At 39.2% G+C, this 72,089-nt stretch overlaps 1 long non-coding RNA gene across 1 annotated transcript; it reads right to left on the minus strand.

The window, feature by feature from the left end:
• Positions 1-5,271: 5,271 nt before the first annotated feature.
• LOC149164566 (uncharacterized) lies at positions 5,272-51,447 on the minus strand. Its single transcript, XR_016260710.1, has 2 exons — positions 51,057-51,447; positions 5,272-5,395 (listed from the first exon to the last, which is right to left on the minus strand). It is a non-coding gene; the product is annotated as an uncharacterized LOC149164566 (long non-coding RNA).
• Between the last annotated feature and the right edge of the window lie 20,642 nt (positions 51,448-72,089).

Genomic DNA, 72,089 nt, shown 5'->3' on the forward strand with positions numbered 1-72,089 from the left:
AAGATCTCTCCGAGGACTATGACGGAAAAGACGATTTTTATCAGAAAAATCACTGGCGGTGGATTTCCCAAAAAACGTCGTTTAGGGCCTCAAAACGGCTTCGGAAGTTTAGGACCCGAAAAACTGCTAAAAATAGTAAACTGCACTATAATTAAGGAAAGTGAAAAACTGAAAGAGACAGTTGTGGGGGTCCAAATGGGATAGGTGGGTGGCCACCAACGTCCACCTGGATCATTCCTCCCCCCTTAGGAAGCAATGGTCCCCATTGCATTGAGTTCCTCCCTGAGATGAGGAAGCTTCTGTTGCGCTGGGTCTCTGGTGAGCTGTTCTGCAATCTCTAATGTGTCCAGAAATGGTGGGAAGCATGGTCGACGACGGTCCACATTGAACACTCGGTGCAAGCGAAGGAATGGAGGAATGCTTTGCTTCAAAGCATTGTTGCCCATAGCCTTGGTACTGGTGTAAGGACCATGTCGGAGTGGCCTGAGCTTCTGATGGGTTCTGGTAAGGCGTTCTTTCTGTCGATGCAACCAAACTTTGTTCCCCACCTGAAACTTGTGTGGTACCCTCGTGGGTGAGAAGAAGTTGTTCCTGTGTTCTGTTTTGACTGTATCCCTCTGTTGTTGCTGCTGCGTGGAGGAACCCTTCGTGGGGGTCATGGATGTAGCAACGATCTTCCCCTTACTTTGGGAGCGCACCAGACAGAAAATAAATTTCCTAGCCTGTGAGATGAGCTTGCTGCCTTTCTTAGCAGTGATCAAAGAGGTGGCGGTAGGTGGGGCTGCCTCCAGTATCCTGTATAATGAATTATCCAAAGAAATAATGACAGCGCGAGGCCTTGACTCATACACAGCATGTCGCCTCCTCAAGTATGGTTGGCCTAATAGTACATCACAAATATCCAGAGGTGTAACATCACATAATACCTCGTCTGTGAAGGGCTTGATGTTGTAGGGAAGGCGACACTGCTGGCGAACTTTGAGATCTCGTCCTTCGTGAAGCCACCCGATACTGTACGGCTGCGGGTGTGGTGTAGTCGGTAGGCCCAGCCGCTTCACGACCTCTGCTGAAATGAGGTTCTTTTGGCTGCCACTGTCGACAATGAATTGCAGTGGCGAACCCTTCACCCACATTTGTGAGTGGAAAAGACGTTCCCCCTCCTCTGGCTCTTCGGGCTCATTCTTCTGAATCTTGGCAGTGGCAACAGTGGCACTAGGATCCGCATCAATGATTTGCTTCCCTTTGCCATTCCCCTTATCGGGTTCTGGCTCAGAGTCGGAACATGCATCTGATTCGGAAGCCTTCAACTCGGCCACCAGCGACTGCTTGGTCCGACACTCACTTGTGTTATGAGTGGGACTCTTGTGGAACTCACACCACTTTCCTGTGTCCTTCTTCGGCTTCGTGGTGGTGTTCTTTTCTTGCGGCTTCGAGGGGTTGTCTTGGGTCACCCCGCCTTGGCTTTGTCCTTGGCTTTGTCCTTTAGGCTTCGGATTTGTAGATCCAAAGTCTCGCTTCTTCTGTTTGAACTTTTGCTCGATTTTGACAGCGTATCGGTATGTTGTGCCAAGTGAGGAGATGTTCAAGAACTCCATCTCTTCCTGGATGTGTCTGTGTAGGCAACCGCGGTATTTGAGTACCAGATGCAGCTCAGAATCTTTGATACCCAACTGTGTGCGAAGGGTATGAAAAATATTTGTGAACTCTGGCACATCTTGGTCTCGTCCCTGCCGCAGTGTGGTCCATTTGATGTATTTGTCCTCATAGCTTTTGACAGGGTAGTACTGCTCCTTGATGGCATCCCGGAAGTCATTCCAAGTGGGGGCGGCTGAAAACAGTGAGCCTGTACTTTCATCCTTCTGCTCGCAGTATGTTTCCCACCAGTCCTTGACGTGGGGGGCTGCTTTGAGAAGAGCGAAAATAATCTTTTCCCGACTTGAAAATTCATGAACAGAAAAATACCCATCTAGCAGATTTAACCATTTATCTACGGCATCTGCGTCTATTTGACCCTCGAAGATGGGGATTTCAAAATTAACTTGTACCTTAAACAGTGTGGCGTTTCCAGAGTAGCTGTTGGAAGCCGATGTGTCGCCTCTGGGTAGCCGCTGAAGGATCTGCGCAAAGCTATCCATCATCGCGTTCCTTTGCCGCTCGAGGGCTTCTTCGAGCAAGATTCTGATAGGATCTCCTGCCCCCTCGTCTTTCTTCTCATCCACCATGGGAGGTCGTCGAGATTTGCGAGGCTGGTCTTGCAAAGGTTCGACCAATTCAAGCCCTAACTCCTTATATCCCAACCTGGTTAGGGACATGCAAAGAAAAACAAAGAAAAAGCGGCCCGCTCTGATACCACTGATCCGGATTTAAGCAGGAACGCAATAGATTACAGAGATAACCATAAATACAGAGATGCGATAACCATAAAAACAGAGATGCAGCGGAAATAATACTTCATTTCATTAATGGAGAATACTGAAATATGCTTACAAATAGAAATAACCCAACTAGGGCGATGGTAGCTTATCTCTGAGAAGAGATGTGTCGGCTACATGCCTCTGAACTGTTTCGAACTGTCTTTACAATGAGGCTCGAAGGCCTATTTATTATTGAGAAACAATGGAAAACCCTTCACATTCCAAAACCTAACCCTAGAAGATGAAACGCCAAATTGTGGGCCCCGTTTTGGGGTGAGTTGGACAGCCAACTTCCCGGGGTCGCGAATTGGTCGTCTTATCTCCATTTGACGCGCATGATAGCCCGTTGGAAAGATCTCTCCGAGGACTACGACGGAAAAGACGATTTTTATCAGAAAAATCACTGGCGGTGGATTTCCCAAAAAACGTCGTTTAGGGCCTCAAAACGGCTCCGGAAGTTTAGGACCCGAAAAACTGCTAAAAATAGTAAACTGCACTATAATTAAGGAAAGTGAAAAACTGAAAGAGACAGTTGTGGGGGTCCAAATGGGATAGGTGGGTGGCCACCAACGTCCACCTGGATCATGGGTGCATCAAAACACACACATACACATCAAAGTTGCATGGAGTATTTGGTAAGGGAACATTTCTAATACCTGGGTACTAGACATTTCTAGAGATGGGGTACCTGGTACAATCCTCCAAAATAGGCTATGCCAAGTGAGGGTATATACATCAATATTTTACACTTAAGGGTGCAATGAATCTCAGTTGACCAAGCTCATGGGTGCATCAAAACACACACGCAAACATATCAAACTTGCAATGAATCTCAGGTATGGAGGGCATCTTTAGTACAGGAACTACCGAGTACAAACCCTGAAAAATAGAGCATGCCAAGAGTAGCTGTTTTTGTGTGCGCGCGCAAATGTTAGCTTGGTTGGTTTGACATCTGCCAAAGTTGCAGTCTGATATGAGATCACAGGATCCATTCCCATTCAAGTCCTCTGATATTACCATCTGCTCATTCGAGCTGCTGGTTAATACCAACCTCCATCTAGGAATCTGGGGAAGTGGGTGAAATTATGTGAGCTTATTTCTTCGGTTAGATTATATATAATGAAGCTTGAAATGAATGCCAACAACAAGACAATGGTGTGTGTTACATAAAATCATTGTAGGTTGCGAGAATATGGTACCTACAACAGAAAACTGCCCAAAACTAAAAATTGAAGCCCATGACAGCAAAGGTGCCCACATACCAAAACACAGATACCCACTGCATACAATCACCATCCACAGCAAGAAGATGAAGCCTACACGGCAAAAAAGGGATGGAAACAGAAAGAAAATGGTGTCCACTGCATACTGTCAATGGCAAGAAGGAGCCAGAACAGAAAAAAGCAGTTCTTGCAACTCCAAATAAGCGCCCCAAGCTCCAATTTGGGGCCCAAAAGTGGTTTTCACCACTCACCAAATGACAAACAATGTTGCTGCATTTTTCATCTCCATGGTGGAAAAAATGATTGTTGGGCTTTATTTTCAAATTATACATGTTCCAAACAAGGTTTAGGGTTAAGAAAATAAAAAATTGACCTATTTTAACTCAGATCTCATACAACCAATCAGAAGTAGCCTAAGTGGTTGGGATTCATGGTGCTAATGCCACCAACCTCGGTTGGAATCACTGGTAACCTTGCTCAGTATGGTTTGTGTGCTATCATAACAGGCCAGGGAGGTTTTTTCTAGACAGCAGCACTATGTGATCTTGGAGGCAGCAATGATTGTATGTTCTACTTACAGATTTCCCCCATTGATAAATTAAATAAAAAATTAATTTAAAAATATTAGATATGTATGCATTTGTTGGTTTCCTATTGGATAGGTGCCCAATGAAGGCTTTATTTTCAAGTTATGTATGTCCCAAAGAGTAAAGGATTGAGCAAATAAACCATTGACCTTTTATTGACTTAGATTTTTCATTTTTGTTGTATTCTATAATTGAGGACTCAAGGGCTATAGTCCACAATAAACTATTTTAACCGGAGGTAAGAGAAATAATGCAGTTTTTTTCAAGTCCATCCAACAAAATACAGCAGGATGTTAGCGGTTGTTGTGAAGACAACAACATTCTTTTCTTCCAAGAATGGGCACTGGGAATGTGACAATCTACAGAGAAGCCAGAAAACCAATCATACCACAATTTTAAGGGAATTAATTAGCCTATAAAATAGGAACATCCCTTGAATTGGATTGGGGTCACTGGACACATCCCTGGAGAACTTAGGAAATGCATGTCCTTTGCCCAGGTGAAGGATGGGCATCTCCCGAGCCACACACCAGGGACAAGGGGCACATCCCCTTTCCGAGTTCATGTAGCCTATTGCAAGGGATGTAAACCATGCCTATTGAGGTACTATTTACTCATTTCCTTCTTACTTAATAAGTTCTGTTAAAGATCAGTAAATCTTTGCTCAAACGCAAAATGAGAAATCCATTTAGCTTGATATGGTAGAGTTGTTTTTTTACCAGCCAAATAAATTGTTGTACTTGCTTCCTATGGTTCTAGTTCATGTATCAAAAAACATATCTTCTCAAACTGATCAATAGAACTCTGGAATGGTAACTTCCCCAGTGAGACACATGCACCTCTTTGTCCAAGTTTGATGGCTCATTAAGTTTCATAATATTGATGCTAATATCATGAATACCAAGGTGCACTTGGAGATCAACACAAAAATCCTTTGGGCCTTGTTAACCCTCACATTTGCTCCTTGCAAACTAGAGGGTTAAGAGACAGCACTCATTCGGCTGGCTTTCAGAGATGCTGCTTCAACACAGGTCTGAGCCAGCCCAATTCATAGTCAAAGACATTTCACAGCCACTTTCATCAGTTCTGGAGGGCACTACTATTTTTTGCAGCCAGAGTTCAAAGGCTTTCATGTCAAAAGTGCGAGCTCATGATTCTGATGGACCTATTTCTGCACAACAAGTGAGACATTGCCATTTTTAGTAGTTGAGGTTCTGAGGCTCACATGGAGATTCTAAGCACATATCCAAATTCCTTGCAAAAAATCAAACTCAATGAGCCTAACTTCATTAACATGCAAACATTTTCGATTTTTAGCAATGTTCATTTTTAGGCGCACTAGATTTGGCAAGGATCTGCTGGGCATTGGATAATCCAGCGCTCCCCATATGTTTCACAACATGTGCTTAACTGCCTCTCGAGAATCCATTAACTCTGGCAATGCATCCATTTACTAACGCCTACAGGTTTTGGTGTAATGGCAATCGTGATTCCAACAAGTGGTATCGGAGCATAGTTCACTAGTTCGTTACACACCCGGCTCGCACTAGGGGGAGATTGTTGGACATTGGTTAAACCAATGCTCCCTATGTGTTTCATGACATGGACTAACCACCTCTCGTGGATCCTTATCTCTAGCGATGTGATCGTTAACGAACACCTGCAGGTTTTGGTCTAATGACAATCATGATTTCCAGCTAGTGGTATCAGAGCCAAAGCTCTCGAGTTCAAAACACCCTCGGCTCGCATTGGGGGGGAGATTGTTGGGCATTGGATAATCCAGCACTCCCCATGTGTTTCGTGAGATGTGCTTACTGCCTCTTGAGGATCCATTAACTCTAGCGATGCGTCTGTTTACTAACAACTGTTGGTTTTAGTGTAACGGCAATCGTGATATGTTGTCATTGATGTCAAAGCAAGGGCCAGCCATGGTCGCAATCAGATGATTGAAAGGTTGGCAGATTGCTAGTGAGATGTAAGAGGCTTTAGCTTTTGTTCTAGATGTAACCCATTCTTGGTTGATTTCAGATTTATCACCGATCTCCCCATCCAAAGGTTGAACATTAGATTTATTTGTTTTGCAAATTTTTGTAAGTCTACATTATATTTTGAGTGCAATAGGTTCTCCATTTCTAGTAATCGCAAAAGGGTTTATCGTTTCAAGACAGGCAATTCCTATGCTTTAAAAGTAACTCACGAAGGAATTAAGCAAAAGGGCAGAGCAGCTCACCATGGCGTTGGATGAGCAAACAAGAAGCTCTTTAGAATCCAACGAACCCTTCTTCAAATGCTCAATGATAGAGAATATCGTGCAGGTGACTTCGAGATCAACACGACCAAAGAGTGATTCCTAGATAAGTTCGGAAAAGACCCAAAGAAAGAGGATCTTGTTATCAGCAAAGCCAAGTGCAACAGTCCTTCTGAACAAAAATTTGTCTTCTTTCTGGTGGAGGCCAAAGAGGGAGTGAAGACCATCAAAACATATGTGGAACGCATGGAATCTGAGGGTGTATTTCGAGTTATATTGGTGGTGCAGCGCATTTGATGGAGAAGATGATTCCATTGAATTCCTCTTTTCGAGAGGACCAAAATCACAACCTAAAGATCATCAAAATTGGACAAGCAGAAATGTGTTTTTGAATTTATGCACACACGTGCAAATTGTCAAGGTCGGCCCACACATCATCATGTAGGCTCATAAAGCCCAATGCACCTCAAACTTCATTTGGCATCTCACTCACTCACACATTCTTCTCTCTCCTCATCTAATTGGTTCTTACAGCTATTGGACAACTCTTCATCTTACACGTGTGGTTGGAAAGGAGTACGAATTTCTGGGTAGATTACAAGGCCGAAATTTCAAAGTTGTTGCAGGGTTTGACCAGCGTTGACCAAGCACTTTGACTCATCCTTTGACTATGAATTTTGTGGGAAAATTTTGTTTTTAGCAGGCCATACTATTTGGCACAGAAACCAGGGATTTTTGGGCACTCTGACCTGCATTGACCACAGGCTTGTTTGACCGCAAGGTTGAATTTAGGTTGACCGAGTTTGACTATTGTTTGGATGACTGTTTTTGGCTGGCTTTGACCAGCTAAGGAGGTCGAGTTTGACTGCCTTTGACCAAGCTTCAAAGGGGATGTTTTACTGTTGCATTGACCATCTTTGACTTTTTGGTTAAAGCTGAATTTGACTACAATTGACTACAGATTTGATAGGACTATTTTGACTTTGATTTGGCAACTCAATTTTGACTTTTTGTACTCTCTCTCTATTGAACATTTGATTTGGTTTTCCCCATCTTGGGGTTTTTCTCTGGCATCCACCAAATCTGGTGTCCTCTTGTCTTGGCTTGTCTTCAGCATTTTGTTATTTCATGTTCTATCTACAATTACTGTCAATGTCATTAACGGTTAATATGATTGCTATTGGAAACTAAATTGGAAATTGTCATTGGGTTGCTAAAGGACATTGAAGTAATTGTGTTAAGCATAGAACATACGATTGTTAACTAAAATTAACATGGTATCAAAGCTCAGGTGAAGACAAAGCCCAAGCAAGAGAGAGAAGACTAATGGACAAGTCTCAATGGCTTCTATATCTTACTTCAAAACTGAGGATAAGCTCAAAGACAAATCTAAGTATCATGTATGGAAGATGACTTTGGACTTGACTTTGGAACAGCGTGATGCAATGGATTACGTGCAAGGAAAAGTGGTGGAGCCCCCTTCAAATGCACCTGCTACTGCGAAGACGAAGTATAAGAAAGGTGAGGTTAAAGCTAAGAGAATTGTCATAAACTCCATTCAAGAGCATTTGGTTGCCTATATTTTTTATTTGGGAACATAATGAATGTATGATAAGTTGGTTGGGATGTTCAAAATTCAAAGTGAACAATGCAAATCAAATCCTCTTTCTCAAAAACAAGTTGAAGGACATCAAGATGGATAAAGGGGAGTCTATCCAATCCTACTTCATGAGAATAACATAAATCAAGAATAACCTACTATCTATAGGAGAAGTTATTGCTGACAGGGAGCTCACTCTCATAGCACTTGGAGGTCTTCCAAGATCATGGGATGTGTTTAACACCACCATTCTCAACAATGACAGGATACCTGGTTTCGATGAATTATTGGCTCGATGCACTCAAGAGAAGAAGAGGATGATGGTGAGAGATAAGCCCTCAAATGGAAATGAACCTATTGCTTTCTCCGCTCATGCAAAGAGGAAAAATAACATTGGTCCAAGGAGACAAGGTCAAGGATTCAACAACGGATTCAAAGAAAAGAATATTCGTCAGCTACAGTGAAAATTCGAAGGCATATAGAATCTATGTGCCTAGTCAAAGAGATGTGGAAGTAAGTCGTGATGTTACCTTTGATGAAGATATTGCCCTTGTTAAAGCCAAAGATCTCCTTATCCCAAGGAAGGATGATAATGATGCTGCGGAAAAACAACGGATTCAAAGAAAAGAATATTCGTCAGCTACAGTGAAAATTCGAAGGCATATAGAATCTATGTGCCTAGTCAAAGAGATGTGGAAGTAAGTCGTGATGTTACCTTTGATGAAGATATTGCCCTTGTTAAAGCCAAAGATCTCCCTATCCCAAGGAAGGATGATAATGATGCTGCGGAAAAACAAGATGAACCTCTGACAAATGAGCCTATGCCTGATGTTGAAGGCCCGATGGATCCCAATGATCCGCCTCCTAGTGATCCCTCTACCTCAAGGAAAAGACCTTTGTGGCTCAAAGATACTTTCGAAGATGCTGAAAGACAAACTGCTCCAAGAGGGGCATTGAAAGTAAAAAGCGGAACAAGTACAAAGGATATTTGGCTGCTATGAGTACTATTGTTCAATCTTAACCATGCACGTTCGAAGAATCCCTAAAGCACCAAGTATGGAAGGATGCAATGAACAAGGAATACGAATCAATCATGAAGAATGATGTCTGGGGTGTGGTACCTAGACCTAAGGACAAGCCCATAGTCACCTCAAAATGGCTATACAAAAATTAAACAATGAGTTGATGGGAGTGCTGAAAAATATAAGGCCAGGTTTGTTGCTTGAGACTTCTCTCAAAAGGAAGGAGTGGACTATGACGAGATACTTGCACCGGTTGCCCGATATACCACTATCCAATCTATTATTGCTCTTGCTACCACTCAAGGATGGAGCCTATATCAAATGGATGTTAACACTGCTTTCTTACATGGCTCGCTTAAGGAAGAAGTCTACTTGGAACAACCTCTGGGTTTTGAAGTTCAAGATCGAAGGACACATGTATGGAGGTTGAAGAAATCCCTCTATGGGTTGAAGCAAGCCCCTAGGGCTTGGTACGAGAGGATTGACAGTTATCTTATGAAGTTGGGATTTACAAGGAGTTATGTTGATCCAAACCTATAAGTCAAGGTTAAAAAGGACATGCCTCTCATTTTGGTCCTTTATGTTGGCGATCTCTTTCCGACTAGTGCAGACCCTCTCATTTATCAATGCAAGAGGGAGTTGACCCTCTCTAGGACTAACGCACTACTTCCTAGGCCTGGAGGTCTGGCAAAAGCAAGGCAAGATTTTCCTTTCTCAAGGAAAATACATTGTGAAGTTCTTGAGAGATGTGGGATGGTGGATTGCAAGTTTGTGTCTACTCCGATGGAACTCAACTTCAAGAAGCTATGTGGAAGTGTTACTGGGACCGAATTGGCAAACCCTTCCAAGTATCAACAAATTGTGGGGCCCCTGATGTTTTTGGTAAACTCTCATCCAGACATATGCTTCGCTGTGAATACTTTGAGTCAATTTATGGTTGAGCATCATCACATACATTGGATTGCTGCTAAGAACCTCTTCAGATATCTCTATGGCACAATCAACTATGCACTAAGATACACTGCAGGGAATTTGAGGCTGCATGGATATATTGATGTTGACGGGGTTGGCAATGTCGTCGATCGAAAGACCACATCTAGATGTTGCTTCTCATTGGGGTCTACTTCGATTTCTTGGATGAGGAGGAAGCAGAAATCAGTTGCTCTAAGCATTGTCGAAGCCGAATACATTGTAGCTAGTATGGCTTGTTGTACAACGAGGAGCAATAAGGCTCCAACACATCAATACTGATTAGCAGGTTGCAGACATCCTCATGAAGTCCTTGGGGAAGTTGAAATTCTTAGCCTTCCGAGAGAGACTTTGATCGAGCTTCAAAGGGGATGTTTCACTGTTGTGTTGACCATCTTTGACTTTCTGGTTAGCGCTGAATTTGCCTATAGTTGACTGCAAATTTGACAGGACTGTTTTGACTTTGATTTGGCAAATCAATTTTAACTTTTTGTACTCTCTCTCTCTTTGTTGAACATTTGATATAATAATAAGAATAATCGATCAAAGGGTTTTCCCCATCTTGGAGTTTTTCCCTAGCATCCACCAAATCTGGTGTCCTCTTGTCTTGGCTTGTCTTCTGCATTTTGTTATTTCATGTTCTATCTACAGTTATTGTTAATGTGATTAATGGTTAATATGATTGCTATTTGAAACTAAATTGGAAATTGTCATTGGGTTGCTAAAGGACATTGAACAATGTGATTAATGGTTAATATGATTGCTATTTGAAACTAAATTGGAAATTGTCATTGGGTTGCTAAAGGACATTGAAGTAATTGTGCTAAAGCATAGAACATACCATTGTTAAATAAAATTAATAGGTGCAGTATTCAAGGTTGATAAAGTAATATGTGATCTGAAGATTGTGAACGATTTTTTTGGTTTTTTGTTTGTTCTAGTACAAAGGTCACAGTGTTATCTATGTGTATTCTGATAACACTAATGAGAAATTTGAAGATTGATCGTCATCCCTTGAATCGATTGTGATCTGCACCGAGTGTTAATCATTAATGTGAGGATACAAGAAGAATTGAGATTTGCTACATGCCATGTATGGCTAAGTATATGTGAATGTTGCTACTGGGGGGCACCTTATTTGTAACCATGAGATTATGGAGCATGTTGGTGTTGAAGTTGTTGAATGTGCATGTGTCATTGAATTGTGAAAGTTAGTGGGCCAGGAGAAGTTAGGATAGAAACAGTTTTTAAGAGTAGCCCTTGGATATATTTTTGGAACAAACTTGAAGACAACTTTGAAGTAGACTTTGGAGCAGACATAAAGCTAATCTTGAAGAATCTTTTGAGTAGTTATTGAAGATGTTTTGGAGCAGCCATTGAAGAGATTTTGGATCAATCATTGAAACCATCGTGACGCAATTCTGGAAGAAATTGTGAAGCAGTACATTGATTTATTTGTTTAACTAGTGATTGAGTTGTATTTGAAGTGCTTTAGGAAAGGTTGAAGCCTAAGAGGATTGGTATCCTCATATTGATCAGGTTGGTGCTTGAATTAGCTGAGAGGATTTGTGTCCCCATATAAACCAAGTTGGAGCCTGGATTTGCTTGAAAGGATTAGTGTACTTATACAAGGTTGTTGCCTTTATATATATATATATATATATATATTATTTGAAATGGTTGGAGCCTGATTTTGTAAAAAGAGGATTGGAATCCTCACTATTGTTTTCAATAATAAAGTATTGAGGGGTTTTCATGGTGCATTATATTAGATACCATTTTATGGGATTCAACTGCGTTAAGTAAGTCATTCATCTATGACCATTTCCATGAAAGGTAGTCATAATTGACTAATTTTTCATGATTTTTGAATAGTCCACTTAGCACTCATTGCATCGGGTGATGCTCACAAGGGTAAACAAGTGGGATTGAAACTAGTGAAATGAATCACATAGCGTCAATTCTGGTATAAATTATGCTTCTAAATAAGGAAAACCTTAGCTGGATAATAAACAATTGAAAGAAATAATGATTCCCCCCCACCAAAAGTATTTTCAACAATTGGTATCAGAGTCGATTCCTTCAAGCATAGCTTAATAGCTGGAAGGTAGATCCTAGAAACACAAATGGCAAAGTCAAGAAGGAAAACCTCCAAACCCTTTGAAGATATCTCCTCCTCAATCATGAAATCAAAAGTCAATCAGGTTGGCAAAGCTCCCTTGTTCGATGGAACAAACTATGTGTCATGGAGCAAAAGAATGTAGTTCTATTTGATGGCTCTAAGATATGATGCCTGGGATTCAATGCTTACAAAGTACACAGCCTCAAAAACTCCATCAACAAATGTAGTTGCAAAAGAGTCAAGGGAAAACAACACGAAAGAATTAAAAGCCATCTTGAATGGCCTATCAAATTCTATAAAAATCAAGGTCAGAAAATGTTCTTCGACCAAAAACCTCTAGGAAAAACTACAAAAGCTTTATGGAGAATTTTTCTTCATGTCTGTTGAACCAAAACCAAAGTATGTGGAACAAGAACAAAAAAAATGGTTAGGAATCAAAGGAGATAGATGAAAACACCAAAAGCATAAGAGACTGTGAAGATGAAGAAGACTCCAAAGCAAAGGCTAAAGTAGAGCTTGTGGCTACTCTTGAAGAAATAAATAGATAGAGAAAAGATAATAAATAGCTTTAGGAGCAGCTGCAAGATGTCGAAGAAAAGAATGATGACCTTGATAATACAAAGCAAGAAGTTATCCTCTTAAGACTCCAATTAGAGGAAGCCGAAAAGAATAACAAAAAAAATGACAAACCATCTTAAGTAAAGATCTGAGGATTTGAACAAGCTTGAAGCACAATTCAATCAATAAGAAAGGAGACACAAAGAAGAAGTCATCCCCTTGAAAATTCAGCCAGAAGAAACAAAGAGAGCAAAAGAAGTGATGAAGATCCAGCTGACGAAGAAAGAAGAAGATTGAGAGAGGCTTGAAGAAGAAATTATCATGTTGAGAAACGAAGTTGACAAACTATGTCACCATTTGACAAATCAAGTCTTGGCTATATAGGTGAGACTTCATGCAAAGATGATGAAAGCCCCAAGCCACCTAAAAGCAAAATCAAGGAAAAACTTGAAAGTTATATCCTTCAAAGCTTCAATCACAATGAAAGTGGGAAAAGATATCAAGATGAATTTGAAAGAACCACTCCACCAAGAAGTTATTCAAATGCTCTCAAGGCAAGCAATAGTAAGGATTTGCAAAAATCTAAGCCTCCTCCAAGGCAGAACAACTTCAAGAGCTCGTCAAGAGAACGATACTCATCCAAGTACCTAAGGATATTTTTTGGTTATTGTTATTCATGCACTAATTTCTGTCATAAGGCAAGAAATTGTAGAGCGCAATATTGCAAAGATTATAAAGGTTATCATTAAAATCCTAGAAGTTTGCAGTGATACAAGATAGAGTTCCTAATGGTTATGATAGTAGAAATTACAACTCAACTACTCCATTTTTCAAGCTCAATATAGAATGTTATCAATGTCACAATTTTGGTCATATAGCATGGGACTGTAGAAGTGGCATGAAGTGGGTTCCTAAGGAAATCAAAGAACAAACGTTATCTAAAAATTCCACCAAAATTTGGAAAAGAAAACAAGTAGAGCCAAAGACAAAAAACCGTGAGTTAGCTTTGCATGTTCAAGATCCAAGTCTAAATTAAGGAAGCTCATCACTACCATGTAACATTGCCATGATGAAAGAATGCCAAAATGGATGTCATTCCTATCAAGAAAATGATTATCTTAATATGGAGACATAGTTGGCATGGGCTCAAGTTTGTTTGGATCTTATGTTGAAGTTGTTGAAGAAAGTGTAACTAGGTTCAGTATTTACAAATGTAATTTTGATCTTTGTACTTGTCAAGAAAAAGAAATATTATTTTTGTAAATTATAAGAATGAGTTTCTTGCTCATTCTATAGGTCTAGGAAAGTCAAAGAGTCAAAGACATGTGTAAAGAGCTCTTCTTGAGCATATATGTAATGTATATGAGTCAACCTAGTGTCTAGATCAACCCTCCAAGACAAGCACAATCCTCTTGATGAAAGCAGCAAGCAAAATGATGAAGAAAGTAGTTATGTTGGCCTACAAAATCGAATTAAAGGATGTCATGCCGACTTGCATTGAAGACACAACTCTTCATTGGCTCAGGTTGGCTAAATATGGAGGGCAAACCACTATATATACCCAGCTCGGGTATCCACAAAAGACAGTGAAGAAACTCGGACTTGTCTAAGATTTTCGGAAGTCTATTACAGGATCTCGGCTATCCCCCTATTACCCGAGATATGTAAATACGTTATATATGAGTTAGCGTGCCAGGGAAATAAGTGCACACAGGACAGATATCTTTCTTTGTCTATAATATTTTAGCCCAACTACTTCATGTCAGGCCCCTTAATTGAAAGCTAGGTGAAGGAGAGGAAGCGAAAGTTGGCTCGACCAACGTCCGGTTAGGGGCTCACTATTCATATGGTGAGGATGCGCAAGCAGGCTCGACTATAAAGGCTGCCATCATGCCCCCGGCAGGGTGAGGTAACGTGTGAGGAGAGGAACAACATGGCATAGTAAGTACAGAATCTCGGACAAGTGAGACAATAATTTCTTATGTATACAATGGTATAGAACTTCGTTGAGTACAACAAGGTTCATTCTCGGGTACCTCTACAATCTTCATGGACAATTACAGTGAGACAAATTACAGTCTTAGCATATATATGATGATGCTCTCGGTGCAAGGAAAACAACCTTACTAGCTCTGTATGGTTAAGGATGACAATGATCCCATAAGCAGCATAACACAATCTCGGCATACCTGTTATGGAGAGGATAATACACTCTCGGCATACTCACAGTCACAGTCTCATTGTAATGATAAGAACCTTGATGATCCCACAAGTGCAGCATAGAAGTAATCATGTAAACACTGTCAAGATCTCGATGAAGACAAGGTCTGTACAGAGACCTAGTTGACATGGTGATGATCTAAGTAAAAGTGCAGCAATCATCTAGGTGGAGGTGCAGCTATGGATCAACTGTAATACAATAATGATGACCTCGTTGAAGTAGCAGTGATGAAGATAAACTCAGCATTAATGAAGAAGAGGATTGGCATCTTAGTCTTGGAGTGGTCTAGTAGATCAAGGGTCATGGTCTTGGTATTCGTCAATTGGAATCTCTATAAGAAGAATTTTATGTGGGTTTCCCTCTCCAAGAGGGAGAGGTTTTGGCCCTGGCAGGATGCCAACATCTTGTGTTCTTGTCTCTTTGTTTTGGTAGCTATTTGATGAACTAACGAAGACATACTCTAATAATAATAAGTGAAGATTAGAATAAGAAGAAAAATTGAAAAACACCTCACAAATAGTTATCATGCCTAGAAGAATCTTATTAATGCTAACTGCCCTAGATTCTTCAATAGAAGCTTCCCGTGCTACTCTTGTCGTGACATCCATCCTATCATTTGGAAATAATCATGATTTCACTGCCATATGTTACCCCCTGCTTACTAATTCAATGGGTATTTTGATTACAACATTGATTGCTACGAACTCATTTGAGATCAAGGCTATTAAGGATTTTCAACCTACTCTGAAAAACAGCAGACATCTTTGAACAAATATGGATTGGTTTCAAAGTTGCACAAGAATTGAAAGCGTGAATTCAATCGTACTTTTTGTGTCATCTCAAAAGTGAATTCTTCCCACGATCTAGGGATTCTGCTCATCAGAAACTAGCAAAAAGAATGATATAATTATATAGCTTAAATCGATAACATGAAAACACCAATTGTACTCGGCATTTCTTAAGAGTGAAATGGCTCATTTGTTAATTGATGGTTCATCTCTAGCTTCTCTAACTATATTGAAAAAGTTATATGACCATCCTGGACTATTGACAAAAAGGGCAATAATGACATAGCAGAAGGAATGGAATCTATAATTAGAGAAATACTCATTGCTAAGGAAGAAGATGATGTTGTTCAAAGTAATTGGAAAGTAATTAGAGGGGATTATCATGGAAGAGATGGATATACAAGTGAAGGTATTGTTACATGATCTTGGATGAAAGGCACATCATCAAAAATCCCAATACTAAATGTGGCACAAACCTTCGAGAGATTCCTAGCGCCTATTATTGTCAGTAGCACACCTATTCAAAACAACTTAAAACAAATGTGGGCTTTATTTGACTTTTGTTGCCTAAAACTATAGGGAGATAAAAAGGATTTCAAGAAAGTGATGTTGATAATGTGGATGACCCTAGCATGACAACCCGAGAAAAAAAATCAAAGCATATGCCCAAGGGGAGCACAAGTCAAGAAGTGTTGTAAATATGTGGTCAATGGGAAAGACATTGTTAGGTGAAGCACCCCATTTGCCATTGATGCCAAAGGGGAAGACAAGAACAAAAGGGGGAGAAATGGTAGGAGTATTGCCATCAATGACAAAGGGAGAGATAGTTGAGATGTTGTCATTGATGTCAGAGCAAGGACCAACCATGCTCAAAGTCAATTGTTTGAAAGATTGTCGAATTGCTAGTGAGATGTAAGAGGCTGTAGCTTTTGTTATGGATGTAACCCATTCATGGTTGATTTCAGATTTATCACCAATCTCCCATCTGAAGGTTGAAAGTTAGATTTATCTGTTTTGCAAATTTTTACAAGTCTATGTTATATTTTGAGTGCAAGAGGTTCTCCATTTCTAGTAACATATATAAGATAGCATAGGCGAAAGGGTTTATGGTTTCAAGACAGAGAACTCCTACGCTTTGAAAGTAACTCGTGAAGGATTTAAAGAGAGAGGCATAGCAACTCACCATGGTTTTGGTTGAGCAGACAAACAAGCTCTTTAGAATGCAACGAACCATTCTTCATATGCTCAATGACAGAGATTATCTCATGAGTGATTTCGAGATCAACCTGACCAAGAGTAGTTCCTCGATAAGTTCGGAAAAGACCCAAAGGAGGAAGATCTTGTTATTAATAAAGCCAAGCGTAACAATCCTTCTCAACAAATATTTGTCTTCTTTCTAGTAGAGGCCAAAGTGGGAGTGAAGACGATCAAAACATATGTGGAACGCATGAAATATGAGGGTGTGTTTCGAGCTATACTGGTGGTGTAGTAGGCCTTGAAAACTTTTGCAAGGCGTCTCCAGGGGTTCTCAAGAAAATTTCATTTTGAAGTTTTCTAGACCTGTACACGCTAAGTCGATGATGGGTTCCTAAGGATTTGAATCCTTGCAGCAAAATGTTCAAAGGCCCTTCAACAATGAGAAACTGGATCTCCATTCGGCCTCCTCTTAAGGATTGGACTTGACTCAACCTCACTCTAGTTTAGTTCACTTCACTTCAGTTCAATTCAATGCGCATGAGCGTGCATGAGGCTACCTTGTTGAGTTATCCTTAATAAAGTGGAAAAAGTGCATGGCTCATTCCACTCAAAGCACATGGGGAGCTGAACTAGAACGTATGGACCTCCCTCTCTCTCTCTCTCTCATAATTCAACTTCGTACAAGAAAATGAATGAGGTCACCTCTCTTCACTCCACTTCACTAAAGGCGCATGGGAGAGTCGAGCCTGCGCTTGTTTGAGTTCACTCCACTCCTTGTCACTTCTAACAAGGTGCATGGGTTAGGCACATGCAAACTTCTCCACTTCCACCCACTTCAACAAGTTACCAAGGCATATTGCACGAGATATAAATCTCCTTTATGAGGAAGAGTTCCATAAAGTGAGTTTAAATGGCCATTGTTTAGCAAAGTTTTCTTGAGAGTAGTTAGTTGAGCTTATTTCCATCATTTCTTTCTTCCTCTCTCTATTTATATTTCATGTAGGGCATTTTAATCGTTTTCTATCTTGTACCTTGCCTCGATGAGTAAACAATATTTTGACGAACAAAGTTTGACCATGCTTTTCTTCTAGCTTTTTGGCTCATGGACACAATATTTCATGTTCTATACGGCAATGTTACATTTATCATTATCGGCAATTTATCGTCGGGGGTCCAAAATTTAAATTATCGACAATATCGAGGAAAATATCATAAATTATCAGGAAACTTGAAAAATTTACAAAATATAATTTTATTTTTCAAAATGTAATTCCTTTAAAGCAACATCAGCATCAAACAAACACAGTCACACAAATATGAAAATAAAACTACAATATAAAATGTATAAGATGTCAAGTAGATACTGAAATATGATATTTGTCCTGAAACATAACATTTTTTCGAATTTTTATTCTTTTAAAGCAAACATCAACATCAATCATTGATAGTAGATACTGAAATAAGATATTTGTCATGAATTTTAACATTTTTTCAAATTTTTATTCTTTTAAAGCAAACATCAACATCAAACAAACACATTGTCACACAAATATGAAAATAAAACTACAATATAAAATGTATAAGATGTAGATATTGAAGTCTGAAATACAATATTTGTCATTTTGTCTTGACTCCTCAGTCATAAGTTCTGACAAGATAATAGTTAAAACTTAATACAAAATCACACTAAAACAAAAATAAATGTATCTCATGAGATGATCATCATGAGGCATCTTGATTCTAGATACTATAACAATAATCTGATAATAATACTACACTGAGAAGGTGTGGCCGAGGATTAGGTTTCCCTAGCCCTTGAGATGCTTGTGGTTCCCATGAAATTCCTTAATTCTTCCCTCCAATCTCTCTTTTTGGTAGTATCAAGAATTGAGTTCTTTGCAATAAGGACAACATTTGGGGTAGCTATAGGGAAAATTTCCACATCATGCACTGGGATTTTGGCAAGGTGGTATTTCAAGCGAGTGATTCCGCCAAACATTTCCATTCCATAGAGCTTACATCTCATCTTTGTTCTATTGTCATCCTCACATGGCTCACCATACTCCCACATTTGGTCCAATGGTTTTCCCATTTTCTAGAGCTCTAAATAAATTTTCAAGTTTTGGACCAACCACACAAAACAAATGTGGAAATTAAAAAGAGGGTAAGAAAAGGTAAACTCTAAATTTATAGCATATACTAATCTTGGAAAAGAAAGAAAAGGAAGGCAATTTTTTTACATAAATGGATATGGGAGTAAATCTCCACTCCAAAAATGCTCTTTTGATAGCAAAGAAAACTATGGATTTTCCCTTGTTTGCTTGATGAAAAATGGTCACAAGACTCACACAACCCTCAGAACTCAATCTTAGCAAAAGAAAAAAGAAAATTACCATTGAAAACTCAAACCGCAACTTATATTCGTGTTTTTTTTATAATAGGTCGATAATTTCCCTCGTCTCGCAATAATTCCGAAATTATCGCGATAAATTAAACTAGGCAAATTATCGTGATTTTTTCTGATGATAGTATCGACAAAGGCTCTTTCAGCGATAATATCACGATAATTCTGATATTATCGCAATATGTGCAACACTGTTATGCGGTGATATAGATAGTATTTCCTATACTTTCATTTTATTAGTCATTTAGAGTGCTTTTTCTTTTTCCTTTCTTTCATATTTTATTGTTTACTAATTAAACTTGTCACATTTATTTCTAATTAACCAACATTTTTACTTAGTTGTTTGATTGCATGCCATGGATCCATATTATGTGTTGATTTCTTATGCTACTTTGCAAATTTTTAGATGATTTTCAATGCATGACAAGCAAGGGACACCCCCCAAAATTGGGGAGAACCAATCCAAATGGAAATGCAATCAACTAGTGACCTTTGGGATGATTTGCCTATTAGCTATCACTTCACTTTTGTGCTACAAATATTGGAGTCAGCATTTTAATGTGGTGCAAATTTGTGTGCTAACAATTTGGCATTGTTGCAAGGAACCAACGTCAATCTTCAATCATTCTTATGACATTGGTGATCTTTTTTTAATTGCTATATTTTATTTTTACTCATCTAACGACTCCATCTAATGGAGAATCAAATCATATTGGCTAACAAGAGGAAATTCTCATGAAGAACCAATGTCAATCTTCAGTCATTCTAATGACATTGGTGATTTTTTTTAATTGCTATCTTTTATTTTTACTCATCTAGTGACTCCATCTGATGTAGGATCAGATCATATTGGCTAACAAGAGGAAATTCTCATGATTTGATCATACATAAGGCATTGTTTTGGGCTTTAGTGAACCTGAAAAACTATTCCATAACACAAGGATGGATCACCACCTAACAACATCCACTGGCAACTCCATTGCAGAAAGATCATGATGGATCATGGATGTTCAATACATACAATTCATGTGGGATAAAGTTTGGAGTTTTCTCACATTAAGAAGACAAAAGGTGAAACTGAGTATCATGTCAGATTCATCAATACATATGATAAGAACCCCCTGCATTCTGACCAAAAACCATTATGGTGGATTATATTTTTGCTTGTGATTCAGTGTTTTGTACCCTCTTTTGGAGTCAAAAACAAACAAATCTAGGGTAACCTTTCTCGGTCACCTGAAGAGTATAAAAATTCTTGGAGGCCACCAAACGATTGCAACAGCTTCTTCTTGTTATAGAAGAATATGATGATGAAAACCTTGCATCTTATCAAACTTCCCAGCCCAATGTTTTGCTCAACCAACCTGTCAGCTAGTTCATAAGCAACAAGTGAAACCAATTGTTCCTCCCTCCAAATGGTCAACAATTTAGATTGTAACTCCCTGCAAATGGCATCACGTCCTCCCACGCATGAAGACAAAATGGACTACAAGTGTGTTATGACTCCGTCGGTATGATGTTTCCTAAAGTTGAAGAAGCATTGAAACATCTGCAGCATCAAATCGTCACACTCCAGCTCAAACATGAGGTCATAAGATCTAACCAACGCCATGACTTCTAGAATCCCTAGCGTCTTCCCAAAGGTAGGGCACTCACTGTTATCCAAATCTTGAAATGTCTCCACTATCAGTCTGAAGACTCTCCTCATAATGTCATCACTGTAAGGGGTTATAGGTGCAGTCAACATCATGATACCTCTGAGACAAGAGGCAACTGGAAGTTTGACTCCTATGCAAGGGTGCTCCAGATACTTGTGTTGTACTAAGGCAAGCATGGTTGATTTCAGAGCCCAAATCAAGCTCCTCCCATCTGACCGATCCACCTTGGAGAGGAGTGAAGCAAGTTCTTCTAGTTTGAGAAGGGTTTTTACTGTAAACCCCAAGAATCTCAAATTTGTCCCAAATACGTAGATTTTGTATCCCAACTCATGTTCTTTTTGTGGTTGATTTTGCAGTAGCATAGAAAGCATCCCCTTGGAAAAGGATCGATTGATTGATGTTGCTAGCTTATTAAGGAAATTTATGAAGGTTTGATCCATGTTTTAGCTAAATAATGACAAGTACATCAAGAAGTACACAATAGTAACAAGCTGACTCAATACATAGACCTCTCACATAGAGACATACTCATCCCTCACAAGTCACACTCACAATTACATAGAGGTCCAAATATAATATGAACACCTAATGTAGACTCACCATACTCTCTCACTAACTCAACAAATATTAAAAACTTTCTTTGAGAAATTTCATCAAATAGTTAGCAAGCAATACTTTTGTCAAACGCTTTGCAGATAAAGTGGAAACACTTGTAACATAAATAAATATGATACCACATTGCATGCATGCAAAACAAGGTGAAATGAAGTAGACCAAAGTGTTGCAAATAACCCAAACAGGTAGCACATGCCACCCAAAAAATATTATTGTTGCTACTGAAGAAGAATTGGAGTTTTTTCCATAAAAAATGCTCAAAAAATTCTAAAAATTTAACTCGGAGGTCCTCACACCATAACCATAAAAACCCAGAAATGGTTTGGCTTAACTCCAAGCCAAGATCAAGCCCACCGAGTGGTGTGAATTACATAGTTTACCAATAAAACGAACTGTTGAAGAAATGTTGATTTACATCCTGAATACTACCCAGAAAATTCTGAAATTTTAACCACAGTCTCCTCTCACAAAACCCAAAAAAATCTTGGCCAAATTCCCGCTGACTTGGAAAGCCCCAATAAGTGCAAATTCCCTATCTACCCAACTCTACGCACTGCTCCAAATAAGATAAATTTGTACCACGATGCTCCAAATCTTTAATCGGCCCATAAGAGAAATTCGGCACAATAAAATAATTTTGGCCCAACAAAATAATCTCAATCTAGAAAGATAAATTCGACCCAACAGAATAATTTCGGTCCAGCAAGATGAGTTCAGCCTAGCAAAATAATTTCAACCTAGAAGAATAATTTCATCCCTGCAATAAATCTGTTCCGGCAACTTCTTTTTTTCATAAGAAAAGGTTTTTTGGCGTAAATCACATGATAGATCATTTGTCGACACGTTTCGAACCAACCAGTGTGGTTCATCGTCAGGACAAGTTGAAGAATCAGATCCAGGCTGCATGTTAAATAGTCAGAGCAGAACCTATAACGGCTATATTTGACCAGGCACCTATAATGGCTATATTTGACCAGGTAACTTCTTTTTGACATGCCTACAACAATTATTCTCTTGGCTCCCTTATTCTTCAGGAACAATACGGCACTAAGACAGCTTTAATTTTAACCCACAACTGACCAAAATCATGCTCTGATACCACTGTAATATTCCAAATTATAAATTCACAGAAAATTGCTTCAATAATTAATGTTGCAAATTTCATAAACAAATTGCACAAATCAATCCAAAAATTGACGACAAACTGTAAATATATTAACTGCAATCTCATAATAGGCAATAAACACATACAGGAAATCTCAGCTTTATTTATCATAATATAAGAGCAAAGTTACACACTAACTCAAAAGCTTAGACAATAACCTAGAAGAGCTCCAAATATCCTGCTACAAACTGATGTCGGCCTCCCACAATAACTGCATGATCAGGTGCTCAGTATTTAGCTCAAAAATCAAAGTTCTCAAAATGGCTCGAAACCTGAACGACCGCGTCCATCTCAGCAAATCGATCCTAACGCAACTCGTTTCACTGAAAACCGAGTTCATATGAGGAAGTTATTGAGTTCTATCCACTTTGCCAAATAGGGAAAAAAAATTAAAAATGCACAGTCACTGCACAGTGAGCAATCCATATTCCTGACGTGGCAGGTGACTGTGTAAGGTCAACTATGCTCAACATTCAGTCAAAGCTCGCCAAGTGTCAAATTTTTATTGGTTGTTAGTGGAGGTGACGTGGCATATTGTGATTGGTTTAGAACAGGACCAATGAGGGGACAAGTGGCAAGCTCGGAGGCCGCCACGTGCCCCTCCCCTAAGGACCAGTTATGGGCAGTGGTAAAAAATTTATGGAGGCGTCGGGGTTCGACCCCGCAACCTCCTCTACACAATCCACAGCACATAACCAACTCTGCTACCGTTGTTTCTTAACCTATGTAGCTTTCCACATATATTTAAAGTTTAAAACGTATGGAGTTGGCGGTTAGGAGGGCCAGCCCTCCCCATGTGAACACATCAACCCACACCAAACAGTGAATACAAATGGCGGCTCCAACAAACTACAACAGCTAACATTCAATGCAAGGTCATGTGACACCTTCGTGGAAAACCGTCAGGCTCTCATTCCCAATCATTCACAACCGGTCATTACCAATCAGCCGACAGGATATCAGACCCCCGAGCATCATTGCCATAGATCATTGACAATACCAGAGAGACCCTCATTCACGGGTTTCGAAACCGTTTGCAGAAACCATGCCAGAAGCCACACCATGTGTCCGCTTCCTCCAATCCGTCGGGTTACGGTTAGACTAACTGCGCAATTAGCACTAACTATGGATTAGTCTGTAGTTAATACACAGTTAACTTTAATTAAACCCCAGTTTAATCCGGCAGCAGTTTTGGCAGTACCACTAATTTCGACCTTTTCTCCAAGTTTAGCGAACTTAACTGGAGTTCCTCCAGTTTTAGAGGAGCTTTTCTAGGGAAAAACAGTTTGAGTCATAACTAGAGCACTTTCGACCAAATGGAGCTCAGGAAAAGGTGTTCCTAGCTAATTTCGACATTCTGAACACATTGGAACAAGTATCAAGAGCAGTAGAGCTTTGTAAACAACATTTTTTCCTTATTGAGCAAATACAGAGGCCCAAGTCATGGAAGCTGGACCAAGGAGATGTAGCCCGGGAGGGGTGAACTGCTTCATCAAAACATTGTGTTAAGTGTTCAATTGATGGTTTGTTGTACTTTTTATTGCTATTGTTCAACATTTGTCTTTTATGCTATTTTACTCATGAATGTCACATTAAACTTGATCAAATTTACCTGCTTACATTCACAAACAACCTAAGGAAACCTATGCACAAGAAGTAATGGACAAGCATTTGTTTATAAATCTGTAATTGAAATTAGCGCAGCAAAACTAACATTCAATAACAGATCACTACAACTGAAGAGTACAACCTGTGAATCCTGAATGGATCCACCAGGGGAAGAAATGGGTTCTTGCCCACTCTCACTAAATCACCCGAGGGATTTCGCCCTAGGGCTACTAAGGTAGAGAATTGGATTCTCCACCCCACACCAAAGACAAATGCTCAAATCAAGATGTCTTCAAATGACCTCCTCCTCCTCTTTTATAGATCTGATGGATAGATCTCCAAGCCTCTAGAAGCATCTTATTTTATTATTTTATTATTATTCTAAAAGCTCCTCCATTGGCTCTATCTTAAGTGACTCTTCAATTTTATTTAAGTCACTTTTGGGCCTTTTCCTCCAATTAATTATTTTTCCTTAATTAAATGACTAACAAGGTTTGTAACTTGTCCCTTCATAGTGTACTCCCTCCCGGCCTTAACTCTCTAGATTGTTTCTCAGTTCACTAGTAATTAAGGAAAATGGTAAATCGCCCACCATACTCTCTCCGACCATTGGAAGTCACTTCTTAGCATCCCATACTATAGGTCTTCTCGTTCCAATTCCAACAAGTTATTACATTGAGGTGTTCCATCAAATAATCTTCCTGGACCGCCACCTCAAGCATAATTAATTAAGTTAGCCCCATAATAATGTTATTTTTTTTAAATTTGTCGAAATGCAACGGAACGAAAGGCAAGTTGTGCGGGGGATGGAATATGCCAAGCAAATGCCATTGGATCCCATAAAAACTCCTCAAAACTCCCCCGAGACCCCTGATGATGTAATGTTGCTCCTGGGGCCTGGCCATCACATACCCTGGAAACCCATCTTGACTGTACGGTAGAGGAAAATAAAAATGGTGACATGACAAAATATGAGATGTTTAAGGCCATCTTAGATATGTATCAGGGTTCCAGTGATGCCAAAAAGCTTGCTCTCAAGGAGAAGATATGTATCCCGATGAGCAAAGGAGAGTAAATCATCACATATCTTTCAAAGTTCACTCAAGTTCAAGATGAGCTAGGTGGAGTGGGTGTGACTATAGCAGACAGTGACTTTCTGAGTCTTGCAGTTATGGTACTTCATAAGTCCTTGGAGAAATTTTCAAGGTGTAGTCAGTGGCAAAGAGCATATTCCCATCAAGGAAAGGTTGTGGTTAAATTGTGTAAGATCAAGTGCTTCCATTGCCATGAGTTTGGGCACTATGCCACAAAATTTCCTAATCGAAAGAAAGAGTCCAGTAAGGATCAAGTGGCTGGCATCAGCTACGGTAGATGCATTTTCTTCTCAGTTTGAGAAATATTTCTCATTGATAGCTTGCATGGCAAGCCCAGCAGAGAACAATGTATGGTATATTGATTCAAGATCATACTTCCACATAACTGGCAACAAGGAGTATTTCAACCACTTGAAGGAGAAGGACATGCAGTTTCATATTGAGCTAGGAGACAATGTCAAGTACACAACTAGGGATGTTGGTACTATCAATTTTGAGAGGGAGTGAGGTAGCTCTCTCCATCTCATAGATGTCCTCTATGTTCCAAGACTAAAGCGGAACCTTGTTTCAGTAGCTACCCTTGAGGACAAGGGTTATGATCTCATCTTCAGCAAAGGTAACACTTACCTCAACCATTTAGCTTTTGGCTGTAAGAAGCAAATAGGTGTGAGGATAAAGTATTTGCACCTGCTACATCTTGAGACAAGCGCAACCTTGAGCAGCAAGGCAAGCAGTGTGCATGAGTAGAGACATGAGGATTGAGGAGAGCAGAGCTCTAAGCGAGTCCTTAGAGTAAGAGCAAGAGAGAACTCCCAAGAAGAAACCTTAGCTAATATCACAATTTCAGCCTTGGCTAATTGGCAAGTGGGCTGACCAACAGGATGAGGAGGAGAAGAAACCAGGGCAAGTGGAGGCCGCCACTTAGCCAGTGACTCCCAGTACAGGGAGAGTTCAAGCTAGGTGGGCAGACAAGTTGCTTAGGGAGGATCACGAGAGTTGGACCTCCCATTACCACATTTAGACAAGGTAAGCAGCCACAAAGGTACACCAGGTATATGGCACTGATGACTAAGTTGATAGACTCAAAGCCTTCTTGTTTTGATAAGGCAACCTCTCAGTAGGATTGGCAGCATGCCATGGGGGAGGAAGCTTCCTCCATCGTGAAGAAAGATGTCTGGGAGATTGTGCCACACCCAAAGGGAAAATCAATAGCACGCTCAGATAGGGTGTACAAGGTGAAGCATGGAGTCAATGCAAGTGTGAGGAAGTACAAGACCAGTGTGTTGGATGCAAGAACAATGTCAGTTGCTGAGAGAAAGCAAGTGGCAAGGCAAACAGGAGCCTCAGCTAATCTAATGTGACATTGTTAGATGCTCAGTATCAGAATCCTAGAAGCATGGTTGGAAGGAACAGGGCTTCGGATCAAATTCTGCAACAAGAAGCAGGAAAGTCTTTTAGTTCAAAGGCAGTAGCTGTAGTGGTGGATAGCTTGGTGGTGTTGGAGACAAATCCAAGTGGAGGATGTTCTTCCAGAAGTACCTTCCTCGCTAAGGGGGAGTGTTGAAAATGTAGTGAGTAAAGGTCTTTTGGCTTATGTCGTAAACAGTGAAGACCTTGATTTGTCTTTCTCTCAGTATGAGTGCGAGTTCATGAGTTAGACTTCAGTTACAATGAGTTGATGTCCAGTTTTCTGGAATAATCATCAATATGGCATGCATAGAGTTGGAGCTTCAATTAAGTGGAGTCTTCATCAGTTTGACTACAGAACAAGGTGGCAGTTACAAGTTCAAATAGAGTGAGTCAGTCTTCAATCTTGATTGAAGGAAAAACGAGTTAATACTCCAAGTGTGGATTGGAGAGGGAATCGGTTAAACTCTCAATTAACTCGTCAATCAAAACTTGAGTTTCTAAATTGAGCTAGGCCCCTTGCATACTCGAATTAGGTCTATAAAGAGGAGGACAAAGGCACTGGCAATCATAGGTTTTGTTCACAAGGTTTGTGAGATTATCCTTGATTGTGGAGAGCATAGAGAGCTTGTGTCCTAAGGAATAGGAGATCACAATTGCGCAAGTATTTAGGAGATTGCGCGCAAAGCTTGTGTCCTAAAGAGTAGGAAGTCACAAATGCACAATATAAAAGGAGGAATTGCGCTACAAGATAGGAGCCAAATCTGCGCAAGGAAATAGGAGCAACTTTGCGCTAGGATTTAGGGGCCTCATGTGCAATAAGAAATAGGGACCTAGTGCACAAGGACTTAGGAGGATTCTAGTGCACAAAGATCAAGGAGAAGAGAGTAGGGTTAGCAGAGCAAGTCAAGGAGGCGGCAAAGGAACAGTTGTGTGCTATAGAGTCGAGAATGAGCAGTGAGCAAGGCAAGCTAAGATCAATTGTATCAGTTGAGAATTATGAGAAACAAAATTCTCTCTCAAAGACAGATTGCTTTGTAATAGATCCAATTGCTCAAGAACAATCAATAAAATACCACAACCAAGGAAGCAAGTTTTCCCTGTTGAGTTTCCTGAGTAAACAAGTGTGTCAATTTGTGTGATTGTGTTTTTATCTCTAGTGTTTTATTCTGCTACTTCTTGTTAAGAAACTTTGTATCTTGGTGAAAGTAAATTTGGTTTCAATATTTAGTTGCCTTGTTTTCAATCATTCGTCTAAGTAGTTGGAGAGGTTCATGAAAATTTAATAGCTAGAGTGGGCGAGATTGTGGCAGACAATGGCCTTGTGTGTCTTGCACTACTCAGACTTCATAAGTCTTGGTAGAATTTCCAGGATGCAGTCAATGGCAAAGAGAATCTTCCCAGCTATGAGAAATTTGCCTTGGAAGGCAAAGGTAGCAAAGCCAAGGGCAAGAAGGGTCAAGGAAAGGTTGAGTCCAATCAGAAGGGCGATAAGAAGAAGAAAGATATGAGAAAGATCAAATACTTCCATTGCCATCAGTTCGAGCAATATGCTACTAAGTGTCCTAATCGAAAGGGGGTCCAATAAGGACCATGTGGCTACATCAGCTGAGGTAGATTCGCTCTCTACTGATAGCTTGCATGGCAAGCTCAATAGGTAGCAGCATAAGGTATATTGATTATGGAGTATTGTTAAATTATGGTATGTTCTATGCTTAGAGCAATTTACTTTTCTTTCTTATTATTATTCATAGATTAGCAATCACATGTGCATAAGTAAAGTGCAGATAGAACATTAAACGATCAACAGAAAACAAGCCAAGACAAGAGACACAAGATGTGGCGGCTAGCCAGGGACAAACCCCAATATGGGGAAACCCTTTGATCAAATCTTCTTTTATCTTCAATAATTCAACAAAGAGAAATAGTACATAAATCTGATTTATATCAGCAGCAGCAAACCCTAGATTAGTGGCATCAACATCAGCGGCATCGGCGGCATCAGTAGCATCACCGGCCTCATTGGCTTCACCGGCATCATCGGCGTCACTGACATCATCGGCGTCACTGACATCATCGGCTTCAACGGCATCATTGGCTTCACCGGCATCATCGGCTTCATCTTAGGATCTCTCCTCCTACTAAAACCCAAAGACTAGTAGAGAGATGAAGAGATCCAAGTGTGTGTAGAAATGACTTGAAGTCCTCTTCTATTTATACTAAAATGTAGAGGTTGAATAGACATGACGTTTGGGCTTCTTGAGCCTACATAAGTTGTAGGTCGGCTTGATAATAATTCCATAATCAAAATAAGTTCATAACTCCATGAATACTTATCGGAATCGGATGATCTTTAGATCAATCCTACACCTCTCAACGAGAGGAATCTAATAAAAATATTATCAGTCATGAATAAGATGACCCACATGAAGTTTGGCCCTAGTTGCCAATTTTAACAAGCATCCTTCTGTTGAAATATAAGGTAGCTATGGTCGGGATTTTTCATCATGGAGAAGAAATCACCTACAAGACGGCTCAATCACCTCTACAAGTTGGCTCCATAAGAGGTCATCATGTTGGCCCTACTAGGGCTAATTAGCCCTCATTTGACGCCTATTAATAAGTGATCGTTGGCATCATTTTTTGTCCATCATCAAGCTCAATGATTCAGTTTGCAATTACAAGAGAATTTGAACTTCTATTACAGGATTACTCACATGTGCGAAGAAGTTTTTCAAGGGATTCTTTTTACTATAGTTTGACCTCCTTTAAGGGTTCGTTGACACAGTGACTTGGGATCAGTTTTTATCTCTATTTTGTTGATGCTCTTGTGGCTGAAAAATTGCAGGGAGACTCGTTCTATGTTCTAACTTATTTCTGAAGTTGACCAAGCACTGTTTGGGTATATACTCTAGGCTATTCATTGGTAATTACAGTGGTGTCTTCAGCCTTCTTTGACAGTAGCTTCAAGGCTACAAATCAACCTTCTTATTTAGACCTTCTTGTTGAAGAGTCATTGGTTGAAGTTTTCCGTGTATATCTACTTGTTGAAGAAAGGATAAAGAAGTAATTGTATATATCAATAGGTGTAGTTACCAAATTGTGAAAAACTATTCTAGTCTTTGCATCACTAGAATTTCAACATGGCACCACTTGAAAATCAGTCACTTGTGTTTTTCCTCAATTAGCTCACACTAGAAAATCAAAAACTTGACTTTCAATTTCAACACATCAGTTAATTGCAACCTAACGCGTCCTAATTTTTAGGGACATTCCAAAATTTTAGGAACTCATCCTAATTTATAGGGAATCTCCTAATTTTTAGGAACTTGAGCATGCACAAGAAGGAACTTGAATTTGACTCCTTGAATTAAGGCACCAATCAAGGAATCACTTTCTCACTACTATTTTCAACACTCCCTCTTAGCGATGAAGGTGTTCCTAGAAGAACCTTATCCACCTGGATTTGTCTCCAACACTAGAAGACTTCTCTGCTTTCTTCTGTGAAACTTGCTTTGAAGACTTGTTCTTTCCCACCATGCTCTACAAGTCCACCTCTTTAGTCATCAGTGCCTTGTATCCAATGTACCTTTACGTATGCTTCTTGATGTTGGGAGACTCAACTCTTTTTTGACCTCCATTAACCAAATCCTCTGTGCACTTAGCTCGAACTCTCCCTATACTGAAAGTCTCTGAACTATGGTCACCGTCATCATCCTGCTAGTCAGCCCAACTGCCAACTATCTTACACTAAAATTGAGATACTGGTTGAGTCTCTATCTTGAGAACTTTATCCTACTCTCGCTCAACCACCACCTCTACTCTGAGCACTCCCTACCTTGCTGCTCAACCCTGCACCTATCTCTACCTACAATTTGTAGAGATTCTTCACCCTCACACCTAATTGTTTCTTACATCAAGAATTAAGTGTTGGAGGTACGCCTTACCTCTGCTAAAGATGATATCATATCCCTTGTCCTCAAGGGTAGCTACTGAAACAAGATTCTGCCTCAATCCTAGAACATAGGGTACATCTTTGAGATGAAGAGGATTACTTGACTCCCTCGAAAAACTGACAGTACCAACTCCTCTAGCTGGCTACTGCATACTAACCATCATCTCCTGGCTCAATCTGAAACTACATGTCCTACTCCTTCAGGTCGTTGAAACTATTCTTGTTCTCGATCATGTGGTAGGATGTTCCTTCAACACATGTGGCAAGTACTTTGCATCCTCTTTTTGTTGATCATTGCAACTTCTATTACTTCAAAACGCTTTCATCTCTAGCTGTCAAATCTGCCACTATCAATCTCTCTTGGCTACTCCAAGAAGACTGAACATATGCTACTCAAACTATCTACCCTCCAGCTAATCATAGTCCATCAATGAGTCAACACATAGGGTCTTCATCAACTGCCCACTTGCTACTCCTTAGTCCTTCAAGAACGCAACACTTTGGGACTTCACACAGTCTGCCCACTAGCACTGATATGGCTAATCCATCATCACTACTCTTAGGTACTTCTGGAATTGCCCTCTTATCAACCATATGGCTCCTTTCATCAGCTGAACTAGGGCTCCCATTCGAATCTGCCTCCTAATAGCCCATGACTCCTTCCATGAACATTGTACTTGAGGTCTTGTGTGGTGATCGATTTTGTTCACTGCTCTGATACCATGTAGAAAATCCACGAAATTTTCTCCTCACAAGCTCCATGCACAAAATCGTGCTTCCTATTGCTTGGTCTCACTGACTCTTGTTCATCAAAACAATGATTAAACTTGTGCCTTCATTCCTACTTTTAAAGGTAATTTGAATGGTTAAAGTTAGTAAGTTTCTAATTAAGGAGTTTGCTTTTGTGATTGATTGAGTCAGCATGAGTTAATTGTTCATGCAACTCGTCCTATTTCCAATCAACCACTTGAAAATCAATCACTTGTGTTTTTCCTCAATCAACTCACACTAGAAAATAAAAAAATGGACTTTCAATTTCAACACATTAGTTAATTGCAACCTAACTCATCCTATGTTTTAGGGACATTCATAAATTTTAGGAACTCATCCTAATTTATAAGGAATCTCCTGATTTATAGGAACTTGAGCACGCACAAGAAGGAACTCGAATTTAACTCCTTGAATTAAGGCACAAATCAAGGAGTCACTTTCTCGCTATTGTTTTCAACACCAAGGATCAAGTGTTTGAAAAGTTTCATGAATTCAAAGCATAGGTTGAAAATGCTACAAGAAGAAGGATCAAGACTCTAAGGTCCAAGAATGGTGGGGAGTATGTATCAAATGAATTAATTGACTTCTACAGGGATGCTGGAATTAAGAGGGAGTTAATAGTTCCCTACTACCCCGAACAAAATGGAACTGCTTAAAGAAAGAATAGAACTATAATGGAAGTTGTCAAAGCTATGCCACATGATCAAGAATTGCCAATGTTTCTTCGGAGTGAAGCTGCAAGGACTGTTATCTACTCTACGTTCAAAACAAGTGCCCCCATCGAATCTTGGACTATAACACTCCTGAAGAAGTCTTTACAGGTGAGAGACCAAATGTTGAACATTAAAGAATCTTTGGTTGTCCAGTTTTTGTTCATGTACCCAAAGAGAAAGGACAAAGTTGGAACCATCTGGAAGAAAGGGGACTTTTGTTGGATATAGTGAGAATTCAAAGACCTTTAGGGTCTATATTCCAGGGCAACGATATATTGAGACCTGCAGGGATGTTATATTTGATGAGGATGTTGCATTCTAGAAATCCAAGGGTTCACACTTGGAATCTGATGAAGTACAAACTGCTCAAAGAATGTGGAACCAAAGCCCCAAGAGCCTGTACCTATGAATGAAGACTCCTATGCAAAAGACATTGATCGTGAACCTGTTGAATCTACGAAAGTTCCTATTGTTGAGACAAGAAAGAGACTTGCCTGGTTAAAGAACTTTGAAGGAAGTTGAAGGTCATGTTACTACTCATGGGACTTTGAGGGAAAGCAAGAAGCCAAAAAAGTACCATGGTTATACAGCCTTGATGTGCAAGATCATTAAATCTGAGCCATCCTCCTATCAAGACATTGTTGAAGAGAAAATATGGAAAGATGTGATGACTGAAGAATATCAATCTATATTGAAGAACGATGTTTGGGAGATCATGCCTAGACCTGGAGGGAAATACATTGTATCTTCAAAATGGATCTACAAGATAAAACATGTTGCTAATGTAAGTGTGGAGAAATATAAGGCTAGATTTGTGTCTCGTGGATTCTTCTAGAAAGAGGGAGAGGATTATGAAGACGCATTTGCTACTATTGCCAAGTATGCATCTATTAGATCTGTTATTGCTTTTGCATCTATTGCAGGTTGGAAGTTGCATCAAATGGATGTCAAAACAGCTTTTCTGAATTGGGTCATTAAAGAAGAGGTCTACATTAAACAACCTCAACGTTTTGAGGTCCACAATAGAGAAACTCATATTTGCAAATTGAAGAAGGCATTGCATGGGTTGAAGCAGCCCTCATGCATGGTATTACCATATTGATGGTTATCTATTGAGTTTGGGCTTCAAGAAGTGTGATGTTGATCTGAATCTATATTTCAAAGTTGTTGATGGTGAACCCCTAATATTATTATTACATGTAGACGATTTGTTTCTAACAAGTGCCAGAGTATTGATTGTTCAATGCAAGAGGGAGTTGGTTTCTGAATTTGAAATGAAAGGCGTTGGCCTCATGCATTACTATTTGGGATTGGAAATTTGGCAAAAACTTGAGGGGATCTTTGGGGGCCAAGGCAAGTACATTGTTTCGATTCTTCAAAAATTTGGCATGATGGACTACAAGTCTATGGACACTCCTATGGTGACAAACTTGAAGAAAACTTGGGACAGTGACTCAAAGTTGTTTGATCCTACTATATATCGGAGATTGATTGGATTGTTGAACTATCTTGTGAATACCAAGACAGATATTTGTTATGCATTTAATACATGCAGTCAATTCCTGGTGGATCCTCATTGTGTACATTGGGTTGTAGCAAAACACATATTGAGGTACTAATGAGGTACCATTAAGTATGGTTTGATGTATGCTTCTAATGGTGAATGGAAACTATATGGTTTCACTGATGCAAATTGGGTCGGTACCTCTAATGATAGAAAGAGCACCTTTGGTTATTGCTTTAGCCTGGGCTCCACCATGGTTTCATAGTCTAGCAGGAAACAAATCTTTATTGCATTAAGTATAGGCGAAGTTGAATACATTGCTCATGTTGCCTACTACGAGGCTATATGGTTTCAAAAATTGTTCTCTAACTTGTTTGATCAAATGTTAGAGCCGACTATTATCTATTGTGATAATCAAATTTGTGTGAGGTTCCCTAAGAACCCGGTGTTCCATGACAAATCAAAGCATATTGAAATTAAGTATCACTACATCCAGAATATTGCCCAAAGAGGAGTTGTGAGGCTCGAATATGTTCCTATTGATGAGCAGATTAATGATGTATTGACGAAGTCGTTGTCCCAGATGAAGTTTGGTTAAGAACCCCTCTCCGAGTGAGAGGAAGCACTAATTACATAGCATCATGGATAAAAAAATCTCCCATAGGCTATGTGCCGAGAGACATTGAGGTCTGGGGGATGGATTCCTCCCGTAGGTTGTGTATCAAGAGACATTGTTGTCCAGGATATGTATCGATGATTCCTCCTGCAAGCTATGTGTCAAGAGACATTGTTGTCCAAGAGATGTATTGATGATTCCTCCCATTGGCTATGTGCCAAGAGACATTGTTGTTCAGGAGATCTATTGATGATTCCTCTTGTAGGTTGTGTGTCGAGAGACCTTGTTGACAGGGAGATGCTTTGAGATGGATGTTATGTATCTTTCCTTATGATGAGGTCGAGAAAGAGAAACTTGGATTGTGTTCTCTTCCTTAGGCTGTGGGCCGAGGGTCCTATGGACTGGTCGGGAAGATGGATCATGAGAGAGAATGAAAAACTACCTCCCTAGCTAAGAAGGAGTGTTGAAATATAAGGTAGCTATGATCGCCATTTTTCATCAAAAACATGGAGAAGAAATCACCTACAAGTCGGCTCCATAAGAGGTCATCAAGTCGACGCTACTAGGGCTAATTAGCCCTCATTTGACACTTATTAATAAGTGGTCATTAGCATCATTTCGTCCATCATCAAGCTCAATGATTCAGTCTACAATTACAAGAGAATTCAAACTTTTATTACAAGCTTACTCACATGTGTGAAGAAGTCTTTCAAGGGATTTTTTCACTGCAGTTTGACCTCCTTCAAGGCTTCATTGACACAGTGACTTGGGATCAATTTTTTATCTCTGTTTTATGGATGCTCTTGTGGCCAAAAAATTACAGGGAGACTCACTCTATGTTCTAACTTATTTCTGAAGTTGATTGAGTTGTTTGGGTACAAATTTTGGGCTATTCTTTGGTAATTACAGTAATGTCTTCAACCTTCTTTGACAGTAGCTTCAAGGCTACAAATCAGCGTTATTCAGACCTTTCTTGTTGAACAAAAGTGACATCTCTCTCATTATATGAACAAACTTGGATAAGTACCTTATTGTTAATCATTTTGGAATTGTTGAAACATTTTTGATGTACTATTGATGGACAAAATCTCTCCCTCATAAGAAAAGAATTTTGGGTTTTCCCCTGGATGTGAACCTAATCTTGGTGTCTCTTGTCTATTGTTCATTATCTACTATGATTTCTATTTACTACTCTTGTTGAAGAGTCATTGGTTGAAGTTTTTCATGTATATCTACTTGTTGATGAAAGGATCAAGAAGAAATTGTATATATCAATAGAAGTAGTTATCAAACTATGAAAAACTATTCTAGTCTTTGCATCACTAGAATTTCAGCACCTTCCACATGACCAGGAACAAGGAATATTTCAGCCAATTAAAAGAGGAGGACATGCAGTTTCACATTGAGCTAGTAGATGATGGCAAGTACATGACTAGGGAAGTAGGTACTATCAGTTTTGAGAGGGAATCTAGTAGCTCTCTCCATCTCAAGGATGTCCTCTATGTTCCAGGCCTTAAGAAGAACCTTGTTTCTATTGCTACCCTAGAGGAAAAGGGTTGTGATGTCAATTTTAGCAAAGGTAAGGCTTACCTCAACCATTTAGCTTATGGATCTATGAAGCAAATTAGTGTGAGGATGAAAAATCTTTACAGGTTGCAGGTTTATTCATGCGCAACCTTCAGTAGCAAGGCAGGAAGTGCGCAAAGCAGAGACGTGGGAGATGTTAAGCTTAGGTATGTTCTATGCTAGAGCAATTTATTTAAATTTTCACAGTTAGCAATCACATCAGCATTATGATAAACTGCAGATAGAACATAAATATAAAATGCAGAAGACAAGCCAAGACAAGAGGACACAAGATATGGCGCGAGCCAGGGACAAACCCCACAATGTGTGGGGAAACCCTTTGATCAAATCTTCTTTTATCTTCAAAGTTCAGCAGAGAAAGAGAGAGAGAGAGAGTACAATTACAACAGAAGTCAACACTTTGACTTATCTAGATCTAGCATAGATCATTTCGTATAGCGATGAGATCAGTTGAAGACATTCTGCTTCAACTGATTCTCAAGGTGACTCCTTCACCTATCATTCTGTTGTATCTTGTCCATGTGCTGCACCTCATCATATTGCAACATCATACCATGTTCCTGAGCTGCACCATGCTGCTTTACTGCTGAGTTATACGTTGTACATGACTTGCTGCTCTTAATCATCATGTTGTTGCTCTAGTTGTCACTGCTTATTAGATAGGTCACCTTAAACTGTCCTCATGAACAGCCTCATCACTACACTGGTTGGGGCACAAACTTCGTCTGCTACAGCACCCTATTCACACCCATCAGATTCAACACAGCCCCTTGATCAGGCATAATAGACTGCGGTATTGTCTCCCTTCCTAGCTGTTGGAATATAAGGCTAGAACCAGCCCCTGTACTCACCCAACAGCTCACTAAAAGGGCTCAGTCCATCCGCAATGTTTTCTGTGCAATCCGCTGCTCAAGACAGAGATAAACCTTGCCACAAATGCCCTTACAAACAGCCCGGAAGTAGACTCCTGTAATGTGGCCTTAATGCTGGTTCATTTGCACTTCAAAACAGTCATGAGAATGACCCTAACGTCCTTCTCTTCTTCGCTGAAGTTGCCCTAACCTGCGGCCCTAAAACAGAGACCCTTCTCCTTGTCTTAAGGCTCCTTCTCTTGCTGTGGATAAGGGCCTTCTTGACTGTGGCTAGATATCTCTTCAAGGCGGCTAGGACTTGTGTTTGAGTTTCCTCTTCACCTGCGACTAGATCTTCCTTCAAGACTACGGCTAGGTCTCCATCATGATTGCGGCTATGGCTTCTTTCCGTGAACAAGAGTGTGTATAACCTTTGCGTTTTATCCTTTGCGAAATCAGGACTGCATATAGGATGGCTCCATTTCAACTGCGGTTGTGCCTCCTTTTATCACTGCATCTAGGGCTTATTACGATCACCTTTATACATCGTATAAGGATCCTCTGTGACTGCGTCTAGATGTCCAGCATTTCATCTTCGTTAGGGCAACGTAGATATTAGAGCACTCCTTTTAGATCTCTTCTCCATCAAAACCCAAAACAGGATGAAGAGAGATCACAAGAGAGTGAGCTGCCAAATGACTTCAAATCCTCTTCTATTTATACTAACGTGTAGATGATGAATAGACACGACGTTTGGGCTTCTAGAGCCTACATAAGAGCTGGTCGGCTTGATAATAATTACATAAACAAAATAAATTCATATCTCCATAAATACTTATCGGAATCGGATGATCTTTGGATCAATCCTACACCTCTCGACGAGAGGGATCCAATAAAAATATCAGCTGCCATAAATAAGCCGACCCACATGGAGTTTGGCCCTAGTTGCCAATTTAACACTCCCTCTCAACTAGGGAGAACTCCATCCATTGATCCATAAGTCCGACTGTACTATCTCTGCCATCAGTGCCCTGCACTGCTCTGCCCATCTTTGCTCAGCTCTGCTGGCTCTGCTCTACTCTGCTCAGCTCTGCTGGCTTTGCTTTGCTCTGCTCTGCTCTGTTGGCTCTGCTAGCTCTGCTCTGCTAGCTCTGCTGGCTCTGCTAGCTCTGCTCTGCTGGCTCTGCTAGCTCTGCTTTGCTCAGCTCTGCTCTGCTCTGCTGGCTCTGCTAGCTTTGCTCTGCTGGCTCTGCTCTGCTCTGCTCATCTCCGCTGAACTATGAAGAAGAAGAATTGATCGAGAATGAGTCATATCATTCTCCACTGACCTGAAGTCAGTCTCAGAGTACATACCACTAGTCCCAGACCAGTCTCAACTGACCCGAAGTCAGCTTCATAGTAAGTACCACTCCTACCACTGGTCCCAGACCAGTATCGCAGGCTCAGAGAGTGTACTACTGGTCCCAGACCAGTCTCAACCGACCCGAAGTCAGCGTCATAGTATGTACGACTCTCACTGGTCCCAGACCAGTCCTGCACTGACACGAAGTCAGTCTCGAAGTATGTACCACTGGTCCCAGACCAGTCTCAGCCGACCCGAAGTCAGCGTCATAGTATGTACAACTCCTACCACTGGTCCCAGACCAGTATCATTGATCCCAGATCAATGGAGGTCATCCTAGCGTAGGGAGTACGGTAGATACAACGATGCGTCCATCAGTACTACTATGGTCCCTAACTTCATTTCCCTGCTCATTGATCATATGAGAGGTACTTCCCATGAGTCCCAGACTGCATGGGTAGGATGCCTCGACAAGAGAACTTAATCAATCCTGTCCTCACAGGAGAAAACATCAATCCTGCTACAATCGCCATGGAGAACACATCAATCCAGGCCTCACAGGAGAACACATCAATCCTGCTACAATCGCCATGGAGAACACATCAATCCAGGCCTCACAGGAAAACACATCAATCCTGCTACAATCGCCATGGAGAACACATCAATCCAAGCCTCACAGGAGAACTAATCATCCTGCTACACAAGAGAGCGAATCATCTTGTTCCAGTGCGCACCACTAGGGGAGGGTGAGTCACCCTGTGGTCGTATGTTGCTCCAGTGGAACTGCAAGCCTCCCAGAGCTCCCAGAGCTCAATGTATGCAACATGCAGGACCCTTTTACAAAGGTCTCTTGATGAAGCCCAGTCGTTCGGGAAAATCACAAATTTGATCTTTCCTCAGGGCTCTATCCTGTACATCATCTCAGTGCGATGGAGCCTCCGTGATCATCGACTTACCATATCCCAGATAAGGTAGTATTTGATGTCTATCTGCTGGAGCAATTGTCAAATACGGGATTCCTCAATAATCGAATCCCATCTCTGGTTGTCACAGAGAATCACAGTGGTATTCATCATGTGTACAAACAGCTTACTGAAGAGCTTCAGCAACCAGACTGCCTCACAGAAGGCCATACTATCAGCAATGTATTCTGCCTTGGTGGTGCTCAGAGTCATCGACTTCTGCTTCCTACTCATCCAGGATATCGAGGCAGATTCCAAGGAGAACCAGCACTGAGAAGTGCTCTAGTGATCCTCCATACTGCCTGCCCACTCATCATGTCCGGACAGAGGTTCTCCAAGAACATCAACACGAATGAGTTTATGAAACTCAGAGGCGTTTCCCAAATCTGGTCCTACATCATTACCACATAACTTCTGAAAGTTAAGATCCTCGAGGCAGTCACAAGCTTGCAGCTTATCTTCCCACATTCAGAATCCAACTCCCTCTGTCTCCTATAAATGAGAGGGTCTGCACCTGTCAGACATAGGTGCCGGTACGCGAGGTTTATCATCCACAACCTTCGAGTAATGGTTTGGATCGGTTTCACTCCTAGTGAATCTCAGCTGCATTAGACAGCTATCAATCCTCTCATACTATGCCCGAGGTGTTTTTCTTCAAGCCATAGAGGGCTTTCTTCCACTTGTATACATGAGATTCCTTGATCATGATTCTCAAACTCCTCGGGTTAAACCTGTGAACCTGCTGCATGAGGGGAATGGTCCCCTTATAATATTTTCCTTCGGTACATTTCAGACATGTATGCTTCTTTTTGAATTCAGGCATCCTAGTCACCATCTGACTCACATACCTCTGGTGTTGAGTCAATGGACATGGTCCCCAGTGGACTTCCTGCAACTTGATACAACCCTGAACTCAAAAACATCTTTAAAAGATCTATTTTCAAACGCGTACCTTTCCATCGATAAGTGCCACCCTGTAACCTTTGACTTCCATTTCCAAGTTGGACATCAGGTTTGATCAGGTACATAAAAGAGATTTTGGGGTTCCTTGCTTTCGTGGAAGAGTCGACCATTTCCTTGATGACCTGCATTACTAGTCATTCCTTTGATCATTGAAGATGCCCTAGGAATGATTGTTATCTTCATCAAGAGATGTGTCTCTGCCATTCGGACACTCCTTCGCATAACGGCCGAGATTATTTCAACAAGGCATCTGCCTTTCCTTCCACCCTTAGATCTGAACTTCCCAATGAAGTTATCTTAAGATGGACCATCAGAATCTTCCGCCGCGCCATTCTGATAACATTCTCTGCTTTGACTTCACCCTAGGTGAATTATGAGGAACCCATTGATCCTTCTGACTTGTCCCAACTGCCTTTGATGATTGCTCTTTCACTCTTGCTTGGGCATTGTCTTCACCTCAGCTCTGATACCATGTTAAGATTAGGTATGTTCTATGCTAGAGCAATTTATTTAAATTTTCACAGTTAGCAATCACATCAGCATTATGATAAACTGCAGATAGAACATAAATATAAAATGCAGAAGACAAGCCAAGACAAGAGGACACAAGATATGGCGCGAGCCAAGGACAAACCCCACAATGTGTGGGGAAACCCTTTGATCAAATCTTCTTTTATCTTCAAAGTTCAGCAGAGAAAGAGAGAGAGAGAGAGAGTACAATTACAACAGAAGTCAACAATTTGACTTATCTAGATCTAGCATAGATCATTTCGTATAGCGATGAGATAAGTTGAAGACATTCTGCTTCAACTGATTCTCAAGGTGACTCCTTCACCTATCATTCTGTTGTATCTTGTCCATGTGCTGCACCTCATCATATTGCAACATCATACCATGTTCCTGAGCTGCACCATGTTGCTTTACTGCTGAGTTATACGCTGTACATGACTTGCTGCTCTTAATCATCATGTTGTTGCTCTAGTTGTCACTGCTTATTAGAAAGGTCACCTTAAACTGTCCTCATGAACAGCCTCATCACTACACTGGTTGGCGCACAAACTTCGTCTGCTACAGCACCCTATTCACACCCATCAGATTCAACACAGCCTCTTGATCAGGCATAATAGACTGCGGTATTGTCTCCCTTCCTAGCTGTTGGAATATAAGGCTAGAACCAGCCCCTGTACTCACCCAACAGCTCACTAAAAGGGCTCAGTCCATCCGCAATGTTTTCTGTGCAATCCGCTGCTCAAGACAGAGATAAACCTTGCCACAAATGCCCTTACAAACAGCCCGGAAGTAGACTCCTGTAATGTGGCCTTAATGCTGGTTCATTTGCACTTCAAAACAGTCATGAGAATGACCCTAACGTCCTTCTCTTCTTCGCTGAAGTTGCCCTAACCTGCGGCCCTAAAACAGAGACCCTTCTCCTTGTCTTAAGGCTCCTTCTCTTGCTGTGGATAAGGGCCTTCTTGACTGTGGCTAGATATCTCTTCAAGGCGGCTAGGACTTGTGTTTGAGTTTCCTCTTCACCTGCGACTAGATCTTCCTTCAAGACTACGGCTAGGTCTCCATCATGATTGCGGCTATGGCTTCTTTCCGTGAACAAGAGTGTGTATAACCTTTGCGTTTTATCCTTTGCGAAATCAGGACTGCATATAGGATGGCTCCATTTCAACTGCGGTTGTGCCTCCTTTTATCACTGCAGCTAGGGCTTATTACGATCACCTTTATACATCGTATAAGGATCCTCTGTGACTGCGTCTAGATGTCCAGCATTTCATCTTCGTTAGGGCAACGTAGATATTAGAGCACTCCTTTTAGATCTCTTCTCCATCAAAACCCAAAACAGGATGAAGAGAGATCACAAGAGAGTGAGCTGCCAAATGACTTCAAATCCTCTTCTATTTATACTAACGTGTAGATGATGAATAGACACGACGTTTGGGCTTCTAGAGCCTACATAAGAGCTGGTCGGCTTGATAATAATTACATAAACAAAATAAATTCATATCTCCATAAATACTTATCGGAATCGGATGATCTTTGGATCAATCCTACACCTCTCGACGAGAGGGATCCAATAAAAATATCAGCTGCCATAAATAAGCCGACCCACATGGAGTTTGGCCCTAGTTGCCAATTTAACAGCTTTTGCACAGACGTAAGGACATTTGCATCATGGGGCATTGAAGATCTTTTGGCAGATGGCCACAGGACTACCACAGTGCACATTCAACCAGCATGATGTGTGCAATGGGTGCACACCTTGCAAGTATGCCAAGTCATCATTTCAGGGTCGATATTGCAAAGCCAAAGGGATTTTGGAGTTGGTACATTTAGATGTATATGAGCCCTTATCTTCTCCACCACTCATGAGCAATAAGTATTGTCAATTTCATATATGACTATTCTCAAAAAACACAGATCTTCTTTATGAAGAAGGAGGAGGTCTTTTGAAAGTTCGTGGAGTTTAAGGCCTGGGTAGAAAACCAAACCGGGAAGAAGATCAAAGCATTAAGTGACAGTGGTGGGGAATATGTCTCCAATGCCTTCAGGGACGTGCGTGCGAGGGCATTAGGAGAGAGCTTACAGCACCCCATAAACCTCGAAAAATGGGGTAGCTGAGGAAGAACCGCATCATAGTTGAAGCAGCCAAGGCCATGTTGCATAATCAGGCGATACCCATGTTCTAGTGGGCAAAGGCATGCAATACTGCAGTATTTCTACAAAACAGGGGGTCCACACAGAGTGCTTGAACAAGTTATACTGGAGGAGGCTTTCACAGGCAAGAACCCTGATGTTTCTCACTTGTGCATCTTTGGGACAAAATTTTAGTTCCATGTATCCAAAGAGACCAAGAAGAAGCTGGAACCCACAAGCTTAAAAGAGATTTTTTCGTGGGTTACAGTGAGACATCTCAGGCATGCAGGGCATATATATCATCACTCAAGAAGAGAGTTATCATGAGAGACGTGAGTTTTGAGGAGGATAGAGCTTTGAGGGAATCCTTGGAGCGAGAGCAAGTTGGAGTACCTGAGGAGGAGCTAGTCACTCCCAAGCAAGAGCCTCAACTAGTATTACACGTTGAGTCTCAGCTAAGTGGCAAGCGAGTTGCCCAACAAAATGACCAAGAGTCATAACATGATAAGGAGATACCAAGATGAGTGGAGGCAGCCACTCAGTCAGTGACTCCCACCACAGGGAGGAAGAGAACCAAGTGGGTCGAGAGGTTAATTCAAGAGGCCGAGGAGCGAATTAAGACTCCTAGCTCTGTGTTCAGGCAGAGCAAGCAACCACAGAAGTACATCGTATATATGGCAATAATGACAGATTTGTTAGACACAAAGCCTTCTTGTTATGAGGAAGCAACCTCTCAACAAGTTTGGCGAGATGCCATGGTGGAGGAATATTCCTCCATCATAAAGAATGATGTCTGGGATATTGTGCCACTACCAAAAGGCAAGTCAGTACTAGGCTCACACTAGGTAGAAAAGTAAGAAAAGGCAAGAAAAGCATGGAGCAGATGGGAGTGTAGAGAAGTACAAGGCCAAGTTTATGGCTGAGGGCTTCTCATAGGTTGAGGACATCAACTATGAGGAGACATTCGCTCCAATGGCACGTTATTCATCCATCAAGATGATTTCGGCACTTGCAACTCAAATGGGGTGGAAGATCCACCAAATGGACGTGAAGATAGCATTCCTTGACAAGGTGGTTGAGGAGGAGATTTATATGGAGCAAACAGAGGGATTTGAGACCTTCAGAAAAGGCACTACGCATATTTGTTGAAGAGCTCTTTACGAGCACAAGTAGGCTCTGAGAGCATGGTACACTTGTAGTGATATCTACCTTCGATAGGGCTTCACTAAGAGTGAGGCAGATGCCAACCTGTACTGCATCATGATTGGAGAGCTTTCACTGATTCTAGTGCTCTATGATTATGATATTATTTTGACTAGAGCAAACATCTTGATTTAGGATTGCAAGGCAAGCCTTGCAAGGGAGTTTGCGATGAAGGGTATAGGGCTTATGCACTATTTCCTCCGGCTGGAAATATGGCAGGTCGATTGGGAAATCTTCTTGGGGTAGTGAAAGTACACTATAAAGATCCTAAAGAGGTTTCATATGCAAGATTGCATGCCCATGACCACACCTATAGTCACAAAATGGAGGAAGATGGGAAGCTAGCAAAGCAGACCAAGTGAATGCTACATTGTACAGGCAACTCATTAGGTCGTTCATGTACTTAGTCAACACATGGCCTAACATATGTTTTGCAATGAACCAGTTCATGATGGATCCTACGAGAGTTCACTAGCTTAATACGAAGCATGTTTTGAGATATCTCAGAGGTATGGCAAATTGCGGATTATGGTACAAACAGGTTGATGTAGTGAGGCTTTAGGGTTTCACTGATGCAGATCAGGCAAGGAGTTGAACAGATTGAAAGAGTACTTCACGTTGTTTCTTCAGCATTAGGTCAGCAATTATTTCCTGGTTCAACAGGAAGTAGAGATCAGTTGCACTCAATTCAACAAAGGCCAAGTACGTTGCTACCAGAAGAGCAGACAATAGATATCTTGACCAAGGCAACGGTAAGAGGTAGTTTCGTATATTTCAAAGAAAAGTTGGGCATTATATAGAATCCCTTCCTCACTAAGAGGGAATGTCAAAAATGTAGCAATGGAAGGTCTTTTGGCTTGTGCCTTAGCCAGTGAAGACCACAAATTTGTCTTTATCTAGCATGAGAGTGAGTTCATGAGATAGACTTCAATTATAATGAATTGATTTTCAATTTCTTAGAATGGTCATGTTTTCATGCGTAGTGTTGGAGCTTCAGTTAAGTGGAGTCTTCTTCAGTTAGACTACAAGACAAGGTGGAAGTGACAAGTTTAGTTAGAACGATTTAAGACTTCAGTGTTCATTAGAAAGAGAATGAGTTAAGACTTCAATGTTGATTAGAGAGAGAATGAGTTGAGTTCTCAGTTAACTAGCAATCACAATTGAAGGAAACTCGAGTGAACTGCTAATCAAACTAGGCATCCTTGCACGGTTCGAATTCTATCTATAAAGAGAAGGACAAACGCACAAATTCATAGATCATTCTTTGTGTGTGGAGTGCACATAATTGACAAGCAATTGCGCGTTAGGAAATAGGAGATTGTGCACAAGGAAATAGGGCTCAAGTGCGCAAGGAATGAGGAGCACAAGTGCGCTAGGAAATAAGAGCTTGTGCACAAGGATTTAGGATCCTAGTGCGTAAGGATTGTGGAGCTAAGGAGATCAAGATTTGCAAAGCAGATCAAGGCTATTCAACAAGGCAACAATTGTGTGCAGGGTTGAGATCAAGCAATGATCAAGGCAGGTCGAGATCAATTGTAGAAGCTAAGATTAGTGAGGAGAAGCCTAGCACTTTCTCAGAGATAGAATGTTGGTTGTAGTTGCAGCATGAATTGTAATAGATCGATTTGCTCAAGAACAATCAATAAAATACCACAACAAAGAAAGCAAGTTTTCCTTTTTTGGTTTCCTAGGTAAAACAAGCATGTCAATTTTTTGTGCATGTTTTTTATCTCTAGTGTTTTTCCGCTGCTTATAAATTGTTAAGAGACTTTGTATCTTGGTGAAAGCAAATTTGGTTTCAATTTTCAGTAATTCATCTAAGTAGTTACAGGGTTTCATGAAAATTAAAATGGTATCAGAGTAGAGTTCTGCATAAAAACTAGCACCAGAATTGTTAAGTCATTGAAGGGCACAAATCAGTCAACATACTTGTGCTAGAATTTTGAAAAGTAGTTTTTGGATAAGCAGTATGTCCTTCCAAGGACTAAGGACAAATCATTGTTTAGAGAGAACCTTTAACTTCTGTTGATGGAGAGAGTGGATCTTAGTGGTGTTGGAAGATAACGAGGTGCTAGAATTTGTGGTGAATCAAATAGTTCCACCTGTAGATCCCCAAGAGTTGATCTAGCATAACAAGAATGACACCACGGCCAGGCGGATCATTCTTGATCAGGGCCAAAGCCCATATTATACCTCATCTCCATGGGAAGAAGACAGCATACGAGATGTGGAAACTCATCTTGGATTTGTGTCAGGGTACTAGTGATGTCAGGAAGCTCACATTGAAGGACAAGCTAAGACATGTCCAGTTGAGCAAAGGAGAGCCCATCATTACGTACCTTCCTAAGTTCATTCAGGTTCGGGATAAGCTAGCTAGTGTTGAAAATGTAGTAAGTAAAGGTCTTTTGACTTAGCTAGTAAAGACTTTAATTTATCTTTCTCTCAGTATGAGTGTGAGCTCATGAGTTAGACTTCAGTTACAATTAGTTGATTTCCAGTTTACTAGAATAATCATCAAGATGGCATGCATAGATTGGAGCTTCAATTAAGTGGCGTCTTCATCAATTTGACTATAGAAGGAGGTGGCAATTACAAGTTCAGTTAGAGCAAGTTAGTCTCCAATCTTGAATGAAGGGAAAACAAGTTAATACTCCAATTGTTGATTGGCGAGAGAATCAATTAGACTCGGTTAACTCGTCAATCAAGACTCGAGTTTCTAAATTGAGCTAGGCCCCTTACATGCTCGAATTGGGTCTATAAAGAGGAGGATGAAGGCATGAGAAATCGTAGATTTTGTTCACAAGGTTTGTGAGATTATCCTTGATTGTGTCCTAAGGAATAAGAGATCGTAAGTGCGCAAGTATTTAGGAGATTTTGCACAGAGCTTGTGTCCTAAGGACTAAGAAGTCACAAGTGTGCAAGAGAATAGGAGGAATTGCGCTACAAGATAGGAGCCAAAACTGCATAAGGAAATAGGGGCAAATTTGCACTAGGATTATGAGGCCTCATGTGCGTTGGGAAATAGGGACCTAGTGCACAAGGCTTTAGGAGGCTTCTAGTGCACAAGGCTTTAGGAGGCTTCTAGTGCACAAACATCAAGTAAGAGAGAGCAGGGTTTGCAAGGCAAGTCAAGGAGGCAGGAAAGGAACAATTGCATGCTAGAGAGCCGAGATCAATTGTATTAGCTGAGATTTGTGAGAAGAAGTGGAATGTTCTCTCAGAGACAAAGTGATTTGTAATAGATCCAATTGCTCAAGAACAATCAATAAAAATACCACAACCAAGGAAGTAGGGTTTCCCTGTTAGATTTCCAGAGTAAACAAGCATGTCAATTTGTGTGATTGTGTTTTTTTCTCTAATGATTATTTTGTTACTTACAAGTTGTTAAGAAACTCTATATCTTGGTGAAAGTAACATGGTATCAGAGCAAAGATCAGTTTAAAGACCAGCGCCAGATTGACCATTTAGTGGACAGTGTAGATCAAGCAGAAGGCTTGCGCTAGAGTTTGAAGAGCAGAGCAATTCTTTGGATAATGTATGGCATTCCAAAGACTAAGGTCGAATCACAATTTAGAGGGAGCCTCGAACTTCTACTCATGGAAGGAGCAAATATCAGTGTTGTTGGAAGATAATGGGGTGCTCAAGTTTGTGAAGCAGCAAATAGTGCCACCTCAAGATGCCCAACAGTTGATCCAACATAACAAGTATGACATTGAGGCAAGGAGGATCATTCATGAGGGAATCAAAGACCATATTTACCCTCATCTCCATTCATTGAACCAACAGAGCCCAAAAATGTGAATCGGACCAGAACCTTGTTGAAAATGTAGCAACGGAAGGTCTTCTAGCTCGTGACATAACCAATGAAGACAACAATTTTGTCTTCCTAGCATGAGTGCAAGTTCATGAGATAAACTTCAGTTACGATGAGTTAATTTCTAGTTTACTGGTCTGGTCATCATGTTTTCATGTTGAAACTAATCAAGAACACTTCAGTCTTTTTCTCTTGGATTGACTAGAAAATTGGGGCATTAAGAATTGAAATACTATCCACTGCCACTATTGTTTTATTTTATATTTAATAACAACCTTGAGGCAAATAAATAATTGTGCAACTACAATCGAGTTTGGGAAATGAGAATGCATGCTTCTAATGAGAGGAATTAAGCAATGAAGACAGGATCCATGAAGAAATTATTATTATTATTATTATTATCCATTTTTAAGGGTCGCAGCCAAGCCAGACACCAAATTGGTGTATGAGAAACCCTTGTTTGTGGGACAAGGGACCCATCTCTGCAGAGCGACTTGACTGCTAATCCTACGAAGGCATACATACTCTACCCCCCTCTAGTTTTGAAATTGCCGCAGTAAATTATATCCACCAAAAATACAATTTCTATATTGACTCTCAAGATGTGTCTTGGAGATGTGAGAGATTTTGTTCGCGTCAATGTCAAGCATTGAGAATTAATGTGAACCAGCTGAAAAGGATCGACTAGTGCCTTTGTTGCAAGTCCTTTTGTTGATTTGTTTCCTTGGATTTTAGAACAGATTTAATCTTACATTTTTGTGAAATTGGGTTATATATTTTCTTTTAGATGAATCATTACAAGTGCAAATAATCCATAAATGCACAACTCATTTAGCAGCTTGGAACCTCGGGGTTGGAAAGCTGAGTTTCCATTTTGGTGTTTGATATCATGAATATTTTCTTTAATGTAAATACATAATGTTGTACACATGTTCCCAAATACCATCAATCACCCATACTCTTAAAGGATTGGGATTGGTATTCTTTGGTTGTTGTTTTCAAATATTTATGCTCTTACTATCGTTCTTCTTTGAGAAATGTCCCTAAGCCAAAACAAATGCAAGTTAAATGGAAACATGTTTCAACCAACTCAGGACTGATTTCATCTCTGCTTTGGGAAAGAAATGCATTTGAAGGAATTTTGGTGCAACTAAAACCAATGTCACATGGTTCATATTCAAGTTTGGGTTCGACAATGATTAGATTCAGTTTAAGTTCAAATTTTTCATGAGGTTCGCCATTAGGTTCGTTTATTTTATATATAAATTTAAAATGAATTATAGGATAACAAAAAATTAAGGTTCGCCAAAATTCGAACCTCAAGGTTAAAGTTCAACGAACCTTGTGACATAGACTAAAACAACCATGCCTTTCTCATGACACATTTTGATTACTTTCCTTTTTCTTTGATTGATAAATGACCCCTTGATAAGAAAGTGGTCTTCCTTTTGGCTTAAGTGTCACAACAGATGGGTATCTATTATGCCAAATTCACCCAGGACATGCACAACATCTGTAAGCCGTCAAGGTCACTTAGACTTCCAACCAGTTACAAATGCAGTAGTTAGCTCTGCTGGTAGCACGAAAGTGGCAACATCTATACCCGCAAGGTCTAAGCACTAAAAGTGCTTGAATTGACCACTAGCAACCTAATGATTATTTTGTTTATGAATTGGGGGTGCAAAAAATGGCATATGGTTAAGCTCTATCGAGAAAATTAATTGCAGTGAGAATATAAATTTGGGCTAATATTTGGAAGATTAACATTTTTCTAGTGAATTTCTCCCTCATAAAATGATAGCTAGGGCTAGGAATTGAAAACCAAGGTTTTCACCCTTGCTCCATTCAAAGGTTTGATATTTCCATGGTTAATGTTCCTAAGACTCCATCATCACCCAAGTAGGGAAAGAGCACTAGCATCCCTCTTGATGATCAAAACTTCAAAAACTCATCTTTTACCTCTCTTTTTCATATTTTCAATCCATAAAGGCAAGCTACTATGGCTAGGGCAAGGGTCGAGTTCAACTAGGGCTTGGTCTAAGACAATGTTGGAGCTAATTTGGATGATTTCCAGCTTGTCTGACCTTCATAACTCATAATTAAGCCTCTTCTTTGATGGAAATTGCCTAATTAGGGCAAAAAATGGCATATGGTTAGCTCTGCTGGCAGCACAAAAGTGGCAACATCTATACCCGCAAGGGCTAAGCATTGAAAGTGCTTGAATTGACCACTATCAGCCCAATGATTATTTTGTTTATGGATTGGGGGTGCAAAAAATAGCATATGGCATATGATTATTTATTTAGCATGCTTGATATTTGAATGCTAAATAAATGAAGTGTAAATAATGCAACAATCGCAAATATATTCCACATGTTACAGCCACCCAAACAAAATATTATGGGGTCAGTGTTGTGCATGATTATCAGAGGGATAAATTCAAGAACATTATCATTTTCAATTTCCTTTATTACTGATTAACAATTTCCAAGTTACATCAACAATGACGTTTTACGAACCCGTTGAAAACAAGGGCACTCTCTCAAATATAAAAATATTTGTGGTTCTATACACCTAAATTTTCAATTTTCAACCAAAGCCAAACAGGATAACCAATTACAAAAAGAATTCATTTGAACAAAATAAAAGAACCCAGCTAAATAAGTAAATAAATATGTTATAGCTTTGTAGTTATCCTCAGCGTATTTAAAAGAAAAAACGGGCCTTCAAAAATGTCCAGGGCATTGACAGAAGATAATAAAAATTCAAATCTCCTCTACGGCAATTTTATTAACTTCCGATATGGTTAGGGCCAATGAGTTTCACATTCAATCTTGATTAAAATGAACGAAATTTGATATACATCATGGCCTAAATTACGGTTTGGGGATATTGACAACTATCATGGCCTAAAATTGCGGTTGACGGCTATTGACAACAACCATCATGGCCTATAATTACGGTTTAGCGTTATTGACAACCATCATGGCCTAAAATTAGGGCTTCGGATAAATAGGCGTACATAAAGACCCGAGGTTAGGGTTAGGGTTAGATCCGTCATTCAGGATCGGATTTTAGCGAGAACCCTAATCTGCCCCTTGGAACCCGCCATACCAATACAACTTTCTCTCTGAGGAACCCCAAATCAAAACCCTGAAAACCCTAGACCAGTTGCAGTTTACAGCAAATCAAATCCAATCACCGAGAAAATATAAAACAAAAATCATCTGACCTCAACAACCGATAAACCTACAGTGGCGGTCTTCAAGAGCTCAAAATGCTTGTTGCCTCTATACTCGATGTAGGTGAAATCGCTTTTACCTACGGACTTTGCATTTTTTTCTGATCTTTGCCCGTATAATTTGCTCTACTCTGCATCGCTCGGGGAAATCTTTGGACCGGGCTGCTCACAAGAATCCTCTGTGTAAATTCAAAACCTGCCTTTGCATTCCCTAAAGCCTTTGCGCAGGCGGCCATCAACGACAGACTCTCTAGATTAAGGTGGCGAAGGCTAGAAGCTCTGTACAACCAGCCACCGACCAAGATTTCATTAAAACCGAGATAGGAATTAGGATACCAACCGAGTTTTCATTAAATGAGCGAGGATGGGGATGAATATGACATAATGGTTAAATACACATAATGTTGGTTCTAATTCTTTCCTAGTTATTTTATTTATTATTTTGTAACGTAGTTTTTAAGCTCATATATCACTTAAAATAAATATTTATTAAAAAATATCATTATATTATTATTAAATACACAATGTCGGTTTTAATTCTTTCCTAGTTATTTTATTTATTATTTTGTAATGTAGTTTTTAAGCTCATATATCACTTAAAATAAATATTTATTAAAAAATATCATTATATTATTATTTGAGGAAGGATTAATTATTTTTTAAGATTTTTATATATTAGGTAAAATTGTATTTATTAAACTAGACGGTAGAGAGACGTATTAATTGCCCTCATAATTAATGTGTTCAAAGCTTTCGTTTTGAGGGAACCACAGAGCCCTGAGCTTGTCTCCTTGTTTGTTCACAATCCAAATGATTGCGATGGTGGCAAACTCCTCTCGACTTAGCATTTATGGCCCTTCAAGTTCTGGTACACACATCCACTTGATGGCAGTAATCGTTTGCCTATAAAGAATGTTAAGAATGCCAGAAGCATGGGTAATAGAAGGTAGAAACATTGGTTATAGCATCTGTTCACAATCGTTATGGTGAGCGAGTGTGGCAGACCTCATCGGGGAAGCAGAGGCAGAGGCAAGTTGCCTCTCCCTACTTGGCACAACCAGGGCACTGAACAATTTGATGATAGCATCCCTCTTCGATATCACATCCTAATTACAAACTTGGAGGCCCAGTAGATGGACATCACCAGTGATAACGCATTGTCTCTCTGCAATTTGTTGGGTCACCACCTCATATACCAAGAAGATGTTATTATGGTGTTGGAGGGACATGTTTGGGACCTAGACTTTCACATTTGTCGTTCCCAGGTTGCAATGTGAGCCATTGTTGAAAATGCAATAAGAAAGTCTCAATTTTGATTTTTTGCTTTAATCAAATTGAGGAAAATCGAAATTCCACGTCAACTAACAACTTGGAGGAGTTAACTAAAGTGACTTGTGCATGTGTCAACAACTGCTCGAGCTGCTCAAAACTGGCTGAACACTCCTCTATCCATTCAAACCTCTTTCCTTTCCTTTGCAATGACATGATAGGATAAGTAATATGCGAGAAGTTCTTGATGAACCTCCTGTAATAACATGTTAACCCCATGAAAGATCTCACCTCATCTACATTCCTAGGAGTTGCCCACTCCATGATAACTCTTACCTTTTCTGAGTCCATTGTTATGCCTTTCTTGGAAACCACATGTCCCAAGTAGTGGACTTCGATCTGAAAGAAATTGCACTTGTTGAACTTAGCATACAACTGATGCTCTCTCAACAATCTCAATACTATTGTTAAGTGTTCGGCATGCTCTTCTTCATTTTTTGAATATACCAATGTATCATCAATGAAGACAATAACAAACTTATCCAAATATGGATGCAACACACTATTCATCAAGCATATAAAGTTAGTTGGAGAATTAGTTAAACCAAATGGAACTACAACAAACTCATAATGCCCATACCTGGTACGGAAAGTTGTATTGTAGATGTCCTCTTCTTTAATGCGTACCTGATGATATCTAGATCTCAGGTCAATGTTCAAGAACACTACTACTCCCTTCAGTTGATCAAATAAGTCATCAATCCTCGATAATGGATACTTGTTCTTGATGGTCACTTCATTTAACTGCTTGTGGTCAATGCATAGCCTAAGACTACCATCATTCTTCTTCACAAACAATATTGGTGTGCCCCATGGTAATACACTTTGACTAATGTATCCCTTGTCAAGCATTTCCTTCAACTGCAACTTCAACTCTACCAACTCAGGTATACTCATCATGTAAGGTGCCTTTGATGTCAGAGTTGCCCCTGGCACCAACACAATAGAAAAGTCTACTTCCCTGTGAGGTGGTAACTCTGAAATATCTCAGGAAATACATCCCGAAACTGTTGTAGAATTGCGTACCTGCTCAAAATATTTGTATCCTCAACTTCCTTACCTTTGTCACTAGAAATGTTGACTGCAAATAACACACACCCTTTCCTGTGACAACACTTGGCCTGCATAGTTGTCACGATTCTAATTGATGTTGCTTTCTTCTTACCTCGCAAGACTCCTTGTTCTCCATTGTCATCCAAGCACTCAAGATTTTTCATAACAACCCACCTTGGTTCTATGAAGGTACAACCAATTCATGCCCACTGTATGATCCCAACAGTAATACATTCAAATGTGTTGAGGTAGGCATACCATTCAAATCAAATGTACAAGCTCTTACCCAGTGATGAAGTATCTTCTTAGTACCTATAGGCAACTACATTAATCAAGACTTTGCATGCACTTCTTTATTCAAACCACACTTATCCACCAGGTCAAGATTAACATAACTATAATTAGATCTAGGGTCAATCATTATAGAAACAACTTGATTACAAAGCTTACCATCCATCTCAATGGTAGATGCTTGATGGTATGCCTGTCTATTATCCAACATTACATAGATCCTAGGAATCTTTTGCCCAACGTCTCCCATTGTCTATGCCTCATGAACACTATAGATCTGTAGTCTACCACCCTGATACTATGGACAATCTTTCTTGTGATGATATTTGCCACAAGTCCAACACTGTAAAGGCTTCCAACCTTTGTCCTTGTTCTACTCCTCAGATCAAAGTCCCTGTCCTCTGTCAAATGCATTGAACTTCTTAGATGGTGTTGCATTCTCTTTATTACCTGCATCTTAAGGTCTTGCTCGCTTCTTGTCCCATTTTCCTTTTTTCCTTGCATTACCTTTCCAGTCTGGCTTAGTCTCAAATCTGCACTTCGATTGCTCATAACAATCCTTTAGCTTTCTGATGGCCTCCTCCAATGACCTATGCTCATCGAACTCAATCTTGTCTTTGAATGTAATCGGTAATCCAATAATGAATCTCTGAATCTTGGCCTTCTCCTCCTTGAGATAAGGCACATACCTCAGTAGCTCCAAGAACCTGCTAGTGTACTCCTCATTTTTCATCGATCTCATCTTTAGCTTATAGAATTCTTTTGCCCTGTCGTCAAAGTATCTCTATGTTAGGTACTTCTTCTTGAATATTCTCTTGAGCTCACTCCAAGTCAACTCCTCCTCGTGAATACCTCTGACATTCTTCACATCTTACCACCAAATATCTACTTTACCATTGAGATTGAATGTAGTTATTCTGGCTTTCATGTTCTTTGAGTAACCGTGCAATCTGAAGAACTTATTCATGCCAAGCAACCATGCCTCTGCATCATGTGGTTTCTTCATCTCTCCATCAAATGTAGGTGGCTTTGCTTTCTTAAACTTGTCTGACAAATATCCCCTGTCAAACCTCCTGTAAGGATGATAACGATGTCAATCATAATTCCTGTCAGATCCGAAACTAGAATAGTACATGTGTCTATCACCTCTCCTATCTGGAGTGTCCAAGGACCTGTCAACTCTAATCGTGTCCTTTATGTCCCACATGTACTCACCATGATACCTGCTTCCATATGCACCATTAGTTTTGTCCTCCTACTCATGGCTGATCTGAAGTGGTCCATGTTGCTGCAATTCTGACAAACTCTGAAGTGTCATTGCATTTACATGTGCTTGTTTCTCTTGTGCCTATACGGTTATGTCATTGTTTGCCTTACAACTCCGTATTTCTTCCTTTGAGCTTCTCAGTGTGTCTGCCAAATCAGAAGAGTGCCCAACACCACGCTGCTCATCTGATCCATAAGGAGAGTATTGGGAACTGTGGTCTACCATCTTGCTAGTCATTTGTGATATTCTTCCTGCAAGGTTTATTATGTCAGCTAACCAAATCACAATAAACCAATGTACCTTAGCATAATTCGAGGAGGATACCTCGTCTACAAGATCAATCAATCAACATACTACATGTATAACATAATCATGACAACATATAGAAATATAACACATAAGCATATAAGCATATACCCATCATTCTAGCTAGAGTCCAGTCATCAATGCATGACCATATGAACTACACATACAATGACCTCATGAATGAGAAAAACCACCACATCACTATACACTTGACCACATGTGAATACTAACATGCATAAACAATGCATAATCGACCATACCCTCATGCTGACACACTCCACAACAACACCATCAACTTCCCATGGCGACCTCACTACAACCATAGCCCATACCATACAAATGCAACAAGCATGCAATCTTACAACACAAGAAACACATATGCAAACGACATGAATGTATGACCAACACACATCCCATCCAGTCTGAGGGGTGAACCAAGCTCTGATACCACTATGTGGTATCATATATGACCCAAAGAGAGAGCAACCCACTCTGATACCACTCTGTAACACCCTCCTCCCACATCTACCCAAGTAATTGGCCAACCGAGTTAAACATGTGATGAGAAGTTACTATGACATGATTTTACCTCTTAAGTCACCTTAAGGAAGTGGAACCGACAGAAACACACCATACAAACCTTCCACATCAGCGACAAGGCTCCCAGGAACCATCATAACCACTTAGGTAACCAGACCCTGGGTCCCACTAAGTTTTTAAACCATTAAACCCCTGGATGCTCCCTTGATATGGACAACCATGCATACAGGAGGCTCTAGACGCTCCCACAACATGGGTATGCATGCATCCAGGGACTTTTCTACCCAGTGTTATGCCTTCGTCTCTGGGATTTGAGCCACTTTTTCAAGCCTAGAGCCCAGATCATTGCCCATAACTCAATGACACTTTCAAAATTGCAAGATAACAACAGAATAATGATACACATACAATTACTTGAACAAGGACTTGATTGGACCCCTACTAGCCATGACAGGCATTTCGTTAAACATGTCAAAATTATGTAATCTACAGGTTTAAACAATAGATCTGAGCATAGGGGTCTCGTACTCATTTGAGAATTGCTAAGAAGCATTGATTCCTTAACACATTAGCTGCAATTTCATCCATTAGGTCATAGATACATTGTTCATTCATATACAAGTAAAAACAAATGAGAGCCATACATAGCCAATGTCATAATACATGCTCATAACCAACATAATAACCATAGAATTACCAAGGAAACAATAGTCATATAATTAGTATATAAACCAGTATAATAATCATGAATAAAAAGGAGAAATAACCTCATATTAATGATGCAAAGGCCAACCATTTGTGGGACTTCCATGAACCACCCGACCATAGACATGGTTGAGCCAAATCTCTCTTTAGCAAGTCACCCTTATGCCATATTCCAAGCATGAATGTGGGATCTTATAAAATACATCAATCAAAACCATTTAGGGCTTTGAGAGGCCAAACCACCTCAACCCATCAAACAATGATTCCACCTCATGGTTAGACATCACAAAAGCATCATCAGATCAATCTCTACCCAAGCCTTTCAAGGCTCCAAAGCATTTGTTCCAACCAAGGCTTCCAAGACTAGTAACTCAACCCACAACTATCACCAGGCTTCCAGAGCGCTTGTCCAACCAAGGCTTCCGAGACTAGTAACTCAACCCACCAAGGGCTTCCAGAGCATTTTTCCAACCAAGGCTTCCAAGACTAGTAACTCAACCCAAGCTATTACAGGGCTTCCAGAGAGTTTGTCCAACCAGGACTTCCAGGAACTAGTAACTCAATCCAAGTTAAAGGAGACATGAGAACAAACCAGAAAAACAAAGAAAGGAACCCACAACACCATGGTTATCCATGAAATAACAAGGCTTGGCAAATCCACTATCAATCCAGGCAATCCTCCATGCCAATGACATATCATGACCAATAAAACACATGCATGCCAAAATTAGTGAGGAAAACATACATGCAACTTGGTACCTGCAAGCAAAACCCACTGTAGATGTTGATCCCAATGTCCTCTTGCGCTTTCCTACTCTTCCTTTGCTTTCTTGCTCCAAAACTACAAGCATGCCACACTCCTCCAAGAGTGCTCCAAAAAACTCAAGTGTACAAGAGTATGAGAGAGAGAATAGAGAGAGAGCTCCAAAACTGAACTAACAAAATTTTGTGAACTGATCCTCATAAGCCTTTTTATTAATGAGGCCTCTATTTTCTTCATTTTCCTCCTCACATGCAACATGTGACCTTTCACCTTCTTTTTCTCCTAATTTTCACTATTTTTATAAACAAATGTGACAAAATGCCATTTTGCCTTTCCAAAGCCTTAGCCATTGCCTTTGCCAATTTCCTTAGCCATTAAATAATCACAAGTGATCCCCATCACTATGTTTTTCCCAACATTCAACTTGGAATAAGTGTCCCATCAACTGTGGTTATTATTTTGCCTTTATTAACTTTTATTACATGGAATTTTCACGAGGGTTGTTACATTAGGCTTCCATTGCGACTCAAGTCATTTTGAGGCTTTTGCCCTTCTGTTATTTTTTTGATGATATAAATTATTCAGGTGGCCATTTGGTTTTCTTCACAAGGGTAAGTGGTCCTACCTGCCACAATTTTGTGATAACCAACCTCTTTTTCTTCTAGCGCAATCTTGTATCTGGCTAGCCAAATCCATCAAAACATGCAATCTCTGTACATTTTATATAATACAAAGATGTCTAACTTACAACGAAAATATCGATATCACATATGGTCACAAACAAATAAACTCAGAATAAACTCAAAAACTCACAGATGTATTAGAAGCAAGATTCATATAATATGGAAATACTTCTTCAAAAATTACACGTCATCAATATATACAATGATAAAAGAATAATCTTTGAAAAGGTCTTCCATTATTTTCTAAAATTCCGATGGAGCATTTTTCAAACCAAAGGGCCTAACCGTCCATTGGAATTGGCCACCTGGTACCCCAAATGTTGTTTTATATCTGTCTTCAAGATTAATTCTAGTTTGCCAGAATACACTCTTAAGATCAAATTTTTGGCATTATGATACATATGTTGTACTTGATGGCAACCCACTCATCTCAGATGATAAATTATAGTGCAGCAAATTTCACGCACTTTTATGCAGAGAAAAGTTTATTTCATGTAGAGAAAAGTTCACGCACTTTTATGCAGAGAAAAGTTTATTTCATGTAGAGAAAAGTTCACGCACTTTTATGCAGAGAAAAGTTTATTTCATGTAGAGAAAAGTTCGCACTTTTATGCAGAGAAAAGTTTATTTCATGTAGAGAACAAGTTCACGCAGTTTCATGCAGAGAAAAGTTCCTTTCATGAAGAGAAAATTTCACGCACTTTCATGGTTGGCTCATGGTATTAGTCCGACAGTTTTTGATCCTATGGTTTTGGTCCATGGTATTGCATCCAAAAGTGTTGATCTCATGCACTTTCATGGTTGGTTCATGGTATTAGTCCTATAGTTTTTAATCCTATGGTTTTGGCTCGTGGTATTGCATCCAAAAGTGTTGATCTCACGCACTTTCATGGTTGGTTCATGGTATTAGTCCAACAGTTTTTTGATCCTATGGTTTTGGACCGTGGTATTGTGGAAGGCCTAAGACTATAAAAGAGGAAGGAGATCATTTGGCAAAGCATCATCAAATGAATTGAATATCTAATAAGTGCTAGATCTGAAATATTTGTGATTGGGTTATGGTGCAGATCTGGATTTGAATGAAGGAGGAACCTTAGCGCATAAAGAAGGATAAGTTCTTTTGATGGGCCATAATCTTTATGCTTGAATAATAGTATCTTTGCATGATTTTGATCTGTTATATGAGGTGCATGCTTGATCTATAAATCTGACAATCTGGGTTAATTAGTGTCTGAATATTTGAAAGAAGGAATTATCCTTTATAGATCTGCACGCAGGTTTCAGGTTGTTGAAGTAGCGTATATCTTTAAATTATGATCTAGTTGCCTCTGTCTATTGTTGCAGTATTCTGGGTTCAGAATTTGGTGTGTGGTTACTGTTACTGTTACTGTGTTCTGGGTACAGCTGTCAGAGAAGTGTTTACTTGATTCAGTGCTAATTGGGAAAAGGAGATTGTTTGATGCAGATATACTTGATGATTGATTGATGTTCATGGATCCAGTCTGAAAATTTATGAAACGTGGTCCCTAGAAGAAAGAGAAGGTTGTAGCCTTCAGTAGGCCAGCACCTACGTACTAGTATCTTGGCTGGTACAAGAGCTAAGGGGGTTGTAGCTCCCTTCCAGGAGAAGCTGGAGAATGAGAGAGGGTTGTAGCTCTCTGCAGGTTGTAGCCTGCGTACTGGTAAAGGACTGCACCAGTACAAAATCATTGTAAAAGGAGTTTCTAATTGAAAGAAGATAGAGACATATTGCAGCAGGTGGTTTTCACCCACATTGGGTTTCCACCTTATATCTGGTGTTCTTTTGTGTGACTATTTGCTTTTCTTGTTCCTGCTCATTATTTTATGATACTGACATACAAAGTAATGATCAATATTTGAAGAATTATTCAAAGTATAAATAAGGAAGATAGATTGATAAGAATTTGATAATACTGATTCACCCCCCCCCCCCTCTCAGTATTATTTCCAACACAAATTTACTAAAAACACTGGCTCTGGCAATTTTTAATAACAACTTTTCTTTATTAGGCAGAGGGTACCTAGTAGGAATGAGAGATTCATTCAGGGCTTTGTAGTTAATGACTAATCTCCTTTTTCCACGCTTTTGCTCTGAATGCTTGTTGACATAGAAGGCCAGACATGCCCATGGGCTCTAGCAAGGTTCTATTAATTTCCTGTCGAGTAGATCCTTGATTTCTACTTTGCAAAATTCATGCTTGGTTGGGCTCATGTGATTTGCTGAAGCCTTTTGTGCTTTAAATGATCCTTCTTTCTGAAACAAAAGTGAAACAAAATATTTTCCCCTGAACCATAATGCATTAGGGTGGTCTGTTGTACAAATTGTTTTCAACTTATTTACAATATTAGACAAAATTGTAGAGCTATGAAGTTTTGCATGCTTAACAATTTTTAGGATCTTTGAAAGATCTGTAACTGCTTCCTCTAGAGTGTTTATTTCATCAGTTTTTACCCTAATAGTAAACTTGTTCTTTAGAGGAACTTTTACCTTTTCTCCCTGTATACTAAAAATTATCAAATTTCTTTCAATGGTAATTGACATATGTTTTTTCATGAAATATTGGCCAAGCAGCATGTCAGCACTAATGTCATAATTATATAAAGTGACATACACTTCTTGAGATCCCAATAACAAAGGAAAGTCTGGTGCAACATATGGGATTTTCATTAGTTGTTTGTTAACAACTCGAAACTAGACCTGAGTTGGCTTCCAATAGTAGGTTGGGATGGCTTTGAACCTGCGACAACTACTCATGGCACCAATATCAATTTGATCATCTAGAGTGTATTCTTTATATCCTGGTACTTTTATTTGAATAGTGATCACCATGTGATCATCAATCCCACTAATATCATGAGTTATATCATCATTCTGTTGATTGCCAGAAACTAATGGAGTATGAGTATTGGTGAAAGATAGGGTAACAAACTGAGAATTCAATTCATCAAGAATTTGAATTTTAGCTTGGATTCTTTTTGCTAACTGCATCATCTTTTCTCGATCTTTTCTAAGCTCTTCCTTTGTACCTTTTATTTTCTCTAATAGTATTTATGCAGTATTGTCTTTATTAGATGCTTCCGTTGCAGGATGCTAATAATCATTACCAAATTCTTCTTCCTCTACCTTCTCTTGTAAAGGTGGATGGATGCATGCTTGCAACTAATAAATTTTCTCTTGGATACATCATCTTGGAATGATCAAGCTAGGATTGAGGGAAGCTTTCTGTCTTTGGAGTCTCTAACTATTGTTGAATATTGTTGAAAGAAAACATAAAGCAATCTGACAAATATGTATGATCACTATCACTGTTGGATTCTGAAATAGAATTTTTTTGAAAATTTTCTTCTATGCCAATACTATCATCAGTATCATCATTATTTACAAAAAAAGCATTGAAATTCTGAATCAGATTGTGAAACGAAGTCCCATTCTGCTGGATTATAAGTGGATTTAAACATCTCAACAATCTTTTTTTCTGGATTTTCCTTCCTTTATTTGGTCATTTTTTATCTCAACGACCAATTTGTCCACAGAGGAAGCATTTAGTTTGCTTTGCTAGTTTAGGTCATCTTTTAAACACAAATATTGACCTTTTTTCTATAGGGGTTCTAGACTGATAACTTTCTCTTTGTTTTTTCTTTTCGGTGTTAGGAGCACTGACCTTGCAGTGGCACTTACCACTTTGGTTTTTCTAAGAACCCTTTATGGAGGAGTTCTTATAGCACCCAAAATGATAGGTCTCGTTGAAGAAATCACATATATTGGGACTAAAATATAGTTTTTTCTTAACATTATTACGTGTTTTGTAGGATGCACATTCGTTTTTCAAAATGGTGAGAATGTGTTGATGTAATGCAACTAATGATATTGTGTCAATGGAAATATGCTGAGAAGCCAAAGGCTGTTGGACTAATTCTGGCATCTTTCCTGGCATAGAGGCAATATAATGCTTGAGATATGAAACATTATGGTGATCTAGAATCTTGTAATACAAGCTTTGCATTGTGCAGTAATAATCAGATAACAAGTCTAAGTTGCAAAGCCTTTGGCTCATAAACATTTGGGCATAGTGTTCATCATCAAAAGATATGAAACCCAAGAATTCATGAGATAATGCTAACAACATAGCTTGAAGGGGGTCTTCATTATATAATATAGTTGTTTGTTCTTCTCCCTTAAGGGTTTCCCACCATAGCCTTGCATTACTAGTTAATGGCCATGTGATCAGTGTAGTCATAGAAGCCTTAGTATCTGCTTTTCTTTGAGAGCCCCATGCATTGATTTTTTGCAGAAGTATCAAGATTTGATATTTGTTCATACAATCAAAGTTTATAAAGAAATTATTACTTTGACTTACAAAATTTGACTGCAAATGTGCATCTTCTTTAGCTTCTGTGGAAGCCAAGTTTCGAGTCCATATGTTAAATGGGCTTTTATTTGGCTGAGAGCCTATATCTGAACTAGACGTTCTGGCAGCTTTATTGGGAAAACTAAAATATTATGTTCTCTTTTATTTAGTGGTAGAAGATTCTACATATTCTCTTGTTAGGCTAGTCACTTTTATTTCATTTGCAGAGAAATATGAAATTATTCTTTTTAATAGATTTAACTTTTCTCTGGCCAAATCCGCTCCATTTGCTATTTTCAGTAACTCATCTCCGTCTTTCTGAAAAGCCTTAAGGGAAAGGCTAGTAGGGGATTGGGATGCCTTTTGCAGAGTAACTTTAGGACCTTCTTCTTCAATTTCTGAATATCTAGCTATGGTTAAAGCAGTTTCAAAGCTAGATACAACTTTACTAATTACCCATATTTGGTTATTATTGGTTCGTAATTGGTCCTCGTAAACATTCTGGTGTGCATAAATAGTGTCTATCCTACGATGGATGTTTTTTACATGCTCTTTGACATCAATAATGTCTCTTTCCAGATCATCAATGTTCTGAGCTACACATACTGACATATAATTATTGTAATTTTGCATTTTTATGTGCTCAACAGACTCTGGATTTGTAGATGATCTATAATGTAAGAACTATAAATCACTTTTAATAGTACCATTTCTGAATTTAGGAGTAGTATTACTTGGTTCTAAACTTCTTTCAGGCAATTCTACTTTATTACATGTATTTTCTCTAAGCAGGGAAATCATATTGTGAACTTTGACAAGGAACATGATACATTCAGGACAATCTGAATGTTGGCCTTGATGTGCAGAGGGAGATGTTGAAGGAATAAACTGGTATTTCTTTTTTAAGTTTTCTTTTCTTTGACAATATATACAAGCCGAAAAATTTCTACTATCATGATGATGTCTTTGACTGCTCTCGGATATTGACAATCTTGGTGGTATATTGACAGAGTGTGGAAAGTGAGCAAACTGACTTCTGATTAATGGATTTGACTGATTTGCTAACTGAAATCTTAGACTAGTGCCTCCATCACTTTCGGGAATAACTCTCAACTATCTAGATGAGTTGGCCAATTCTGGATACTTATGGGATCAGGGTTGGTACTCACTGGACCATTCTTCTAGGAGAGTTAATTCACAAAACCCAACTTGTAAAGGTGTAGCATTGTCGGGACCAACAATTACCCCTTCTTTTAGTGCTCTTTGGTGTAATTTTTAGTTAATGACTGGCATGGAAGATGAAACAAATTGGATACAAATAGTAGTGTGTAACTAGGCTACTTGAGTCTGTGGCGCAAAATTAAATCCATGGACTCAATAAAAGCTTGAAGAAAATCTTTTATATATGGATCTGATAGTGAAACTTGGTATCTGGGTACAACAGAAGACCATGCGGGACCATTATTAAGAGGGCTTTGGAATCCTCCTAATAAGATATCACTAAATTCATTGGCTCTGGTGTCAAGGACACAAGCTAGACATTAGGTATTTAACCCTGGCCTAACTAGAGGTTTGGTTTTGAATTGGATTAGTCTGATGTGAATATATTTACACCCCTTAGCAAGTCCCCATTCTATATATTCCTTGTTAACCAATGATACTTGATATACTTGTTGTGATAGGGATATAGGAATGTTGACCGAAGAGAATTTGAACAAATTAGCTGCTCTAAACTGGAACATAGGCATCTTATAGGTTTTTTCAATATCTATATCAGGTAGAGTCCAGTTTGGTTGTGGTTCAAATTCTTGACCAATAACACAAGTATTATACAAATCATCTTTATTTTCTTTGTTAATATACTTAGTTCATCATGACCACCTCTTATCATGTGTTGTTTTGCGGGATTCAGTAGATAAACTGAAACTTTGCCTAGCATCCATACTGCTTAAAGTAAAAGACTTAATGCACCTGAAATTTGTAGAATTGTAATCCTAGGTCACGCCCTAACACCCAAACGCCTCATCATGGAAACAATGAGACTTGTCGCGTCAGACACCTTCAACTTTTGCCTACAACAGGTACTCTTCCCCTTCTATCTCAAATCAACAAAGAACTAGGCTTTGATACCAATTTACCAAAGTATGCAAATTGATTCACAAATGCAATTTATAAACACAAAAATATTGATATCACATATGCTCACAAACTAATAAACTCAGAATAAACTTAGAAACTCACAAATGTATTAGAAGCAAGATTCATATATATATATATATGAAGAAAATTAAAGTGAACCACTTAATAAAGAGAACTTAATCAGATTCACATAAAATTTAAGAATTTTTTTCCTCTTATAAATAAGTTTGTCAACTATCTTAGGGAAGTAATTGAATTGAAGACCTAAGAGTGAGAAGCTAGGGTTTTCTAGCGGTTGTTGTTCCTCCCCTTTATGTTGATCATTTTGGTTGTACATTGGAGTTTCATTTGTGGCTAAATGCATATTTTTTCAGTCTTCATACTAGCTTTGGAGTTTTTTGCCACTAAATTAGGGTTTGTCTTGATTTTCAGCTAGCTCAGTTTTCTATCAGCTTGGCAATTCTTTTCATGTTCCATGTGTTCCCAGCTCATTAGGGTATTTATTGTTGCTAGACTATGATATAGTGGTGTTTCTCTAGTTATTGAGTGGTTGAGATCATTGCTTGTTCAATGGGTCTTAGAAATAGATTTGTTCAAAAGGCGAAATCAATTCCCTCTCGTGATTTGGGAATTTTCTCCTCTGCGAAGAAGAATGTGACTATATTGAAAGAAAGAGGGTTGATTGGTAGATTCATTGGCCCTTTCCCTAGATATAATTATGTTTTAGAATGGGTCTCTGTTAATTGGGTAAATCATGAGCTCGTTGGTATTTTCTATCATGGAAGCAATTATTATTCTTTTCTTTTTTAAAACAAGGAGGATAGACATCAAATCTACAAATCAAGACCTTTTTTCATGGGCACTAGAGGAATGTTTCTCACCCACTAGTCTCTAGATTTCAACCCCGTGATGGAAATTTCTTCTACACCAGTGTGGATCAGATTGTCATATATTCCCCTTTTTTTCTAGGGTGAAGGCATTTTCAAGGCTATAAGATATAAACTGGTTTGATTTATTTATAGTGACATGGATAAGGAGAATAACTTCTCTTATACCATAATTTATGTTGAAATGGATTTTTCAAAGGGCCTTCCTGAGGTTATTTAGCTTAACTTGGATAGTCGCTCCCATTTTCAGACCCTAGTTTATGAACAAGTTCCTTTAAATATAATTATTGTCATGAGTATGGACACTTTGTAAAAAGTTGTCCTAAGTCTCCAACTCCTCAACTTTCTTTTAATCCTTTATCATCTTCTCATAGTAATGATGAGCAAGGAACATTCAAACTAGTTAGAAGGAAACACAAGAAGCAATTGACTAAGAGGCAACATGCTAGCAATCATAAATCTCATCAACATCCTTTCTTCAATAGTAGATATGAAGTTTTGAAGTCTTGAGTGGCATAAGTTATGGGTGATGAGACCTAATTTGATCAATCATTCCTAAATCAAGTGTCTCCAAAGAGTATTAATTCATTTGTTGGGGAAAAGTCTTCATCCAAGGATACTGACAAAATCCCTCTTATATAAAATAAATGAGAAGAAGTTGGAACAGAGGACGAGGAGGAAATTAAACCCCCCTCTTCTTCTCCTTTCTGTTTAGATGTGCTAAAAAATAATATGCATTCTTGCCCTCCTTTAACTAGAAGTAGGAAAAATCAAAACAAGAAAGCCCCAAAATCTGGTGTTAAGAACTCTCTTGCCTTCCATGGGTCTAGCGATGGGTCGATTTCTCTCAAATCTTAGAAATGTTTTGTTCTTGCATCATCCTTTGCCAACAATTTGTAAGAATATACTCATGTTCTCAAGAAATAATAGGTGCGAGCTTTAGAAGGTCTAGGATTGGATCTTTGTCCCCCTTATTTTTTTAGGCGAACTATGGGTTTTATCTCCTTTCTTTTAGATTCATGCAAATTTTGTCAAACCTTCATACAACCATGCTCTGATACCAAATTTGATCTAAAAAACAAAAGTGAAGGTATTACTAAAGAATTTTCAAGCTAGTTTATGTCGCTTTGTGCAACACATCATAATTGCAAAAATACATAACCGAAAGTAAAATTGGAGAAAATTACAAAACAAAGAGGATGAAAACATAACATAGGCAAGACACAACTTGATAACAAAGTTCACCCATCTTGGGCTACGTCTTTGGGTCCAACTTCTAGTGGTGGCAGTTTTATTAAAATGCTCAAGTGCTTAATACATTAATTTACCAACTTCGGACTGAAAAACTAACACTTCCATGTTGTTCAAAATGCTCAAAAACCTCCATTTAGGCTCTCCCGAAGTTCAAAAAGGCTTAAAAATGAGCAAAATACCCCCCCTACAACAAAGGACTATCAAACAACTCTATAAAAAGGCTTTGTTATGCAAAATATTCAACAATGTTGTCTTGTAGCTCAATTGGTTGGGTGCAGGAGTTGTTATGGCTTTGGTCATGGGTTTGAATAACTAAATGCGTTGGTGATTGTGTTGTTTATTGTTTATATTAAATAAATAAAAATATACAACTCTTGAGCGGTTCGCGCACTAATCATATTTTGTGATCTACCGTTGGTGCCCTGCCTCCAGTCATGCAACCACCATATAACCCTCAGCATAATACTTATTCGCGCTTGTTCTGATGGCTCTAGTCACGTGGAGTCCCATACAACCAAGCGCATTACTATTTATGTCGCCTTCACCTGTAGCACTTGTCGTTGGTCACGTATATGCCATATAACCACGTGTTAGACTAGTCGGGCATTTTAATGCCAACCTTCAATTATTATGATAATAAATTAAAACATTCGCCCATTGTTTAATAAGCCATAACGTAGCCTGGTTGGTTGGACGTTGGTTTCATAAACGGAGGTCAGTGGTTCGAATCCTGTGAAGGCTGGTTCGACCAGCAAATTTTGGCACGGAAATCGAGGCCACTTAGCAGCCTATCGTAGGGCCGCATGGTGCCCTCTGATTGGGCCACCTCAATATAGTATTGCTGACGTCAATGTCATGTGCCCTTCTGTGATTGACCTGTTTACCCATCTGTACCTCAAACCACCGACTACCACGTTAGCATACAAATTGCCACACCCGCATTTGTACCCTACAATGTCAACCCTACAAGTTGACTTTTTTATCGTTTGGCCAAAACTTCAAAACGCCATAACTTACTCATACGATGTCAGATTTACATGATTCAAGCACTTTAATTTTTAAGCATTTTCTAGATCCCCTGGATCACTCTTCCCCATAGAAAGCTTTTGGACCACCAAAAATTTGTTTTTGCTTAGCAAGTAAGTGAGGGTACAAATCCCTCACTTTCTCGATATCTATCCATTGTGCTTTACTTGGATTGTTACCTTTGAGCCCCACATGAAGATACTCCACGTTGCCTCTACGTGAAGTTCTTATTTTCCTATCAAGAATGGTATCTTCTTGCAGTTCATCTAAGTATTTGGGAGAAAAATATTCTATAGATGGAATCTGAACATTCTCTTCTTGATCAACAATCATAGGAGGCTCATACAACCTCAAGTTTTCCACATTCACAACAGAATAATTTTGCATGTAAGGTGGAAAATCTAATTAGAAAGCATTATTACCAGTCTTTTCCACAATCTTGAAAGGACCATACCTGATTGGTTTTAACTTTTTACCTTCACCTTGCAGCATTCCTTGTTGATATACGACCATACTTGATCTACCACTTGAAAATCACAATCAACTCGTTTCTTATCATGCCTAGCTTTGTACTTGGCCTGACCCTTTTCCAACTGTCCCTATATTGTTTGATGCACCAATTAGATTTGTTCAATGAATCACTTGGCTTTATCCACATCACTATGTCCATCCAATGCAATATCCTTACCAAATATAAAGTCCAAAGGAGACTTTGGCAAATATCCAAAACATGCTTCAAATGGAGATGTCTAAGTTGATGAATGCTCGGTACGAGTGTAGCCATGCTGGATATAATGCAAATGTTCAACCCAAAGTTTATGATGCTTACCACAATATCCACATAGTAGATGCACTAATGTCTTGTTCACTACCTATGTCTGGTTGTCGGTTTGTGGATGAAATGTTGTGCTCTTTTTCAATTTTGTGTCCATGAGTTCCCACAAACTTTACCAAAACTTCCTAATAAATCGAGAATCTAGATAAGATATAATAGAAGTGGGTAACCCAAAGCGAACCCATACATTCTGAAAGAACATTTGTGTAGGTTGTTCATCTGTTGCCTATTTCTTACAAAGCATCAAAACACACAATTTGCTTAATCGATCCACCACAACATATAAATAATCATGTCCTTTTCTAGACATAGGTAATCCTCCTACAAAATCCATAGAAATCCTTTCCCAAGGACGAAAAGGAATAGGAAGTGGAGTATACAAACCCAATCTCATGATACTTGTCTTACTAGTAGCGCACATAAAACATCCTCTTACATATCTTGACACAGTTTCATCCTTATGATGCCAATAATGATACCTCTGTAGTTGAGCAATTGTTTTGCCTACACCAAAATGACCAACAATAAGAGAAGTGCGGGCTTCTTTTATGACATTAACTCTTTCACCCTGTGGAACACACAACTTGCCAAGATTATATAATAGCTTGTTATGAACATGATAATCCAACTCTTCAACATGATTTCCTTGACATAAAGTTGCATATACATCTTTAAAGTATTCATCTTGAGCATATTGTTCAATATAATTTTCATGCATGACTGAATTATGCTTAAGAATGACAGGTGCATTGACTCTAAGTATGAATAACATATGTGCAACTTTATTATAAATCCCTTTCTTATGCCTAATGACCAAATAAAATTGTTGTAAAAATCTCATCCACCTAAAATGCCTTGCTTGCTATAACTTAGTTTGCGATTGAAGATATTGCAAAAGTTGACAGTCAGTATGAATAATTGTTTCTTTACCCATCAAATAGTGTTTCCATTCCTTCACACTTTGAACTAGAGCATACAACTCCTTATCATAGGTCGGATAGTTAATTGTAGCATTAGAAAAAGTCTCATAATGATAACATATTGGCTTACCATGTTGCATCAACACTGCTCCCATAACATATTCACTTGCATCAACCTAAATTTCAAATGGTTGTTTGAGATTTGGAAGTGTTAGAACCAGTGTTGTACTGATTCTCTCTTTTAATGCATCGAAGGCTTTTTATTGTTTTCCTCTCCACTAAAATACTTGATTCACACTTGTTAAAGCATGTAATGGCCATGCAATAGATGAGAAGTTAGCAATAAACTTTCTCCAGTATTAGGATGCTCCAAAAAAACTTCTAACTTTTGTTACATTATTAGGCTTAGGCCACTTTACAATAACTTCTACTTTGGAGGGATCTATTATCAATTCAACAACCCCTATAATATGACCTAAGTACACCAAAGATGTTTTGCCAAATTCACATTTGGACATTTTCAAATACAAATTTTCTTTTTTCAAAACATATAGCACTTGTTTTACATGATTTACATGTTGTTCTCGAATCTTATTGAAAATCAAAATATCATCTAAGTAGACTATGACAAAATCATCAAGAAATGGATGCAATACATCATTCATCACCCTCATGAAAGTAGCAGGTGCATTACAAAGCCCAAAAGGCATTACTAACTATTCAAACAAACCTTGTTTTGTCTTAAAAGCAATCTTCCAAATATCACCTTGAACAATCCTCATCTGGTGATAACCACTTCTGAAGTCTAACTTAGTAAAATAAATAAAATCCTTTAACTGATCTAGCAAATCATTAATATGAGGAAGAGGATAACTATTCTTTACCATGATCTTGTTCAAAGCTCGAAAATCCACACGCATGCACCATGTACCATCCTTCTTTGGAACCAAGACAATAGGAGACCCACAAGTAGATGTACTAGATATGATGACCCATTTGTCAAGCAACTCTTGGATTTGTCTTTTGATCTTTGCATTCTCCAAGATTGACATTTTGTACATTCCAATATTCATAAGTGGAGCATCCTGTTGCAACAAAATCTCATGTTGGATTCCTCTTTTTAGAGGTAACCCTTCAGGTTCCTAAAACATCTTGCCATAAGTATTAACAACATCGAGCAAATCATACTCAAGTTTAGAATCACATCCAAAGAAAGCTTTAGATTCAGAAGTATCTTTAGCTTTAATCCTCAACAATACAAAGTTCTTACTAACATTTACCATCCTCTTCGTTTGACCTGCGTTGACAAGAGATAAATTCATTTTCTTGTGATGTGCTCTTACAATATATTTTGTATCACCTTTGAAAACACGATACTTATTCTCATGATATTTACCATCTCCTTAATTTGACTTGTGCTGACAAGAGATAAATTCATTTTCTTGCAACGTGCTCTTACAATATATCTTGTCTCACCATTGAAAAGTTGATACTTGTTCTCATGATGATAGAATATATCCTTTTGATCATATAAATATGGACTCCCTAAGAAAATCCCACATATGTCAAGTGGTACAACATCAAGCTCAACCTCATTAATAAAATTAGAAGTAATTGCAAATTTAAGTTTACATTTTCTTGTTACTTTCTATTTAGCATTTTCACATACCCATCCCAAAGGGTATGGATTTGCATGAGGTGTTGTTTCAAATTATGTTTCTTGACAATATATTTAGAAATAAGATTGACTTGAGATCCACTATTAAAGAGTGTATCAACATTAATATGCTTTATAACCACTCTAATATGGAAAATCTCTTTCCTTTCTTTATCATTTCGAGAATTAGAAGATTTTTTAGAAGAACTAGTACTTGCGGTAGTAGATATACCTTACATTCCCATGGCTGTGATCTTGGTTTCATCACCTGAATCAAATCCCAAATCTTGTTGCCTTGTAGCAACAATCTTTTGTTTCCCCTTATTGTTGAACTTCTTTGGGCTTAATTCGGGATATAATTTCCAACAATGGTCTTCATCATGACTTTCTTTTGAAAATTGCTTGCAAGTCATTTTCCTTTCCTCCTTCTTAACAGTAGATGTCCTTTTCTGTTTTCATTTTCCTTTCCCCTTTGATTTATCAACAAATGGCTTAGATGGTTTCTTTGAGAAATCTTGTCGCACATTTACATTCTTACCTTGATTTTCCAGATGTAGTAGATATACCTTTCATTCCCATGGTTGTGATCTTGGTTTCTTCACCTGAATTAAATCCCATATCTTGTTTCCTTGTAGCAATAGTCTTTTGTTTCCCCTTATTGTTGAACTTCTTTGGGCTCAATTCGGGATGTAATTTCCAACAATGGTCTTCATCACGACCTTCTTTTGAACAATGCTTGCAAGTCATTTTCCTTTCCTCCTTCTTAACAGTAGATGTCTTTTTCTGTTTTCATTTTCCTTTCCCCTTTGACTTATCAACAAATAGCTTAGATGGTTTCTTTGAAAAATCTTTCCGCACACTTACATTCTTACCTTAATTTTCTAGATGTGTAGCTTGCACACATACTTCATCTAACTTAGTTGGATTAAACATAAGAATAGTATGTCTAAGATAACTATATAAACCACCAAAATATTTCAAAAGTGTCTCTTCTATATC

This window comes from Pinus tabuliformis, chromosome 5_1 (assembly GCF_031772625.1).
Source record: "Pinus tabuliformis cultivar Carrire ecotype Pingquan chromosome 5_1, CPIR1, whole genome shotgun sequence".
Lineage (NCBI taxonomy): Eukaryota > Viridiplantae > Streptophyta > Pinopsida > Pinales > Pinaceae > Pinus > Pinus tabuliformis.